The sequence below is a fragment of the Argopecten irradians genome, chromosome 13 (assembly GCF_041381155.1).
Source record: "Argopecten irradians isolate NY chromosome 13, Ai_NY, whole genome shotgun sequence".
In the NCBI taxonomy this organism is placed as follows: domain Eukaryota; kingdom Metazoa; phylum Mollusca; class Bivalvia; order Pectinida; family Pectinidae; genus Argopecten; species Argopecten irradians.
Window position 1 is genome coordinate 2,049,802 of NC_091146.1, and position 60,991 is coordinate 2,110,792.

The following is a 60,991-nucleotide window of genomic DNA, read 5'->3' on the forward strand; positions in this document are numbered from 1 at the left end:
ATGTTGATAATGTCAGACTTAATTATTTTGCATTTGTTTCAGACCTTTGATAATGACAGATTTGATTATTTTATATTTGTTTCAGAACGTTGATAATGTCAGACTTGATTATTTTGTATTTGTTTCAGACCGTTGATAATGTCAGACTTGATTGATTATTTTATATTTGTTTCAGAACGTAGATAATGTTAGACTTGATTATTTTGTATTTGTTTCAGAGCGTTGATAATGACAGACTTGATTATTTGCCGTGTATACTTACAGTAATATTGTCAAATATCTAATACAGTGCGACCTGGATACAGTAAATACTGTGGTACAGTTACAACCCTGTGTACCATAACAATACAGATATTGTCCTCAGTATCTATACAGTAATATTGTCCTGTGTATACAGTGTATACAACCTGTCTGTGGGAATATGTCCTATCAGTAATAATTACAGCAATGGACACCTGTGTAATACTGGACAGTTATATTGTCAAGTAACTATGCAGACTGTGTAATACTGTCATTTGTTGTACATACCTGTGTAATACTGTACAGTAATATTGTCTGTGTAATACTATACAGTAATATTGTCCTGTGTAGTACTATACAGTAATATTGTCCTGTGTAATACTATACAGTAATATTGTCCTGTGTAATACTATACAGTAATATTGTCCTGTGTAATACTATACAGTAATATTGTCCTGTGTAATACTATACAGTAATATTGTCCTGTGTAATACTGTACAGTAATATTGTCCTGTGTAATACTATACAGTAATATTGTCCTGTGTAATACTATACAGTAATATTGTCCTGTGTAATACTATACAGTAATATTGTCCTGTGTAGTACTATACAGTAATATTGTCCGGTGTATTGCTATACAGTAATATTGTCCGGTGTATTACTATACAGTAATATTGTCCGGTGTATTACTATACAGTAATATTGTCCTATGTAATACTATGCAGTAATATTGTCCTGTGTAATACTGTACAGTAACATTGTCCTGTGTTGTAGTACTATACAGTAATAATTTGTCGTGTGTAATTACTTTACAGTAATAGTTGTCCTGTGTAAATACTATACTCAGTATATATTGTCATGTGTATTTACTGTACTAGTAATATTGTCCTGTTGTAATACTATTACTAGTAATATTGTCCTGTGTAACTACTATCAGTAAATATTGTCCTGTGTAAATTACTATGTACAGTAACATTTGTTCCTGTGTAAGTACTATTACAGTAAAAATTGTCCCGGTGTATTACTATACAGTATTATTGTCCTGGTGTGATACTGTACAGTAACCTTGTCCTGTGTAGTACTGTTACAGTAATATTGTCCCGGTGTATTACTATACAGTAATATTGTCCTGTGTTATACTATACAGTAACATTGTCCTGTGTAGTAATGTTACAGTAATATTGTGCGGTGGGTTATACTGCTACAGTAATATTGTCCTGTGTAATACTGCTACAGTAATATTTGTCCTGTGTAGTAAATATTGCAGTAATATTCGTCTCGTGTAATACTATTACAGTAATGATTGTCCTGTTTAATTCCTTTGACAGTAATATTTGTCATGTGTTATGACTGTACAGTCATATTGTCCTGTGTAATACTACTAATTTATAGTAATATCTGTACCGTGTAATAACTGGTACAGTAATATGTGTCCTGGTTGTAGTACTATACAAGTAATATGTGTCTGGTGTAATCTACTTGTACAGTAATATTGTCCTGTGGTATTAATAGTACAGTGAATATTGTCCTGTGTAATACTATAACAGTTATATTGCCCTGTGTTACTACTGTACAGTAATATTGTCCTGTGTAATTACTTAGTTACAGTAATGTTTGTCCTGGTGGAATTACTGTACAGTAATATTTTCCTGTGTAATACTATACAGTCAAATATTATCCTGTGTAGTACTATACTCTGTAATATTTTCCGGCGTAATACTGACAGTAATAATATCCTGTGGTACTACTGTACAGTAATATGTCCTCAATTGTACTTTACAGTAAATTGTTGGTGTGATACTGTACGTATACTTGTCCCTGTGGTTTACTTCTACAGTAATATTGTCTGTGTAATACTGTACAGTTAATATAGTCCTTGTGTAGTACTATATTACGTTTATATTGTCCGTTGTATTGACTGTCCAGTAATATTGTCCGGTGTCGAATTACTATACAGTAATATTGTCCTGTGTATATACTTGTACAAGTAATATTGTCCTATGTTAATACTATTCACGTAACATTGTTCTGTTTAAAACTGTACAGTAACAATTGTACTGTGTAGTACCTTACAGTAATATTGTCCGGTGTTATACTTACAAGTAATATTGTCCGGTGTAATACTGTACCAGTAATATTGTCCTGTGTATTACTATACAGTTAATATTGTCGGTGTTATTACTATACAGTATATTGTCTGTGTACACTACTGTTACTGTATTATGGTCCTATTGTAGTACTATGCAGGAATATTGTCGGGTGTAAATACTGTACAGTAACATTGTCTGTTGTATGTACCTCATAACAGTACTATTGGCCGCGTGTAGTTACTAGACTGTATTATTGTCATGTGTGAATTACTTATACTATGATAATATTTTGTCATGTGTATTTACTGTGTAGTAATATTGTACTGTGTTATATTGTCCTGAATAATATATAAACTGTCCTGTGTAGTACTATACAGATTATATTGTTTTGGTGTGCTACTGTACAGTAATTTTGTCCTGTTGTAGTACTATACAGTAATATTGTCCGGTGTATTACTATACAGTAATATTGTCCGGTGCTAGTACTATACTGTAACATTGTCGGTGTATAGTACTTATACGAATAATCTTGTCCGGTTATTACTATACATGTAAATTGTCCTGGTGTATTACTATACAGTAATATTGTCATGTGTATTACTTATACAGTATATTGTCTGTGTATTAATTATTCAAGTAAATATTGATTCCCTAGGTAATACTACTGCGATAATTATTGTCCTGTGTAAGACTATACAGTAATGATTGTTCTGTGTAATACGTACAGTATTATTGTCCGTGTAATATATACAGTAATATTGTCCTAGGTATTACTGTACAGTAATATTGTCCTGTGTAGTAGACTATACGAGTAATATTGTCATGTGTATGATCTATACAGTAAAATTTGTCCTGTGTAATACTGATACAGTATATTGTCCTGTTGTAATAATATACAGTAATATTGTCCTGTGTAAATTACTGGTACAGTAACATTGTCCTGTGTAATCTATCAGTAATATTGGCATGTGTTTTACTATACAGTAATATCTGTCCGCGTGTTATTTACTATATCAGTAATATTGTACGGTGTGATACTGTACAGTAAACATTTTTCTGTGTAAGTACTATACAGTAATTATTGTCCTGTGGTAATACTGATACTGTAGATTGTCCTGGTAATACTGTTCAGTATCATGTATACCGTGTAGTACTATTACAGTAACATTGTCCGCATGCGTATTAATATTACAGTAATATTGTCTCTGTGATAGATGATATACAGTAATATTGTCCTGTGTAATACTATACAGTAATATTGTCCTGTGTAATACTATACAGTAATATTGTCCTGTGTAATACTATACAGTAATATTGTCCTGTGTAATACTATACAGTAATATTGTCCTGTGTAGTACTATACAGTAATATTGTCCTGTGTAATACTATACAGTAATATTGTCCTGTGTAATACTGTACAGTAATATTGTCCTGTGTAATACTATACAGTAATATTGTCCTGTGTAGTACTATACAGTAATATTGTCCTGTGTAATACTATACAGTAATATTGTCCTGTGTAATACTATACAGTAATATTGTCCTGTGTAATACTGTACAGTAATATTGTCCTGTGTAATACTATACAGTAATATTGTCCTGTGTAGTACTATACAGTAATATTGTCTGTGTAGATAACTGTACAGTAATAGTAAGATTTCCTGTGTAATACTATACATTAATATTGTCCTGTGTAATACTGTACAGTAATATTGTAACCTGTGTAATATGAGATACAGTAATATTGTCCTGTGTAATTACTATACAGTTATATTGTCCTTGTGTAATACTCAGTACAGTAATATTGTCCTGTGTATATACTAGTACAGTAATATTGTCCGGTGTCCTATAGTGTATACAGTATATTCTGTATGTGTATTATCTAGTAAAGTAATATGAGTGTCCTGTGTAATAATATACAGTAATATTGTTCCTGTGTAATTACTATACAGTAATATTGTCCTGTGTAATACTATACATGTAATATTGTCCTGTGTGATGTGACTGTACAGTTAATATGTCCTGTGTATAATACTATACAGTAATATTGTCCTGTGTAATACTTATACAGTAAATATTGTACCTGTGTAATTACTATACGAGTAATAATGTGTCCTGTGTTTTACTATACAGTAATATTGGTCCGCCTGTGTTAATACTATACACAAATATCGACATGTTTTCAGGTGGATACCGGTACTTTTATCAACTCAGAGAAGTGATATTACCGACGGCCGGTGGGCCGAGGTTTATATCACTTTCGAGGGTTGATAAATCAACCGGATCCACCTGTTATATAGGTCGATATTCTGTTTTAGTATATGGCCAGTTTACATAATGTAAACCATTTGACTACATGTATAGTTGTACATGTATTTTCCTCTTCATGATAGTTGGAGTAGCCCTCTCCCGTACAAAATAATCCAGTTGAATACTTCGACTAGTGGAATTTAAAGGCTGATAATATCAATAAAATAGGAGAAAACACCACGTAATACATTTTACTGATATTTGAAAACTCTGACAAATAAGACTGCACAACAAATATCTGCAAGAGTCGCATCGATTCCGGTAAACTGATGCTCTCCGTATTGCATCTCGCTGAATGAGACGTACAAGAGATTTTTGACGTCATGGATATTCTTTGCCGCTATTATTGTCCTGTGTATACGACCTACAGTAATATTGTCCTGTGAATCTTATATCAACCTGTGAAGTGTATTGTGACGTGTATTTTAGAGTATACGAGTCACAGTTCAAAGATTTCTGTATATACTGGGTACGACCTGAGGGTATCTGGAATCTTATATCCATACCTAGGAGATGACGTCACAATGGCATAGTTCGGAATTTTCTGGTGATATCGTGATTGTATCGCGGCGGGAAAGTGATAGTTTTCGAGCCAGTCAGGAGCGAGCAAAACACACAGCATATAATAAACAGTAATATTGGCCTGTGTTAATTACTCATACTGTAATATTGTCCTGGTGTAATACAATACAGTAAATATTGTCCTGTGTTATACCTATACAGTAATATTGTTCATGTGTATATACAGTAACTATACTGTGTAATACAGTACATATTGTCCTCGTGTAATTACTATACAGTACTATTGTCCTGTGTAATATTTTACAGTAATATTGTCCTTTGTAATACTATTACAGTATCTATTGTCCTGAGTAGTACTCATCAAGTAATATTTGTCTGATCGTATTACCATTGCAGTATATTGTACTGTGCTAATACTGTACAGTAAAATTGTCTGTGTAAAACTATTACAGTATAATATTGTCCTTGTGTAATATCTATACAGTAATATTGTCGCTGGGTAATACTATACCAGTAATATTGTCATGCTGTGTAATTACTATACAGTAAAATATTGTCCTGTGATATTACCTATACAGTAATATTGTCAGGTGTGTACTTACTGTACAGTAATATTGTCCTAGTGTAATACTATACTAGTATTTGATTGTCCTGTGTATCTTAATACTATACAGTAATATTGTCCGGTGTAATACTATACAGTAATGATTGTTCATGTGTACTTAATACTATACAGTAATATTGTCCTGTGTAATACTGTACAGTAATATTGTCCTGTGTAGTACTATACTAGTTGATATCGTCTATTATCCTGGCTTACAGTCCGGTTGAGTGTAATCATATACAGAATATTGTCCGTGTTAATATACTTTACAGTAATATTGTTCTGTGTAGTTACTTATACAGTAATATTGTCCGGTGGCTTAGTACTTATACAGTAGATATTGTCCTGTGTAATACTATACAGTCATATTGTCCTGTGTGATACTTATACCAGTTAATATTGTCCTGTGTAATACTATACAGTAATATTGTCGGTGTGTAATACTATTACAGTAATACATTGTCCTGTGTAATACTATCAGTAATATTGTCCTGTGTAATACTATACAGTAATATTGTCCGGTTGTAATACTATACAGTATAATATTGTCCTGTGTAATACTATTACAGTAATATTGTCCTGTGTAATACTGTACTGTAACATTGTCCTGGAGTAGCTAATATTGTCCTGTGTGTATTACTATACAGTTATCATTGTCCGGTGGAATACTGTACTGTTACAGTAGTATTGTAATATTGTGTTATTACTATTACAGTAATATTGTCCTGTGCTAATACTATACTCAGTAATATTGTCCTGTGTAATACTATGCAGTAATATTGTCCTGTGTAATATTGTCCAGTAATATTGTAAAATGTATTACTATACAGTATATTGTCCTGTGTAATACTATACAGTAAGTATTGTCATGTGTAGATATGTACAGTTAATATTGTCTGTGTAATTACTATACAGTAATATTGTACTGTGTTAATTCTAGTACAGTAAATATTGTCTGTGTAATACTATACAGTACAATTGTCTGGTGTTAAGTACTATTACAGTAATATTGTCCGGTGTATCTGTATCTTACTATACAGTAATATTGTCTGTGTGTATAATGTATACGTTAACTATTTGTCTGTGTAAGTTACTATGACAGTAATATTTGTTTCGGTGTAATTACTAATACAGTATATTGTTCCTGTGTATATACGGTACTGTCAATTTTGTCATGTGTATTACTGTACAGTTACATTGTACTCGTGGTGCAGTTACTATACAGTGTAAGATTGTTTCGGCGTTGTATTACTGTACAGTAATACATTGTCACGGTTGTAAGTACTATATCAGTAATATTGTCTGTGTATTTACTGTACAGTAATATTGTTCTGTGTATTACTGTACGCAGTACATATTGTCCTGTTGTAAGTTCTTTACTGTAATATAGGTGCGGTTGTATTCCGTATACAGTAATTTGTCCTGTGTAGTAATTATACAGTATACATTTGTCCTGTGTTTTTAATAATATGTACAGTTAATTTTGTCCTTGTGTATATTACTGTACAGTAATTATTGTCTGTGTAATACTATACAGTAACATTGTTCTGTGTAGTAATATGCAGTACTATTCGTCCTGGTTAATACTATAACAGTAATATTGTCCTTGTGTTAGTACTATACAGTAATATTGTCTGTGTAATAAGGTACAGTGAATAATTGTCCTGTGTAATTATATATAGTATATTGTCCTGTGAATACTATTCAGTAATATTGTCCTGTGTAATACTATACAGTTAATATTGTCCATGTGTAATACTGTGCAGTAATATTGTCCTGTGTAGTACTAAACGAGTAATATTGTCCTGTGTACATACTTTACCAGTAATATTGTCGGTGTATTGCTATACAGTAATATGTTCGGTGTATTATATACGAGTAATATTGTCCGGTGTGATACTGTAACGTAACATTGTCCTGTGTTGTACTATACAGTTATATTGTCTGGTGTGATTGGATACTTACTATACAGTAATATTGTCCTGTGTAATTACTATACAGTACATTGTCCTGTGTAATACTATACAGTGTATTGTCCTGTGTGTACTATACAAACAGTGTAATATTGTCCATTGTCCTAATACTATACAGTAATATTGTCCTGTGTAATACTATACAGTAATATTGTCCTGTGTAATACTATACAGTAATATTGTCCTGTGTAATACTGTACAGTAATATTGTCCTGTGTAATACTATACAGTAATATTGTCCTGTGTAATACTATACAGTAATATTGTGTCTGTGTAATGACAGATATACAGTAATATGTCCTGTGTAATACTATACAGTATATCCTGTGTAATACTATGTCCTGTGTAATACAGGGTACTACAGTAATATTGTTGTGTAGACCGAAGTAATGTATCTGTGAATTTACAGTATTGTGTGTAAAGTACTATACAGTAAAATTGTCCTGTGTAATACTATACAGTAATATTGTCCTGTGTAATACTAGTGTAATATTGTGTGTACAGATACACGACATAATTAGTGTAATTATACAGTAATTGTCCTGTGTACAACTATACATGATATATGTGAATACGTGTATTTACAGACAAACAACAGTCCTCCTGTGTGTATATACGTGTAATATTATTGTGTAATACTATACAGTAAATTGATGTGTGTGTATGTACACATATACATACAGTAATAAAATCAGTGTGTGAAAAGGGACGAGCTATACAGTAATATCAGTGTTATACTTGTAATTTACAGTGTGTGATGTACAACTAACAGCTGTATATAGTGTATTTACAGTAATATTGTCCTGTAAAGGGTACAGTAATATAGTGTGTGAATGACAGTCTATTTAATGACATGACATTTACAGTATATATACCTGTGTAAAGTGACAGTGTGTGTATTACAGTATACTGAACAAAGTGTCCTTGTGTAATACATATATACTAAGTACGTATATTATGTAGTGTATGAATGTATATACAGTAATTGTACAGTGTGTGTGTGTATGACATATAATTACTGTACATATAATAGTGTCTCTGTGTAATACATATACAGTAATATAGGTGTGTGTACAACTATAATGAGTATATGTATTGTCCTGTGTAATACGTATACTATACAGTGTGTAATACTATACAGTATATTGTCCTGTGTGAATGAAGACATAACAGTGTGAATATACCCAGTAATACTACAGTAATATTGACAAGGGAAGTATAATACTGTACAGTAATATTGTCAGTGTGTGTACTAGGACAGTAAATTGTCCTGTGATACTATACAGTATTTACAGTGTGTATGTATGACAGTATATATTGTCCTGTGTATACTGTACAGTAACATTGTCCTGTGTAATACTGTACAGTAACGTGTATAGTGTAGTACAATATAGAGTCATACTCTTGTATGTGTGTATACTACAACAGACAATATTCCTGTGTAATATATCAGTAATATTGTGTGATGGTAATAAGGACGTAGTGAATTAGTACCCAGTATTGTGTGTAATGACAGTGTGTAATACGTTACACGAGTGATTATACAGTGTAATCCCAGTGTCTGTGTGATGACAACAATATTGTCCGTGTAGTATAATGTATTTACAGTGTGTAAGTGTAATGACAGTACAGTGTGTAGTAACGTGTAATTTTGTCGAGTGTGTGTGTGTACAGTATATAGTAATAGTATTACAGTGTGTGTAATGACAGCTATAATTAGTTAAATGTATTACAGTGTATTTACAGTGTGTAATGGGACGACTATAAATGTAGTTATACTCCCAGTATCACTATTGTGTGTAAATACAACAATAATTAGTATATATGTAGTCTGTGTGTGTGATGACTATACAGTGTATTGTCAGTGTGTAGTACTATAGTAATATTGTAATACAAGTGTGTGTGTGAAGATACTATACAGTAATATTGTCCTGTGTGATACAGTGTACAGTACAGCTGTAATTAATGACAGTACTGTACAGTGAATTGTCAGTGTGTGATGGTAAACACAGTAATTAGTTAATCAAATGTAATATTGTGTATACAGTGTGGGTACAATACAGTGTAGACAAAACATTGGGTAAGTACAGTGTGTGTAATACAGTTAATACTATACAGTAATATGTGTGTGTATACACACATAATACAAGGGACGAGTGATTATACAGTAATATTGTATATACAGTGTGTGTGATGTGACAACAATGTACAGTGATTATACGTGTATTTAGTGTGAATGTGTGATAAGGGACGAGTGAGTTAAAATCAGTGTATATACAGTGTATTTGAGTGTGTGATACAACAAACAGAATATTATACGTGTATAATTACAATATTGTCTGTGTGATTACAGTAATAACAGGACAGTAAGTGAATACTTAAATCCAGTCCTGTGTGATACTGACAGTAATAACAGTGTGTACTTGTAAAGTAACATTGTGTGTAATACATAACAGTAATATTGTCCAGTGTATTACAGTGTGTGTGTACAATTTAGTTAACTGTGTATATATACGTGTTATTTACAGTGTGTCCTGTGACACAATACAGTAAACAGTCTGTGATTATACGTACTGTGTATATTACAGTGTGTGATGTACAACAGCTGATAATTAGTGTAATATGTAGTTACAGTAATTGTAAACAGTGTGTATTACTACAATACAATACAGTATTATACCTGTGTATTTACAGTGTGTGTGTGTGTATGACAACAAATGTAGTGATATACATGTGTATTTACAGTGTGTGATGACACATACAAACAGTAATATTGTCCTGAAACAGTGTATCTATTACTTGTAATTTAATAGTGTGTGTAGGTACAATACAGTAATATAACAGTGTAAATTTAGTGTGTGATGACAGTATATTTTACAGTGTGTAGTGTATTACGACAGTATAATTATTGTCATGTGTATGTGATACAGTGTATATACAGGGACGAGTGATTGTGTGAATATACAATATAGTGTAAAGGGACAGTGTGTTAGTAACAGTGTGTACATATACAGTGTAGTAAATACGAGTGTGTAATACTGTACAGTAATATAGTGTGTGGTACAACAATTGTCGATATATACAGTGTATGACAGTCCCTGTGTATGACTTACAGTAAAAGTGTCAGCTATAATGTAATTTACAGTAGTATCTTCCTGTGTAATTTACAGTGTGTGTAAAACATTGGACAGATATATAGTACGTATTATGTGTGATGTGTGTATAAAGGGACAGTGATATATGGTGTGTAATGACAGTAATATTGTCCTGTTATAATACTACAGTGTGTAGTGTAAAGTGACAGTATAAATATTAAGTGTGTGATACAGTAAAAAGTATATACAGTGTGTTAACAATGTGTTGTGATGTACATGTATATTGTCCAATACTAATTATACAGTATCTGTGATGTGAGTATAATGTGTACAACAAACAGTATATTGTCCTGTGTTGACAGTGATAGGGACAACAAACAGTGTGATGATATATACAGTAAATTGTACAGTGTGTGATGACAACAAACAGTGATTATACAGTGTGTGTATTAAAGTACAGTGTGTGATGACAATAAACAGTCTTATACGTGTATTTACAGTAATATTGTGTAGGTGTGTAATGAGACTATAATAGTTAAATCAGTCTGATGTGTGAATACAGTGTGTAGTAAAGAGGGACAGTAAACTTGTTGAATGACAGTAATATACAGTGTGATTACAGTGTGTGAATGACAACAACATAGTTAAATCCCAGTGTCTGTGTGATTGTGTGTATACAACTTGTGTGATAATTAGTTAACAGTCTGAATCAACAGGTGATTACAGTATATATTGTACAGTGTGTGTGACAGATAAACACAGTGATATACGTGTATTGTGTGTGTGTGTGATGACAAGCTATACAGCTGATTAAATACCTGTGTATTTACAGTGTGTATGTAAAGTGGAACAGCTATTGTAGTGTAATGACCCAATCTTACAGTGTGTGTGTAAAAGACGAGCTATATACGTGTAATACAGTGTGTGAATACACAGTGTAGTAATATTGTCCAGCTGATAATACTAGTTAAATCAGTGTCTGTGTATGACAACAGTAAGTATGTATATGTGACGACTATAATGTGTGTGATGACAGTCTACAGGGACAGTGAGTTGTGTGATTTACAGTGTGTAATATTGAGTATAGTGTGTGTACCAGTGTGTAATTTACAGTGTGTACGATAAAGGTGACGAACTACAAATTAGTTATATACTGTCTTCTTGGTGTGTACAGTGTGTGATGTAACAACAGCTATAATTAGTTAAATAGTCCTGTTGTATTGGGACGAGTGTGTAGTGTGTATACAGATATATACAGTATTTAAGTGAGTGTGTGTTGACAGTTAAAACAGTGATTATTGACGTGGTATTGTAGTATTGTCCAGTGTGTAATTGACAGTATAACAGTGGGAATTTACAGTGTGTGATGTGTAAAGGGACGACATACAGTAAATATCTCTCTTGTCCTGTGTAATACAGTACAGCTATACATTAGTTAAATAATCCCAGTAATCCAGTGTGTGTGTAATATAATTAGTAAATCCCAGTCCTGTGTAATTTTACAGTGTGTAGTGTAATGGTACTACAAGTAAATAAATAGTAAAATATACAAGTAATATTGTGTGATAAAAACAGACTTAAGTACGTAAATCCCAGTGTATTTACAGTGTGTGTGATGACAATACAGTGTGATAGTGTAATTACAGTATGTAATATAAAGTGTGTAAATACAGTACAGATTACATGTAAAAGTGAGTGTGAATGACAATACAGTCTATATTGTGATTTACAGTGAGTGTGTACAACAGACAGCTATTATAGTTAAATTACAGTGTGTGAATGACAGACTGTACAAAGTGGACAGTGATATACATTTGTACAGTGTGTCATATGTACAGATACAGGGTCCTGTGTATAATTACGTAATTAGTGTATACAGTGTGTGATACAATACAGTAATATACGAGTATTTATTAGTGTGTGATGACTATACAGTAATATTGTGTGTGTACAGTGTGTAGGTACAGTAAATTAGTTGTCCCAGTCTACTGTATACAGTGTACAGTAAAGGACGTGTGTGATGACAGTTACAATCCAGTGATATATGTGTGAATTACAGTGTGTAAAAGGGACAGTATAATTTAAAAGTACAGTCTTGTGATTTACAGTGATGTGGTAACAAACGAGTGATAATAAATCCCAGTACTGTGGTTAAAGTGTGACACAGTATAGTAGATTATTGTCAATTACAGTGTGTGATGACAAGGGACAGTATAATTATTTAACAGTGTAGTGAAGTATGTGTAATAGTGTAACGAGCTATAATTAGTTAAATCAAAGTTCTTATACTTGTAATTACAGTGTGTGATACAAGTGACGAGCATAAATAGTTTTAATTTACAGTGTGTGTCATTGTTGAGGTAAATACAGTGTGTAGGTAAAGGGACAGTATAATGATACAACAAACAGTGATTATTGTGTAAAGGGGCGAGCTATACAGTGTGTAAATCCCAGTCTTTCTTGTACAGTGATTATACAGTGTATAGGTAAAGGGACGAGTATAATTATGAAATACAGATGAAGTGATTTACAGTGTGTAAATACGATACAGTTAGTTAAATCCCAGTCCTTCTGTGTGTGATACAGTGTGTAGGTAAAGGGACGATGCTATAATTGTGTAGTTATAATCCAGTGAGAATGATGTGTTTACATGTGTAGAAACAAACAGCTATAATTATTAAATAGTCTCTGATTTGAATTTACAGTGTGTGATGACAACACACAGCTATATTATATCCCAGTATTTACAGTGTGTGTGTGTGAAACAAACAGCTGATAATTACGTTAAATCCCAGTCATGACAACAAACAGTGTGTTATATGTACACAGTGTGTAGGTAAAACAGCTATACAGTGAAATACAGTGTCTCTTTACAGTAAAGTGTGGATGACAACAAAATCAGTGATTTACTGTGTGTGATTTACAGTGTGTGATGAAACAAACAGGGACGAGCTATAATTAGTGTAAATTTACAGTGTGTTGTTAGATATTACAGTGTGTAGTAAAGGGACAGCTATACAGTAAGTTATACCCAGTATGTCAAATTACAGTGTGTAGGTAAAGGGACAAACAGTGATACAGTTATGTATTTAAACAGTGTGTGATGACAGCATACAGTATTATATCCCTCTGTATTTTTACAGTGTGTGAGGTAAAGGGACGATGTTATTTACAGTGTGTGTGTGAATGACAGTCAGTAACAGTCTGATTTTACAGTGTATTTACAGTGTGATGAGACAATATAATTAGAAATCCCAGTCTATCTGTAATTACAGTGTGTGGTAAAGGGACGACAAAACAGTTGAATCCAGTCTTTACAGTGTGTGTGAAAGGGACGACTATAATTAGTGAAATACCAGTACTTTACAGTGTGTGAAACAACAGTGTGTAGTATTTACATGTGAATGACAGACAACAAACAAGTGATTTAAATACGTGTATTTACAGTGTGTAAAAGGGACGACTATATATTAGTTTAAGTCCCAGTGTGTGATCTTGACAACAACAGTGTGTAGGTAAAGGGTGATTTACAGTTGTTATGACAACAACAGTTATACGTGTCACTGTTGATACAGTGTGTGAGTGACAAGGGACGATGATATAATTACAGTGTAATATGTCACAGTGTCTCTGTGAGATTTACAGTGTGTACATACAAGTGACGAGCTGAATTATACAGTTAAATAGTCTCTACAGTGTGTGTGATGAAACAAACAGCTGATAATTAGTTAAATACCAGTCCTGAGTGTGTGAATGACAAGCTATAATTAGTAAAATCCCAGTGTATCGAAGCTTGTGTGTACAATATACAGTGAGTGTATGACATGATTAAATATAGTCTCACTGATTATACAGTGTATTTGACAGTGTGACATATAATGTGATGTTACAAACAGTCTGTGTATGACAGACATATAGTTAATCCCAGTGATCTTGTGAATGTACAGTGTATTACAGTGTGTGTGTGATGACAACAAACAGATATAATTAGTATACAATACAGTGTGTGATGATGGTAACAACACGAGCTGTGTAATTAGTTAAATTATATCCTGTGTGATGAATTACAGTGTGTGATGAGGTTACGAGCTAAACATGTAGTTAAATCAAGTACTCTTGTGTAATTTACAGTGTGTGATGACAACAAACAGTGTATTATAGTGTATTTTTACAGTGTGTGATGACAAATGACAAACATATGATTATACGTGTATTTATTACAGTGTGTGATGACAACTATACAGTGATTATAGTGTCTTTAATTTACAGTGTGTGAGGTGACAACAAACAGCTGATTATTAGTTATATCCCAGTGACTGTGATGTAAAAACAGGTAGCTATATATTAGTTAAATACAGTGTGTGTGTGACATTACAGTGTGTGTAGGTAAAAGGACGAGCTGATTATATTAGTTAAATCCAGTCTCTCTTGTGTACAACAATACTGTAAAAAGGACAGTATGATTATACGTGTAAATCAGTTTACAGTGTGTATGACAACAAAAGCTGAGGATTAAGTGAGTGTGTGATTACAGTGTGTACAGTGTAAAGGGACGAGCTATAATTAGTTAAATCCAGTGATCTCTTGTGATTTACAGTGTGTGTAAAGGGACGAACATAATTAGTTAAATCCCATGTGTGTTGTGTGATGACAACAAACAGTGAATTATCACGTTAACAGTGTATCATTTACAGTGTAGGTAAAGTGTGAATTAGTTAAATCCCAGTCATTATGTAAAGGGACAAGTGTTGTTATAATCACAGTATTATGAGCTATTTAGTAAATCATGTAAGTCAGCTGATTATCTTGTTGATTTACAGTGTGTAGGTAAAGGGAAGAGCTATAATTAGTTAAATACCCAGTCTACAGTGTTTTGATAACAGGACGAAGCTATAATTAGTTGATTAGTACTCTTGTGTGATTTACAGTGTGTGTACAGCTATAATTAACAATCCCAGTCTCTCTTGTTTTTACAGTGTGTGAAAGGACAACAAACAGCTGATTAGTTATATAGTCTCTATTTACATTTACATGTGTGTGACAAAAACGTGCTATAACTAGTTAGTAATCCCAGTCTCTCTGTATGTGTGTGTGTGTGAAAATGACAGCTATAATTAGTTAAATGTGTGTAGGTAAACAAACGAGCTATAATTACGTGTAAATCCCAGTGTGTGATGTGATGATTTACAGTGTGATTATAAAGGGACGAGCTATAATTAGTTACAGTATACTTGTATTTACAGTGTGTGATGACAACAAACTGGATAATTAGTACAGTAATCCCAAGTTTCTCTGTGTGAATTTACAAGTGTATACAAAGTGTGGAACAGCTATAATTAGTTAAATCCCAGTCTCTGTGTATAAACAGTGTGTAGGGACGAATAATTAGTGTGAAATCCAGTATATACACTTGTATTTACAGTGTGTAGGTAAAGGTGATTTAGCTGTAACAGTACTATGAAATCCCAGTCCTGATGTATATACAGTGTGTAAGTAAGGGACGAGTATATTGTGTGATGACAACAAACAGCTGATTAACGTTAAATCCCAGTATTTTGTGTGTAGTAACACGAGCTATAATTATGACAAACAAGTCTGATCTGTGTGATTTACAGTGTAAAGGGACGAGCTATAATTAGTTAAATCCCAGTAATACAGTAATTTACAGTGTGATGTGTATCAACAGGGTGACGAGGACTATACGTGTGTATTATTAGTTAAATAAACAGTGTACAGTGTTTATGACAATAGAGGGACGAGCTATAATGTGTGTTAAATCCCAGTGTAATTACAGTAAGTGTGACACAGTGTGTAAACAGGACGAGCTATAATTAGTTGTGTGTGACAACAGTCTCAATTGATTTACAGGTGACGAAAGTGACGAGCTATTAACAAACAGCATCCCAGTCCCTCAGTATTACAGTGTGTGATGTCACAAAAGGGACGTGTTAATTAGTTGATAATCATCCCAGTCCATGTTGTGAGTGTGTGGGATGACAATAAACAGCAGTACGTCTTGTGATTACAGTGTGTGTAATGACAGTACAGCTGTATTAGTGTAAATCACAGTCTCTAGGTGATGATACAGTACAGATATTGTGGTTATACAGTACAGTGTGTGAATGACAGTGAATTGTGATGACAAAACCAGTGATTAGCTGTATTTACAGTGTGTGTGTAAACAATACAGTGATTTACGTGTAAGTAAGTGTGTGAGCAATAAACAGTTAAATCCCAGTCGTCTATTTACAGTGTGATGATTGACAAGCTATAATTAGTACAGTGAAATCCAGTCTCTGACAGTGTGTATAAAGGACAGCTGTTATAGTTAAATCCCAGTCCTACAGTGTGATGACAACATAAAGATGAGCTATATTACGTGATTCTCTACAGTTGTGTGATGACAACTGTGTCCTGTGAAAGGACGAGCTATAATTAGTTACAGTGTGATGTGTTTTTACTGGGGGACGATATGATTGTGTAAAACCCAGTCACTGTTTGTACGTGTATTACAGTGTGTGATAACAACAATACAGTAATTAAATCCCAGTGTCTCTTTAGTGTGTGAAATGACAACAATACAGCTTAGTTATAAATCCCAGTCTCAGTGGTGAATTACAGTGTGTAATAAAGGGACACAACTATAATTTAGTTAAATCCCAGTCTCTCTTATTGTTTACAGTTTACAGTGTGTATAAAGGGACGAGCTATAATTATTTAAATTAGTACGTTAGTGTAATTACAGTGTGTAATAAACACGAGCTATAATTAGTTAAATGTCTACTCTATTTATTACAGTGTGTGATGATACAAATTTAGTTAATTATTATACGTGTATTTACAGTGTGTGATGACAACAAACAGTGGGAAATCGAGTTATACTTGTATATTTACAGTGTGTGTAAAAGACAACAAATTAGTTAAATCCCAGTGATTATACATATTTTACAGTGTGTGTGGTAAAGGGACAGCTGATAATTAGTGTAAATCCCAGTGTCTGATTGTGGTAAAATGACAGTATATATTAGTTAAAAGTCAGTGTGTGATGACAACAAGGACAGCTAGATTATTAAATCGTGTATTTACAGTGTGTGATGACAACAAACAGCTATTATTAGTTATTTCCACAGTGTCTTGGTGACAACAGTGTGTAGGTAACAGCTGATACATTACGTGTAAATCCAGTGTGTTGTGACAATGGTAAACAGTGTAATTAGTACGTGTGTTTGTGTGTGACAACAACACAAAGCTATATTTAATATCCAGTCTCTCAGTGTGTGTGATACAATAGGGACGAGATATATTGTATTAAATGTATTGTACCAACAGTCCACTTTGTGTAATACGTACAGTGTGTGACACAAACAGTGTGAGCTATAATTATTTTACAGTGTGTGTCTCAACAAACATGTGTGTGATGACAATACAGTGTAATTAGTGTAAATTCCCACTCTCTTTGTGTGAAAGGGACGAGCAATGAATTAGTTATAATACAGTCTCTACAGTACAGTGTGATGAAGTAACAAACAGCTATATATACGTGTAGTTAAATCAGTGTGTGTGATTTACAGTGTAGGTAAAACGAGCTATAATTAGTTAAATTACCAGTATTTACAGTGTGAATGAAAGACAACAAACAGTCTGGTGATTATAAGTGTGTGTAGTGTACAGTGTGTGATGACAACAAACAGGTGATTATACGTGTATTTACAGTGTGTGATGACAACAAACAGCTGATTATACGTGTATTTACAGTGTGTGATGACAACAAACAGGTGATTATTACGTGTTATTTACAGTGTGTGATGACAACAAACAGCTGATTATACGTGTATTTACAGTGTGTGGTAAACAACAAACAGCTTATTATACGTGTCATATAGAGTGTGTGATGACAGCCACTAACAGCTGATTATACTTGTATTTACAGTGTGTGATGAGACAACAAACAGGTGAATTTATACGTGTATATACAGTGTGTGATGACAACAAACAGTCTTATTATACGTGTATTTACATAGTGTGATGACAAAAACAGGTGAATTATACGTGTATTTACAGGTGTGATGACAACAAACAGGTGATTAATACGTGTATTTACATTGTTTGATGACAACAAACAGCTGAATATACGTGTAATTACAGTGTGTGATGGACAACAAACAGCTTATTATACAGTGTATTTACAGTGTGTAATACAACACTGAACAGGGCTTATTATACGTTGAAATTTACAATGTGTTATGACAACTAACAGCTGATTATGACGTGTTATTTACAGTGTGTGATGACAACAAACAGCTGATTATACGTGTATTTACAGTGTTGTGATGACAACAAACAGGTGATTATACGTGTATTTACAGTGTGTGATGACAACAAACAGCTGATTTATACGTGTATTTACAGTGTGTGATGGACAACAAACAGCTGATTATACGTGTAATTTACATTGTGTGATGACAACAAACAGCTGATTATACGTGTATTTACAGTGTGTGATGACAACAAACAGCTGAATATACGTGTATTTACAGTGTATGATGACAACAAACAGCTGATTATACTTTGTATATACATTGTGTTATGACAACAAACAGCTGATTATACGTGTAAATTACAGTGTGTGGTAACAAACAACACAGCTGATTATACGTGTATTTACAGTGTGTGTGATGACAAACAAACAGCTGAATATACGTGTATTTACAGTGTGTGATGACAACAAACAGGTGATTATACGTGTATTTACAGTGTGTGATGACAACAAACAGATTGATTATACGTGTATTTACAGTGTGTGATGACAACAAACAGGTGATTATGTATTTACAGTGTGTGAGTGACAACAAACAGCTATTTACCGTGTATATGTGATTGACAACAAAACAGCCTGATTATACGTGTATTTACAGTGTGTGATGACAACAAACACTAGATATATACGTGTATTTACAGTGTGTTGATGACAACAAACAGCTGATTAATACGTGTATTTACAGTGTGTGATGACAAAAACAAACGTGCTGATTATACGTGTATTTACAGTGTGTGATGACAAACAAACAGCTGATTATACGTGTAATTAACACGTGTGTGATGACAACAAACAGCTGATTATAACTGTATTTACAGTGTGTGATGACAACAAACAGGTGATTATACGTGTATTTACAGTGTGTGATGACAACAAACAGCTGATTATACATGTATTTACAGTGTGTGATGACAACACACAGCTGATTATACGTGTATTTACAGTGTGTGATGACAACAAACAGCTGATTATACGTGTATTTTACAGTGTGTGATGACAAACAAACAGCTGATTATACGTGTATTTACAGTGTGATGATGACAACAAACAGCTGATTATACGTGTATTTACAGTGTGTGGATGACAACAAACAGGTCTGATTATACGTGTATAAACTTACAGTGTGTGATGTACAACAAACAGCTGATTATACGTGTATTTTACAGTGTGTGATGACAACAAACAGCTGATTAATACGTGTATTTACAGTGTGTGATGACAACAAACAGCTGATTATACGTGTATTTACAGTGTGTGATGAACAACAAACAGCTGATTATACGTGTATTTACAGTGTGTGATGACAACAAACAGCTGATTATACGTGTATTTACAGTGTGTGATGACAACAAACAGCTGATTATACGTGTATTTACAGTGTGTGATGACAACAAACAGCTGATTATACGTGTATTTACAGTGTGTGATGACAACAAACAGCTGATTATACGTGTATTTACAGTGTGTGATGACAACACACAGCTGATTATACGTGTATTTACAGTGTGTGATGACAACAAACAGCTGATTATACGTGTATTTACAGTGTGTGATGACAACAAACAGCTGATTTATACGTGTATTTACAGTGTGTGATGACAACAAACAGCTGATTATACGTGTATTTACAGTGTGTGATGACAACAAACAGCTGATTATACGTGTATTTACAGTGTGTGATGACAACAAACAGCTGATTATACGTGTATTTACAGTGTGTGATGACAACAAACAGCTGATTATACGTGTATTTACAGTGTGTGATGACAACAAACAGCTGATTATACGTGTATTTACAGTGTGTGATGACAACAAACAGCTGATTATACGTGTATTTACAGTGTGTGATGACAACAAACAGATTGATTATACGTGTATTTACAGTGTGTGGATGACAACAAAACAGCTGATTATACGTGTATTTACAGTGTGTGATGACAACAAACAGCTGATTATACGTGTATTTACAGTGTGTGATGACAACAAACACACAGCTGATTATACGTGTATTTACAGTGTGTGGATGACAACAAACAGCTGATTATACGTGTATTTACAGTGTGGTGTGTGATGACAACAAACAGCTGATTATACGTGTATTTACAGTGTGTGATGACAACAAACAGCTGATTATAACGTGTATTTACAGTGTGTGATGACAACAAACAGCTGATTATACGTGTATTTACAGTGTGTGATGACAACAAACAGCTGATTATACGTGTATTTACAGTGTGTGATGACAACAAACAGGTGATTATACGTGTATTTACAGTGTGTGATGACAACAAACAGGTGATTATACGTGTATTTACAGTGTGTGTGATGACAACAAACACTTGATTAACGTGTATTTACAGTGTGTGATGACAACAAACGTGATATACGTGTATTTACAGTGTGTGATGACAACAAACAGCTGATTATACGTGTATTTACAGTGGTGTGATGACAACAAACAGTGATTATATACGTGTATTTACAGTGTGTGATGACAACAAACAGCTGATTATTACGTGTATTTACAGTGTGTGATGACAACAAACAGCTGATTATACGTGTATTTACAGTGTGTGATGACAACAAACAGCTGATTATACGTGTATTTACAGTGTGTGATGACAACAAACAGCTGATTATACGTGTATTTACAGTGTGTGATGACAACAAACAGCTGATGATTATACGTGTATTTACAGTGTGTGATGACAACAAACAGGTGATTATACGTGTATTTACAGTGTGTGATGACAACAAAAACAGGTGATTATACGTGTATTTACAGTGTGTGATGACAACAAACAGGTGATTATACGTGTATTTACAGTGTGTGATGACAACAAACAGCTGATTATACGTGTATTTACAGTGTGTGATGACAACAAACAGCTGATTATACGTGTATTTACAGTGTGTGATGACAACAAACAGCTGATTATACGTGTATTTACAGTGTGTGATGACAACAAACAGCTGATTATACGTGTATTTACAGTGTGTGATGACAACAAACAGCTGATTATACGTGTATTTACAGTGTGTGATGACAACAAACAGCTGATTATACGTGTATTTACAGTGTGTGTGATGACAACACACACAGCTGATTATACGTGTATTTACAGTGTGTGATGACAACAAACAGCTGATTATACGTGTATTTACAGTGTGTGATGACAACAAACAGCTGATTATACGTGTATTTACAGTGTGTGATGACAACAAACAGCTGATTATACGTGTATTTACAGTGTGTGATGACAACAAACAGCTGATTATACGTGTATTTACAGTGTGTGATGACAACAAACAGCTGATTATACGTGTATTTACAGTGTGATGACAACAAACAGGTGATGACAACAAACAGAGTGATGACAAACAAAACGTGTATTTACTGTATTTGATGTGTGATGACAACAAACAGCTGATTATACGTGTATTTACAGTGTGTGATGACAACAAACAGCTGATTATACGTGTATTTACAGTGTGTGATGACAACAAACAGCTGATTATACGTGTATTTACAGTGTGTGATGACAACAAACAGCTGATTATACGTGTATTTACAGTGTGTGATGACAACAAACAGCTGATTATACGTGTATTTACAGTGTGTGATGACAACAAACAGCTGATTATACGTGTATTTACAGTGTGTGATGACAACAAACAGCTGATTATACGTGTATTTACAGTGTGTGATGACAACAAACAGCTGATTATACGTGTATTTACAGTGTGTGATGACAACAAACAGCTGATTATACGTGTATTTACAGTGTGTGATGACAACAAACAGCTGATTATACGTGTATTTACAGTGTGTGATGACAACAAACAGCTGATTATACGTGTATTTACAGTGTGTGATGACAACAAACAGCTGATTATACGTGTATTTACAGTGTGTGATGACAACAAACAGCTGATTATACGTGTATTTACAGTGTGTGATGACAACAAACAGCTGATTATACGTGTATTTACAGTGTGTGATGACAACAAACAGGTGATTATACGTGTATTTACAGTGTGTGATGACAACAAACAGTGATTATACGTGTATTTACAGTGTGTGTGATGACAACAAACAGGTGATTATACGTGTATTTACAGTGTGTGATGACAACAAACAGCTGATTATACGTGTATTTACAGTGTGTGATGACAACAAACAGCTGATTATACGTGTATTTACAGTGTGTGATGACAACAAACAGCTGATTATACGTGTGTATTTACAGTGTGTGATGACAACAAACAGCTGATTATACGTGTATTTACAGTGTGTGATGACAACAAACAGCTGATTATACGTGTATTTACAGTGTGTGATGACAACAAACAGCTGATTATACGTGTATTTACAGTGTGTGTGATGACAACAAACAGCTGATTATACGTGTATTTACAGTGTGTGATGACAACAAACAGCTGATTATACGTGTATTTACAGTGTGTGATGACAACAACAGCTGATATACGTGTATTTACAGTGGTGATGACAACAACAGCTGATTATACGTGTATTTACAGTGTGTGATGACAACAAACAGCTGATTATACGTGTATTTACAGTGTGTGATGACAACAAACAGCTGATTATACGTGTATTTACAGTGTGTGATGACAACAAACAGCTGATTATACGTGTATTTACAGTGTGTGATGACAACAAACAGCTGATTATACGTGTATTTACAGTGTGTGATGACAACAAACAGCTGATTATACGTGTATTTACAGTGTGTGATGACAACAAACAGCTGATTATACGTGTATTTACAGTGTGTGATGACAACAAACAGCTGATTATACGTGTATTTACAGTGTGTGATGACAACAAACAGCTGAATTATACGTGTATTTACAGTGTGTGATGACAACAAACAGCTGATTATACGTGTATTTACAGTGTGTGATGACAACAAACAGCTGATTATACGTGTATTTACAGTGTGTGATGACAACAAACAGGTGATTATACGTGTATTTACAGTGTGTGATGACAACAAACAGCTGATTATACGTGTATTTACAGTGTGTGATGACAACAAACAGCTGATTATACGTGTATTTACAGTGTGTGATGACAACAAACAGCTGATTATACGTGTATTTACAGTGTGTGATGACAACAAACAGGTGATTATACGTGTATTTACAGTGTGTGATGACAACAAACAGCTGATTATACGTGTATTTACAGTGTGTGATGACAACAAACAGGTGATTATACGTGTATTTACAGTGTGTGATGACAACAAACAGCTGATTATACGTGTATTTACAGTGTGTGATGACAACAAACAGCTGATTATACGTGTATTTACAGTGTGTGATGACAACAAACAGCTGATTATACGTGTATTTACAGTGTGTGATGACAACAAACAGCTGATTATACGTGTATTTACAGTGTGTGATGACAACAAACAGGTGATTATACGTGTATTTACAGTGTGTGATGACAACAAACAGCTGATTATACGTGTATTTACAGTGTGTGATGACAACAAACAGCTGATTATACGTGTATTTACAGTGTGTGATGACAACAAACAGCTGATTATACGTGTATTTACAGTGTGTGATGACAACAAACAGCTGATTATACGTGTATTTACAGTGTGTGATGACAACTAACAGCTGATTTTACGTGTATTGATAGTGTGTGATCACAACAAACAAACAGAATACAAAACTAGGATATCAATTTAACAACAAGCCTTGTGATAGTAACCCATGTAGTATCGAGGATGGGTTATTTATCACGTGACACTTAGGTAATCAATCTAACAACAAGCCTTGTGATAGTAACCCATGTAGTATCGAGGATGGGTTATTTATAACGTGACACTTAGGTTATCAATTTAACAACAAGCCTTGTGATAGTAACCCATGTAGTATCGAGGATGGGTTATTTATCACGTGACACTTAGGTAATCAATCTAACAACAAGCCTTGTGATAGTAACCCATGTAGTATCGAGGATGGGTTATTTATCACGTGACACTTAGGTTATCAATTTAACAACAAGCCTTGTGATAGTAACCCATGTAGTATCGAGGATGGGTTATTTATCACGTGACACTTAGGTTATCAATTTAACAACAGGCCGTGTGATAGTAACCCATGTAGTATCGAGGATGGGTTATTTATCACGTGACACTTAGGTTATCAATTTAACAACAAGCCTTGTGATAGTAACCCATGTAGTATCGAGGATGAGTTTATTTATCACGTGACACTTTAGGTTATCAATCTAACAACAAGCCTTGTGATAGTAACTCATGTGGTATCGAGGATGGGTTATTTATCACGAGACACTTAGGTTATCAATTTAACAACAGGCCGTGTGATAGTAACCCATGTAGTATCGAGAATGGGTTATTTATCACGTGACACTTAGGTTATCAATTTAACAACAAGCCTTGTGATAGTAACCCATGTAGTATCGAGGATGGGTTATTTATCACGTGACACTTAGGTTATCAATTTAACAACAAGCCTTGTGATAGTAACCCATGTAGTATCGATGATGAGTTATTTATCACGTGACACTTAGGTTATCAATTTAACAACAAGCCTTGTGATAGTAACCCATGTAGTATCGAGGATGGGTTATTTATCACGTGACACTTAGGTTATCAATTTAACAACAGGCCGTGTGATAGTAACCCATGTAGTATCGAGAATGGGTTATTTATCACGTGACACTTAGGTTATCAATTTAACAACAAGCCATGTGATAGTAACCCATGTAGTATCGAGGATGGGTTATTTATCACGTGACACTTAGGTTATCAATTTAACAACAAGCCTTGTGATAGTAACCCATGTAGTATCGATGATGGGTTATTTATCACGTGACACTTAGGTTATCAATTTAACAACAAGCCTTGTGATAGTAACCCATGTAGTATCGAGGATGGGTTATTTATCACGTGACACTTAGGTTATCAATTTAACAACAAGCCTTGTGATAGTAACCCATGTAGTATCGAGGATGGGTTATTTATCACGTGACACTTAGGTTATCAATTTAACAACAAGCCTTGTGATAGTAACCCATGTAGTATCGAGGATGGGTTATTTATCACGTGACACTTAGGTTATCAATTTAACAACAAGCCTTGTGATAGTAACCCATGTAGTATCGATGATGGGTTATTTATCACGTGACACTTAGGTTATCAATTTAACAACAAGCCTTGTGATAGTAACCCATGTAGTATCGAAGATGAGTTATTTATCACGTGACACTTAGGTTATCAATTTAACAAATAGCCTTGTGATAGTAACCCATGTAGTATCGAGGATGGGTTATTTATCACGTGACACTTAGGTTATCAATTTAACAACAGGCCGTGTGATAGTAACCCATGTAGTATCGAGAATGGGTTATTTATCACGTGACACTTAGGTTATCAATTTAACAACAAGCCTTGTGATAGTAACCCATGTAGTATCGAGGATGGGTTATTTATCACGTGACACTTAGGTTATCAATTTAACAACAAGCCTTGTGATAGTAACCCATGTAGTATCGAGAATGGGTTATTTATCACGTGACACTTAGGATATCAATTTAACAACAAGCCTTGTGATAGTAACCCATGTAGTATCGAGGATGGGTTACTTATCACGTGACACTTAGGTTATCAATTTAACAACAAGCCTTGTGATAGTAACCCATGTAGTATCGAGAATGGGTTATTTATCACGTGACACTTAGGTTATCAATTTAACAACAAGCCTTGTGATAGTAACCCATGTAGTATCGAACTGGCCATACGCTATTCCGTATACAGTACATGTACTATACTATTCCAAAGTAAGCAATTTTTTACCAATTAAAAATGATTTTATAACACATTTTATACATCATTACATCTACATCATTTCCCCGATGATCTCTGTCACACATTATATACATCGTTACATCTCCATCATTTCCCCGATGATCTCTGTCACACATTCTATACATCGTTACATCTCCATCATTTCCCTGATGATCTCCGTCACACATTCTATACATCATTACATCTCCATCATTTCCCCGATGATCTCTGTCAGACATTCTATACACCGTTACATCTCCATCATTTCCCCGATGATCTCCGTCACACATTCTATACATCATTACATCTCCATCATCTCCCCGATGATCTCCGTCACACATTCTATACATCATTACATCTCCATCATTTCCCCGATGATCTCCGTCATACATTCTATACATCATTACATCTCAATCATTTCCCCGATGATCTCCGTCATACATTCTATACATAGTTACATCTCCATCATTTCCACGATGATCTCCGTCACACATTCTATACATCATTACATCTCCATCATTTCCCCGATGATCTCTGTCATACATTCTATACATCATTACATCTCCATCATTTCCCCGATGATCTCTGTCATATATTCTATACATCATTACATCTCCATCATTTCCCCGATGATCTCTGTCAGACATTCTATACATCATTACATCTCAATCATTTCCCCGATGATCTCTGTCATATATTCTATACATATTACATCTCCATCATTTACCCGATGATCTCCGTCACACATTCTATACATCATTACATCTCAATCATTTCCCCGATGATCTCTGTCATACATTCTATACATAGTCACATCTCAATCATTTCCCCGATGATCTCTGTCATACATTCTATACATCATTACATCTCCATTATTTCCTCGATGATCTCCGTAACACATTCTATACATCATTACATCTCAATCATTTCCCCGATGATCTCTGTCATACATTCTATACATCATTACATCTCCATCATTTCCCCGATGATCTCTGTCATACATTCTATACATCATTACATCTCAATCATTTCCCCGATGATCTCTGTCATACATTCTATACATAGTTACATCTCAATCATTTCCCCGATGATCTCTGTCATACATTCTATACATCATTACATCTCCATTATTTCCCCGATGATCTCCGTCATACATTTTATACATCATTACATCTCCATCATTTTCCCGATGATCTCTGTCATACATTCTATACATCATTACATCTCCATTATTTCCCCGATGATCTCCGTCATACATTCTATTTCCTCCGGAGAGGCGTCATACTTCTCGACCGTGCCGTCCTCGTTGATGATCACCCCTGGTAGGTACGTGTTGATGTTTTCCTTGACCATGCGGCCCGGGTTGAGGTATTTATCCAGACATTTCATTATACATGGGAACACCACCAGCAGACAGGGACATCCGGTGCCAAAGGCTACGATACAGGACTTGGGGTCCCGTAGGAAGCAGAACGCTATGGCTGTGAACATGAGCACCGTGAGAAGCGTAGAGCCGGTAAAGATTAGGATGTTCTTCACCTGGGCATTCTTACCACTGGCACGATCAGCATCCGTTATCACCTGAACAAAAGAGGAAACTGCGACTACAGGAAAAATGGAAATTTGATTTGAAATAAAGGATCCAAAAATGTAATAATTTATTTTGAAATTAATCTCAAAATATAATTACAGGCGAGTTGTCCTATCTTCTGAATCATTTTTTTTTTTGTGTTTAAAGTTTATAGGTCATATTTCAAATACATTATATATATATAAGACGGTCTACCTGAAAGCCGTCGGTTTCTTTACTGGACGAAGTGTTGACTGCCGGCGTCGTGTGTTTGTTAGCCCAACCTTCATTGGCTATGCTGTTTATATCCAGACCAACCTGTCGTTTGTGTCGACGACGGCGATTGGTTATTAACGTGTTCCATAGATCAGTGTTGAGAGATGTGACGTTTGTTTGGTAGCCTTGACTTATCACCGAAAGCAACATTGACATACTTTTATTGGAGTTGGCCTCATGTGTGGAATTAGAAATGGAACTAGGCGTCAATGTTTCTTTTGTTATGTTATTGGCCTCAATTGTGGAATTAGAAATGGAACTAGGCGTCGATGTTTCTTTTGTAACGTTGTTGGCCTCAATTGTGGAATTAGAAATGGAACTAGGCGTCGATGTTTCTTTTGTAACGTTGTTGACGTCAATTGTGGAATTAGATATGGAACTAGGCGTCGATGTTTCTTTTGTAACGTTGTTGGCGTCAATTGTGGAATTAGAAATGGAACTAGGCGTCGATGTTTCTTTTGTAACGTTGTTGGCGTCAATTGTGGAATTAGAAATGGAACTAGGCGTCGATGTTTCTTTTGTAACGTTGTTGGCGTCAATTGTGGAATTAGAAATGGGACTAGGTGTCGATGTTTCATTTCCATTTCCATTTTCTGAAATATATTAAACATCAGGGTGTAAGTGATGTTGTTAAACAGTGATTTTAGGTACATTTGGGGCCGAATAAAGGCCCCTTTCCCTAGGGAAATTATGTTTTTTTTCTCAATTATATTTAAATATTTTTCTAAACATAGAAAACTCTCCGAATGAGAACCAGATAAATAGGCGGAGTTTATTACCATGGTAGCCCTGCAGGTAGGGCGTTAGATTTGTACCTGCTGCCCCTATTGCATGGTCGTAAAAGGCGACTAAATTTAGGATCTTATCTTTTCTCTTCTCTCTAACTGACTATATCTTTCCTAATGCCTCCATTGGCACCACCTCACTTTTAGCCTCGAGTTGAGCATTCGCCCATGTGGGGAAGGCTCTGGGTTCTGTCCCCTGGCCGAGACACACCAAAGTCTATAAAAGTGGTAGTTTCTGCTTAGCGCTCAGCATACAGGGAGTGGGACGACTGGTTCGCCCGTTGTCAGTATAATGTGACCGGGTGGGGTGTGTTGCTTGGTGTCTTTGGCGGTATGCTTCAGTGATATAGCACTATAAAAAGGGCAATAGTTCCACTATACAAGAAGACACAACATAAATATACCGTAGTCTCCCAAAACACTCACCTCGCACTACATACACGCAACACACCGCATACATGGGAGGCCGTCCTTACATGACCATAGCTGTTAATAGGACGTTGATTAATAAAACAAACAAACAAACAAAATTACCATGGTAGCAGTACTTTTAGACTCCGAATGAGAACCAGATTAATGGGCGGAGTTTATTACCATGGTAACAGTACTTTTAGACCCCGAATGAGAACCAGATTAATGGGCGGAGTTTATTACCATGCTAACAGTACTTTTAGACCCCGGCAATGAGAACCAGATTAATGGGCGGAGTTTATTACAATGGTAACAGTACCTTTAGACCCCGGCTATGAGAGCCAGATGCAATGTAAATATGCGGAGTTTATTACCATGGTTACCGTAAGTCTTGTCCTCGCGTCTTGACGTTAGATAACTGAACACTTCCGGTGGTATGTAGAAATCAGCAGCCGGATCTTTTCCTATCCGTATCACGTGACGTTTGGCTCCAGCGACCACTTCCACTGTGGGAATGACCTCTTGCTCTTTAAACTCTTTGAAACAAAGAGGGAATTCACTGATATCATGTACTAATACGTAAACAACAAGTCGAGTCGGGTAATGTCTTGAAATTCTCTAAATCTAGCATTTGGCTCCTTTTAACGATTTTCCACAGTCATAGCAACAATTATAATTCAAAATGATTGTAGAATCAATGTCAGTTGTGACGGATAGCAGTGTTACAACCCTTGCACCAAAACATTAGCCTGGATATTTCGGCCCTTTGGGTCTATTGAAATTCTCAAAGTCCAGCATTGTATTCCCTTTAATGATAGTTCATACCCATCACAACCTTTATAATTGAAAATTGATAAAGAAATCAATGTCAGTTGCTACAGATACCAGTTTTTCAAAACTTACACCGAAACCTTAACCTTGGATTCCCAACGCTGGAACGCCGATACCGATACCAGAGTGATTCCATAAGCCCCTATTTCCTCGAGAGACGAGCTAACAAAAGCCATAAAGCCAGACATTGCAAAAAGTATCCTTTGGATCAAGCGAATAAATAAGCCATGTCTAATTTTGCAGATTTGTGGGACGCGGTGGCTCGATGTCTCGACATATTATACCACAGGTCCATTATATTACCTCTGGGTCGCGAGTTCGAATCCCATGTGGAGCATTTGCGACTTACTGACCACTGGTTGGTTGTTTTTCTCCGGCTACTCCGGCTCCCCCCTCCTATAAACCTGGCACGTCCTTGAATGACCCTGACTGTTAATAGGGCGTTAAACAAACAAACCCAAACCCACTTGTCTGCAGGGTTTACGTTTAAACCGCTCCCATACATAAAGTTCTTCGGAATAGAAAATGAAAAAGACCTCACCTTTTCCCGAAAGTACATTCCAATTACATAAAAGGACTCCATGTTATCTAATTAGGACCCCATTTATGGAACATCCAGCGTTATCTAAGAAGGACCCCATTTATGGAACATCCAGCACAAATCATGGTCTATATGTCTTTACTGATGCACAGGAAAAGATCAAACCTGCGAAAACGGGCGCTCAAAAGAACCATCTAGCGTTTGGAAACAATGCTTTAAAAATAGGACTGCACACTGCTATTTCGCTCGTCCAACTACAGTTCATCGTAGAGTTTGCTTTCTTGGGTACTTTGCACAAATAGTTGTACAGAGACTAGTGTTAACGAACTATAGAGCTGCCAATAAATAGCAAACTAGTTAATACAAAGCGTTTTGGTGAAAAGGCTTGTATTTTGATAATAACCGGCCGTCGATATTATTGGTACACTCAGTATACCTGTAGTATCTATACACTATTCCGACCTGGTAGTCACAACTTTTTAACAGCACTTACACAATCTGTCTTTACTGAAAATTACCATATCTTCTCCGATAGGCCGAAATAACCAGCTTAAGGTTTTGGCGCAAGTTTTGTAATGAGTTTTAGTTTAAATATATTTTTTGTCAAAACAAAAGAAAACAGGATCAGGCAAAAGTTATTACACCTTATAGAAACCTTCTCCTAACATACAATGACGAGACAATAGACAATAAACCTAGACAACATTAATAACATTAAATACAAAATTTACATTTTTATAAAATTAAAATCTTCTGCATGACTTTATAAGTTGTGATGGGTTTGTACAATCACTGAAAGGGGTGGGGGTGGGGGTGGAACTGCTAAACATTTTGAGAATATTCCAGGAGGTGCAAGGGGCTGAAAAGTTAAGTTATGTAATGCCATTGCTAAATTTTATAATACTGGTATATATACAAGGAACTTGAATTAAATGAACAAAATTACAGAGGCGAGCTTTGCTGTTCTCAAACAGCTCTTGTTACTCTCCGAAAACCTGGGACAAACATTAACATTCGCGATCGGCAGCCCGAAAACAATAAAACTTTACCTTCGGCAGCCCGAAAACAATGTTCAAATACATACAAACGTGTACAAACATACCTTCGATCGGCAGTCACAAAAGTACGTGTACCTTCGGTAGCCCGAAAACAATATTCAAATATAAATGTGCATACCTTCGGCAACGAACGTCTCCTGGTGGGAAATTTCTATGGAGATCGATTTGCTGTCGGCAACTAAACGAAGAAAAAGACAGTATACTAAGGACTTAATTGAATGGTTTTCTTTTATGTTATGAAGATAACTATAAAAAGCCGTTCATGTCAGAAACGAGATAATTTTAATGTTAAAGCGTTTAACACACTTATTTTTTTAAAATGCAGTTTAATTAAATGTTGTTGTTATTTTTTTTTTTTTTTTACATGAACAGCCTTTCATACAATATAGAGTGGATTTTACATAAATCTTATTTATAACTCAATATATGTACTAATATAAATGTAGATAATTTCTCCAAATTTCAAATTATTGCCGGACCATCTTTTTCTATGAAATCGTCTCGCCGCTATATCAGTCAATCAGAAGTGACATTACATATTTACAAAGGCGCCTTGTTTGTTTGTTTGTTTGATTAATTAACGTCCTATTAACAGCTATGGTCATGTAAGGACGGCCTCCCATGTATGTGGTGTGTTGCGTGTATGCTGTGCGAGGTGCGTGTTTTGGGAGACTGCGGTATATTAATGTTGTGTCTTCTTGTATAGTGGAACTGTTGCCCTTTTTATAGTGCTATATCACTGAAGCATGCCGCCGAAGACACCAAGCAACACACCCCACCCGGTCACATTATACTGACAAGGCGCCTGTATTACATCTTAGGTGTTCTTGAACGTACATGTAACTTAATTGCTAGAAAGTGTCTATCACGGTATTCGTCTTAACCTTAAATATTGTCATTCGTAAATAGTTGTGTTGTTTGTCAATTTTCGCAAAATACGCAAAACAATGTACATTTCAATTTGGTAAGTCCACATGTAGGATTCAGTACATAACGTTAATCCTGTCACCAAATTACCATGTCATTTAATCATGTTTACTTGTTTACATGTACGTAAAAATTATTGGAAAAAAAATCAAAAAGATTTAAATGGGCAAAGAAATCAACACACGGGTCCCCCATTTTTCTGCCTGATTTAGAAAGAGCAACATTTCCCCTATTATTATATTTAAAAAAGATACTGTATATACGCATAATATTTTCAAAAGTTGAAAACCAGAACTTTTTCCAAAGGGGTTAAAATCTGACAAAAATGGTTGAAAAATAAAGTTGTTTTTCGTAGCTCAAAGATAACGGATAGGGGTTGCATATGTTGTTATTGTGAAAAAAATAGATCTAGATATTTTTCTACTGTATAACGTCAGAGTATTTAAATCTCTGATAACGTTAAGCTTAAGTCTCATTAGTGCTACTGTACTGTACTGAAGTAGGCCATTGCATTCAGCAAACAACCTCATTAAAAATTTATGGATTTCATTTTATCGTTTAAAAAACGGCAAAAATCCCATAAATTCAAATAATTTGTCATGAAAAATATAATTAACATGTATCTAAGTCATATCAAATCAACTGGACTCTCGTGCTTCAAGGTAGGCCTAAGGCCTGCGATTAAATGCGGACTTGTGCAAGTCGAAACTATGTTAGCAGACAGCTGAAACACGAGTTACATCCCTTAGGCTACCGAGTTTGAGATGTACACTAGGCCTAGTACAAGTAATAGCAACTCATATTACCTGTGATGGATAATAAAACCAGGTATATAACGGAATTCCATAGAGGTTCATAAAGATACATCTCATTTACCATCAATAACGTTTGATCATTCTTTTTACAACGGATAGGAGCTGTTCTGTCAAAGTTGACAGACGACGAGTTTACTCCATCTTGGGCCTGTAGGTGGCGCTAATCAAGATTATTTCGGAACTCTCTTCACCGACTTCCGAAAAGATAAAATGGCTCGACACATGTTGAGGAAGCTCTCAGCCGGTAATTGATGTTTTGCTTGCTATGTGGATGTCAGGTTGCTTTTGAAGTTTAAAATGATTATTGAAGTAATTCGTTTGGTGATAGATTTCTGCATCAAATATGATCACGGCAATAATACAGTTTATTTTGCATTCATATGTCGTCTGTATTGGTTGCATAAGGTTTGACCTGCACTGAGTCTGAAACACGTTTTGTTTACAAATGTCTCATCAACATTTCAATGTATTTCTTCGTTGTTCGGTGGGGCATATGTTGCGTAAAGATAACAAGAGATATTATTATTTTGAAGCTGACGTTAGATCGCTGTATTTTTATGTTTATTTTACTATTTAGTTTACAACGTACTATCTGCGTGTCGTCGACTCGTGTATTGACAGCACGACACTTGTGTAACATTTTACATATACGTGGTTACTCATGTGTAAAGCTTATAGTCTTAACCGGATATTGGCCTATACGTCACTAATAACAGTTCAATAGATTTAAAGATTCATATTGTATGTATCTATCTGCGGGCTACAATATACATGTAGCTATTTTTTTCATCTGTTGGTTCACAAGGGTGAAATTAAGTTCAAGTTGATTATTATTATTACTGACATTGGTTTTTTTTATAATATGACTGAAGACAAGGCCTTAAAGGGCACAGCCAGATGTTTCAGTAACCATTAATTATGCAATGTCAAAAAGTGCATATTATGGAAATAACAGAGCCGAATTTTCTGTTTATATTTTATTCATTTATTCACAAGTTCTATCCTTGTCCCCAAACCTCCACTTGAGAAGGAAACCCCCTTTAGAGAAGGAAGAAATTTTATTTCCATAACAGATATTCCATTTTTGTTCAGCTGATTATATTGGAAGATGGTCTAAATCACTTGAGATAGCACTGAGCTTCTACTGGATGAAGATTACATTTGTCAGATCAATTATATAATGAGCTTACTTCAAAGCATCATTTCTTTGGCGATTCCCCATGATTGAAATTCCCCTCTCCATATGTATAAAATATGGAAGCAGCAAACTGAAGCTGTCAGTATGTAGGATTGGATTTTGAAGATTGTTTTTTTTTCTTATTATTTGTATGCATGTGTTACTGTAGAAGTACGTTCTTCACACTTTGTGCCAAGGGGCACGAAGGGCCGCACCGGACCCTTATCAGAACTATATCTTCCTATGGAATCTAAAGTCTATATACACAGGTTAGACACATGTACTCTCGTGTATGGGCTGGGGAATAGTCCTGCATTTGAGTAATCATTTACATTAATGTATATATAGTTACCCAAAAGGAGGATTCTGTTAAATGAAAACATGTAAAGTTGTTTTAAACATTTTATCAGAAAGGGACTGTCATTCAAATGCAGAACATGATATTATATTATATGACCTTATATTAGGACTCCATATCATAACCGTAAAAGGAACTGTAATAGCAGATATTATTTTGAGTCCATTGTAGAAGTACATAATGTGTTCCTGTACCCTATACTGATTTCCCATATGCCAGAGCTTTGCAGTCGGTCTATTATACTACATTTGTACATGTATTCTATACTGATTCCCTGTATGCAGGAGTGTGCCCCATCTGATACATGCCATAGCTTTGCAGTCAGTCTATAATTCTACACATAGGGAATCCAAGATGGTGGTGGTGGTTGAAAACACATTTTGAACTTCTTAAGTTCTACCTGTGCAATTTAGCTGAAACTTGCACGAAATGATCCAAATATGGTTCTGACGAAGTGTTGTTATTTTTTGGGTCGATCCGAAATCCAAGATGGCCACCACAGTCACCATCTTGAAAACACATTTTGATTTTCTTCTCAAGTTCTGCTAGTGTGATACATAAGCTGAAACTTGCCTGAAATGATCCTGAAATAGTCCTGACAAAGGGTTGTTATTTCTCGGGTCGATCAGAAATCCAAGATGACTGCCACAGCCACCATCTTGAAAACACATTTTGAACTTCCTCTCAAGTTTTGTTTTCCAATCTATCTTTTCTATTTTTACCATAGATCTACTGAACATCCATTGTAGCCGTTTGGCTGTGTGTCTACCTAGCAGCTCCAGCCACAACACACAATGTCGTCAGGCCAGTACTTCACAGTAAGCTGGAGTTTCTACAGATTTTATGATTAAAGGCTTTAAGTACTACTGTTCGTATTGGACATAATAATTAAATTTTACAGGAGAATTGAAATTAATAAGGAGGGGGCACTTAATAGAACCAAAAGTGGACTAGCCTATAATATTATGGGGGTGGATAGCCTTTACATTTATTGGGGGATAGTCTATACAATTATTGGGAGATAGTCTATATAATTATTGGGGGATATAGTCTATATAATTATTGGGGGATAGTCTATACAATTATTGGGGGGATAGTCTATATATTAATTGGGGGGATAGTCAATATAATTATTGGGGATAGTCTATATAATTATTGGGGGATAGTCTATATATTAATTGGGGGGATAGTCGATATAATTATTGGGGGATAGTCTATACAATTATTTGGGGGATAGTCTATACATATTATTATTGGGGGATAGTCTATATAATTATTGGGGGATAGTCTATATAATTATTGGGGGATAGTCTATATAATTATTGGGGGATAGTCTATATAATTATTGGGGGATAGTCTATATATTTATTGGGGGATAGTCTATATAATTATTGGGGGATAGTCTATATAATTATTGGGGGATAGTCTATATAATTATTGGGGGGATAGTCTATATAATTATTGGGGGGATAGTCTATACAATTATTGGGGGGATAGTCTATATATTTATTGGGGGGATAGTCTATATAATTATTGGGGGATAGTCTATATAATTATTGGGGGATAGTCTATATAATTATTGGGGGATAGTCTATACAATTATTGGGGGATATAGTCTATATATTTATTGGGGGGATAGTCTATATATTAATTGGGGGGATAGTCTATACAATTATTGGGGGGATAGTCTATATATTAATTGGGGGGATAGTCTATACAATTATTGGGGGATAGTCTATATATTAATTGGGAGGATAGTCTATATAATTATTGGGGGATAGTCTATATAATTATTGGGGGATAGTCTATATAATTATTGGGGGGATAGTCTATACAATTATTGGGGGGATAGTCTATATAATTATTGGGGGATAGTCTATACAATTATTGGGGGATAGTCTATATATTTATTGGGAGGATAGTCTATACAATTATTGGGGGATAGTCTATATAATTATTGGGGGGATAGTCTATATAATTATTGGGGGATAGTCTATACAATTATTGGGGGATAGTCTATATAATTATTGGGGGATAGTCTATATAATTATTGGGGGATAGTCTATATAATTATTGGGGGATAGTCTATATAATTATTGGGGGATAGTCTATACAATTATTGGGGGGATAGTCTATAAATTATTGGGGGATAGTCTATACAATTATTGGGGGATAGTCTATATATCTTATTATTTGGGGGATAGTCCTATATAATTATTGGGGGATAGTCTATATAATTATTGGGGGATAGTCTATATAATTATTGGGGGATAGTCTATATAATTATTGGGGGATAGTCTATATAATTATTGGGGGATAGTCTATATAATTATTGGGGGATAGTCTATATAATTATTGGGGGATAGTCTATATAATTATTGGGGGATAGTCTATATAATTATTGGGGGATAGTCTATATAATTATTGGGGGATAGTCTATATAATTATTGGGGGATAGTCTATATAATTATTGGGGGATAGTCTATACAATTATTGGGGGATAGTCTATATAATTATTGGGGGATAGTCTATATAATTATTGGGGGATAGTCTATATAATTATTGGGGGATAGTCTATATAATTATTGGGGGATAGTCTATATAATTATTGGGGGATAGTCTATATAATTATTGGGGGATAGTCTATATAATTATTGGGGGATAGTCTATATAATTATTGGGGGATAGTCTATATAATTATTGGGGATAGTCTATATAATTATTGGGGGATAGTCTATATAATTATTGGGGGATAGTCTATATAATTATTGGGGGATAGTCTATATAATTATTGGGGGGATAGTCTATATAATTATTGGGGGATAGTCTATATAATTATTGGGGGGATAGTCTATATAATTATTGGGGATAGTCTATATAATTATTGGGGGATAGTCTATAATTATTGGGGGATAGTCTATATAATATTATTGGGGATAGTCTATATAATTATTGGGGATAGTCTATATAATTATTGGGGGGATAGTCTATATAATTATTGGGGATAGTCTATATAATTATTGGGGATAGTCTATATAATTATTGGGGGGATAGTCTATACAATTATTGGGGGATAGTCTATATAATTATTGGGGGGATAGTCTATATAATTATTGGGGGATAGTCTATATAATTATTGGGGGATAGTCTATATAATTATTGGGGGATAGTCATATAATTATTGGGGGATAGTCTATATAATTATTGGGGGGATAGTCTATATAATTATTGGGGGATATAGTCTATATAATTATTGGGGGATAGTCTATATAATTATTGGGGGATATAGTCTATATAATTATTGGGGGATATAGTCTATATAATTATTGGGGGATATAGTCTATATAATTATTGGGGGATAGTCTATATAATTATTGGGGGATATAGTCTATATAATTATTGGGGGATATAGTCTATATAATTATTGGGGGATATAGTCTATATAATTATTGGGGGAATAGTCAATATAATTATTGGGGGATATAGTCAATATAATTATTGGGGGATATAGTCTATATAATTATTGGGGGATATAGTCTATATAATTATTGGGGGATATAGTAGTCTATATAATTATTGGGGGATAGTCTATATAATTATTGAGGGATAGTCTATATAATTATTGAGGGATAGTCTATATAATTATTGAGGGATAGTCTATATAATTATTGGAGGATAGTCTATATAGTTATTGGGGGATAGTCTATATAATTATTGGGGGGATAGTCTATACAATTATTGGGGGATAGTCTATATAATTATTGGGGGATAGTCTATATAATTATTGGGGGATAGTCTATATAATTATTGGGGGGATATTCTATATAATTATTGGGGGGATAGTCTATATAATTATTGGGGGATATAGTCTATATAATTATTGCGGGGATATAGTCTATATAATTATTGGGGGGATAGTCAATATAATTATTGGGGGATAGTCTATATAATTATTGGGGGATAGTCTATATAATTATTGGGGGATAGTCTATATAATTATTGGGGGATAGTCTATATAATTATTGGGGGATAGTCTATACAATTATTGGGGGATATAGTCTATATAATTATTGGGGGATAGTCTATATAATTATTGAGGGATAGTCTATATAATTATTGAGGGATAGTCTATATAATTATTGAGGGATAGTCTATATAATTATTGAGAGGATAGTCTATATAATTATTGGAGGATAGTCTATATAATTATTGGGGGATAGTCTATATATTAATTGGGGGGATAGTCTATATAATTATTGGGGGATAGTCTATATAATTATTGGGGGATAGTCTATATAATTATTGGGGGATAGTCTATATAATTATTGGGGGATAGTCTATATAATTATTGGGGGATAGTCTATATAATTATTGGGGGATAGTCTATATAATTATTGGGGGATAGTCTATATAATTATTGGGGGATAGTCTATATAATTATTGGGGGATATAGTCTATATAATTATTGGGGGGATAGTCTATATAATTATTGGGGGATAGTCTATATAATTATTGGGGGATAGTCTATATAATTATTGGGGGATAGTCTATATAATTATTGGGGGATAGTCTATATAATTATTGGGGGATAGTCTATATAATTATTGGGGGATAGTCTATACAATTATTGGGGGATAGTCTATATAATTATTGGGGGATAGTCTATATAATTATTTGGGGATAGTCTATATAATTATTGGGGGATAGTCTATATAATTATTGGGGGATAGTCTATATAATTATTGGGGGATAGTCTATACAATTATTGGGGGATAGTCTATATAATTATTGGGGGATAGTCTATATTAATTATTGGGGGATAGTCTATATAATTATTGGGGGATAGTCTATATAATTATTGGGGGATAGTCTATATAATTATTGGGGGATAGTCTATATAATTATTGGGGGATAGTCTCTATATAATTATTGGGGGGATAGTCTATATAATTATTGGGGGATAGTCTATATAATTATTGGGGGATAGTCTATATAATTATTGGGGGATAGTCTATATAATTATTGGGGGATAGTCTATATATAATTATTGGGGGATAGTCTATAAATTATTGGGGGATAGTCTATACAATTATTGGGGGATAGTCTATATAATTATTGGGGGATAGTCTATATAATTATTGGGGGGATAGTCTATATAATTATTGGGGGATAGTCTATATAATTATTGGGGGATAGTCTATATAATTATTGGGGGATAGTCTAATATATTTATTGGGGGATAGTCTATATAATTATTGGGGGATAGTCTATATAATTATTGGGGGATAGTCTATACAATTATTGGGGGATAGTCTATATAATTATTGGGGGATAGTCTATATAATTATTGGGGGATAGTCTATATAATTATTGAGGGATAGTCTATATAATTATTGAGGGATAGTCTATATAATTATTGGGGGGATAGTCTACATAATTATTGGCTTTGTTTTGTATTAGTGAATGTTATTGACTTGTATATTATATCATATTTATTACACCCCAATTGTCTTGTGTGTTTTTCCACAGGAAGCCAAAGACAGGCATATTGATGTTAAACATGGGTGGACCGGAGAAGCTGGCCGATGTGGAGGGCTTTCTAACAAACCTTTTTCTAGATCGCGATCTGATGATGCTACCGGCTCAGAAGTAAGTAGTTGCCGATGTGGAGGGCTTTCTAACAAACCTTTTTCTTGATGGCGATCTGATGATGCTACCGGCTCAGAAGTTAGTTGGTAATACTCCTCTATATTGGTGTAACCTCCCGGTAACAGCCAGAATCTTTTAAGGATGTGTCAGGTTGTTGATGGAGGAAAGCCAAAGTACTTGGAGAAAATCCACTGACCACTTCTCACTCAATCTTGTAACAACCGACATGACATCCCAGGAAGACTACTTTGTTTAAAGCAGAAAAAATTAAAAGCCATATGAAAAAAAATATCTTGCACGGGTACATCGTCGTGAATATGTTTTATGGTCCATTTTTCCATGACTGTTGAGAAAAAATCCTAATGAATGGCTGAATACAAAATACAACAGACATGAAGTATCCCAGATCTTAATATTCCTGTGGAGCGATAGCATTTTGCTGTGAATGAAATTTTACAAACAATTTATATTTTACATGCAAATTATTAAGTTATATATTTCAGCCCAGTACATTAATTATGAACCATATGAGTTATCTCCCCTTCAATTATTAATATCAAATTTTAAACTTGTAGTCTTTAATATGAGTTTGAACACCAATTAAAAGGGGGTCAAACTTATACTATATATATGAACTAGTATATCTATCACATAATTTGTGTGGTATCCAGTGAATGTAATATAATTCATACTGTAATATATAATATACATGGAATATTTTAATAAATTAAATGTAATCATTTATAACATAAATTATATTTCAGTGTACTAGCCCCCCGCATTGCTAAACGACGAACACCAAAAATTCAGGAACAATACAAGGAGATAGGAGGAGGCTCTCCAATCAAACGCTGGACAGAGACCCAAGGGAAGGGAATGGTGGAATTATTGGACCATATCTCACCTGAGACAGGTGAGTACTGAGACATCATGGGAAGGGTGGAGATACTGGACCATATCTCACCTGAGACAGGTGAGTACTGAGACATCAGGGGAAGGGTGGAGATACTGGACCATATCTCACCTGAGACAGGTGAGTACTGAGACATCAGGGGAAGGGTGGAGATACTGGACCATATCTCACCTGAGACAGGTGAGTACTGAGACATCAGGGGAAGGGTGGAGATACTGGACTACATCTCACCTGAGACAGGTGAGTACTGAGACATCAGGGGAAGGGTGGAGATACTGGACCATATCTCACCTGAGACAGGTGAGTACTGAGACATCAGGGGAAGGATGGCGATACTGGACTACATCTCACCTGAGACAGGTGAGTACTGAGACATCAGGGGAAGGGTGGAGATACTGGACCATATCTCACCTGAGACAGGTGAGTACTGAGACATCAGGGGAAGGGTGGAGATACTGGACCATATCTCACCTGAGACAGGTGAGTACTGAGACATCAGGGGAAGGATGGAGATACAGGACCACATCACACCTGAGACAGGTGAGTACTGAGACATCAGGGGAAGGGTGGAGATACTGGACATATCTCACCTGAGACAGGTGAGTACTGAGACATCAGGGGAAGGGTGGAGATACTGGACTATATCTCACCTGAGACAGGTGAGTACTGAGACATCAGGGGAAGGGTGGAGATACTGGACCATATCTCACCTGAGACAGGTGAGTACTGAGACATCAGGGGAAGGTTGGAGATACTGGACCACATCTCACCTGAGACAGGTGAGTACTGAGACATCAGGGAAGGTGGAGATACTGGACCATATCTCACCTGAGACAGGTGAGTACTGAGACATCAGGGGAAGGGTGGAGATAGTGGACCATATCTCACCTGAGACAGGTGAGTACTGAGACATCAGGGAATGGTGGAAATATTGGACCATATCTCACCTGAGACAGGTGAGTACTGAGACATCAGGGAATGGTGGAAATATTGGACCATATCTCACCTGAGACAGGTGAGTACTGAGACATCAGGGGAAGGGTGGAGATACTGGACCACATCTCACCTGAGACAGGTGAGTACTGAGACATCAGGGGAATGGATGGGATACTGGACAATCTCACCTGAGCAGGTGAGATGAGACATGGGAAGGTGGACCATATCTCACCTGAGACAGGTGAGTACTGAGACATCAGGGGAAGGTTGGAGATACTGGACCATATCTCACCTGAGACAGGTGAGTACTGAGACATCAGGGGAAGGATGGAGATAGTGGACCATATCTCACCTGAGACAGGTGAGTACTGAGACATCAGGGGAAGGATGGCGATACTGGACCACAATTGTGACAAGTACAGAGAAAATGACATGAAACAAGAATTAATTAATCACATCAAGTACAGAGAAAATGACATTTGAATTAATTACCCAACATTTGTCAGGTTATGTAATAATTCGTCATTTATGGGACCCACTCACACATCGTATGTTTCTCCCTCTCATTATTTGGCCATGGTGAACCAAAGACCAGTTTTCATAATATTTACATATAAGATACCGATCACAACTATTTGGTGTTCCCCCTTGTGGGAGTGACACACGAATTTTGTATTCATTCATCCTATCTTTGGCATCCATTCCAGACCTAAAATCATAGCCTTTGAACTTTATGTCCGTTTTGACTTTTTCGATATTTATGCCGTGCTGGGAATTAGGTTCAGGTAACTAGTAATGGCAGAGTAAAAATTACGAAACTTTGGATCACTGTGATAAACAAAACATGGGGCCTATGGATCTGATTGAACTACTGAAAATGTTTTGGGGGAAACTACATCATTTTCGAAATAAGGGAAACTAAAAAGACCATTTGGCGAAATATAGGGGTAACTTGAGACCTCTTCTTATTTTTATCCAAAATTATATTCATTTTCACGAACAAGTACTGTAAACACAACTAATTTTATTATTAGATTTAGTAAAGCAAGATTTTAGCCTCAATGATGAAAAATTTGAGTTTATCATAAAATATACAGTAGCTGTATGATAAATGTGAACAAAATTGCGGTCATTTTTTAGCTTCAAATAGGGGAATTATCTTCAGGGGAATTTTAGGCCAGAGGGGAATTAATTCCTTGAGGGGAAACTATACCCATGAATGGTAGTAAATCAGAGCTAGATTGATTCCTGAATGGGTATTCCTGATTTGTCTACATCCTGGTTCTTTTGTTATATTCCAGCTCCCCACAAGTTTTATGTTGGATTCCGCTATGTGAACCCGCTTACAGAGGACGCCATCGACCAGATGGAAAGGTATCATTTTGTTTGTTATATATATTTATGCAAGGGGCAGACTTCCACCAATAATGCGATGTTCACTCGACCGTGACAATCCCCCCCACCCCCCACCCCCCACACACATTTTGTAAAACCATTAAGACAAACTAGTAACACATTCCAATTTATTTTGTTTTTCTATCAAATTTTAGCTTTAAAAGAACAATCAAGGTGTTAATAAAATTGATAACTTTTAGTTAGAACTACAGTACAACAGAAGATTCCCTTTTATCAATAACAAATTGATATATATATTTAGAGGTTACATTGAATATGGAATTAATTACACACGAGTGAATTACTTTTTAAAAGTGACTTAAATCACAAAAACTTATTGAGTCTCTTTTGTAAATTTAAAATAATCAATTATAAGTGTGAAATAAATTCCATATCCATCAACCACGAGTCATGTGACCTTTTTCTATACCACAATTATATCAGCTTTTAGCCAATAGAAATACAACTAGGATAAGATAAGGTGTGTTTGTTGAAATATGCAAAAATAATATAAATAGTAATATTTTTATCAAGAAAAAGTTACTAATTAATATTAAAAAGTCATATTTTGGTAAAGGATCCATTGATATTAAATTCTTCTAAGTGAAAACATCCTGAGGATAAAATATTTCTCATTTGAAGTCTTCTTTTGTTTAATTTTTCAAAATTGCTCCAACAAAATAGCAATCATTGCAGCGCTATGTAAAACCATGTGCACAGCAGTTCTGTGCCGTCTACCTTTTGCCAAGCAATTGTCAAAATGTTGTAATGAAGTTCAAGTCCATTTCAGACTTGTTAAATCCACCAGACTCACTAGTAAAATCCTTTGCCATCATGACGAGTTACACAGATTATTATACACCAAGCATAAAATGTCACATTTTTCACACAACCACCATGTCACATACTGTACACTTTCAAACTGCAGTTTTGATGTCAAGCGGTGATCACAGTATTCACAATGTCCTCAGAAGATTTCTGGTCATCAATAACAAAATATTATGTTCCAGTGATGGTGTAGAAAGAGGGATCGCATTCACACAGTACCCACAATACAGCTGTTCTACAACAGGAAGTAGTATTAATGCTTTCTATCGACACTACGCCTCCCGAGGAGTTCCTAGTAACATCAGATGGAGTACAATAGACAGATGGCCAACACACCCAGGGCTAGTACAGGTCAGAGGGGTTCCGAGTGTATTCAGTATTCATTCAGAGATAGCAAAACTATTGTCCCAAAATTAAACTGTTCATGTGGATTATTGAATGCAGTTATTATAGAAGTAAAATATTGAAAGCTAATGACAACAAAAGCATGGCCCATTAACATTTAAAGTCAGCTGTAACTGTTACAAAATCAGATCTTGTGATAACTTAATTCATTTTGATATAATTATACCATAACGAAGTTAAGGGGGTATGCTGGAATTGGGTTGTCCGTCTGTCTGGCCGTCGATTTGTCTGTCTATTGACACAACTTTGTCTCCTCCTAAACTACTTGACAGAGTTTGATAAAATTTGGTACACAGAACCCTGACATAAAGGGGAGTTCAGTAAGTAGGAGTTATGACTGACTTTGTGGGAGTATTAGTTGTCCACTCTGGTGACAGTTCTAGTCGTCCACTCTGGTGACAGTTCTAGTCGTCCACTCTGGTGACAGTTCTAGTCGTCCACTCTGGTGACAGTTCTAGTCGTCCACTCTGGTGACAGCTCTAGTCGTCCACTCTGGTGACAGTTCTAGTCGTCCACTCTGGTGACAGTTCTAGTCGTCCACTCTGGTGACAGTTCTAGTCGTCCACTCTGGTGACAGTTCTAGTCGTCCACTCTGGTGACAGTTCTAGTCGTCCACTCTGGTGACAGTTCTAGTCGTCCACTCTGGTGACAGCTCTAGTCGTCCACTCTGGTGACAGTTCTAGTCGTCTCACTGTGGTGACAGTTCTAGTCGTCCACTCTGGTGACAGCTCTAGTCGTCCACTCTGGTGACAGCTCTAGTCGTCCACTCTGGTGACAGTTCTAGTCGTCCACTCTGGTGACAGTTCTAGTCGTCCACTCTGGTGACAGTTCTAGTCGTCCACTCTGGTGACAGTTCTAGTCGTCCACTCTGGTGACAGTTCTAGTCGTCCACTCTGGTGACAGTTCTAGTCGTCCACTCTGGTGACAGTTCTAGTCGTCCACTCTGGTGACAGTTCTAGTCGTCCACTCTGGTGACAGTTCTAGTCGTCCACTCTGGTGACAGTTCTAGTCGTCCACTCTGGTGACAGTTCTAGTCGTCCACTCTGGTGACAGTTCTAGTCGTCCACTCTGGTGACAGTTCTAGTCGTCCACTCTGGTGACAGTTCTAGTCGTCCACTCTGGTGACAGTTCTAGTCGTCCACTCTGGTGACAGTTCTAGTCGTCCACTCTGGTGACAGCTCTAGTCGTCCACTCTGGTGACAGTTCTAGTCGTCCACTCTGGTGACAGTTCTAGTTAAACATCAGTGTTGATCTTAAATTATTGTGTTTAGTGTCCCATACTATTTCCAAGCCTAGCATTGTGGCATAATGGTGGAAATGGTTTTCTTATTTTTAGGCATTTGCAGAGAGTATACAAAAACAACTTGACAGATTTCCTGAGGAAGATAAAGACAAAGTTGTCATCTTATTCTCAGCTCACTCTCTACCTTTAAAGGTAAGTTTTAAAACTGGACATCTTATTCTCAGCTCACTCTCTACCTTTGAAGGTAAGGTTTAAAACTGGACATCTTATTCTCAGCTCACTATCTACCTTTAAAAGTGAGTTTTAAAACTGGACATCTTATTCTCAGCTCACTCCCTACCTTTGAAGGTAAGGTTTAAAACTGGACATCTTATTCTCAGCTCACTTTCTATCTTAAAGGTTAGTTTTAAAACTGGACATCTTATTCTCAGCTCACTCTCTACCTTTAAAGGTGAGTTTTAAAACTGGACGTCTTATTCTTAGCTCACTCTCTACATTTAAAAGTAAGTTTTAAAACTGGACATCTTATTCTCAGTTCACTCTCTACCTTTAAAGGTAAATTTTAAAGCTGGACTTTGTTGTTAAAAAATACAAAATTAAAGGATATTAAATGATAATAGTGTTTCTAAATTAGCAAGGTAACTACTAATTTTAGATTGATAAAACTGTCAGTCGTGTTATAAATTGTTCAGTTTGTGTCTAGGTGAACAGAGGAGATCCTTACCCAGTTGAGGTAGCGGCCACTGTCAGTCATGTTATAAATTGTTCTGTGTGTGTTTAGGTGGTGAACAGAGGAGATCCTTACCCAGCTGAGTTAGCGGTCACTGTCAGTCGTGTTATAAATTGTTCTGTTTGTGTTTAGGTGGTGAACAGAGGAGATCCTTACCCAGCTGAGGTAGCGGCCACTGTCAGTCGTGTTATAAATTGTTCTGTTTGTGTTTAGGTGGTGAACAGAGGAGATCCTTACCCAGCTGAGGTAGTGACCACCGTCAGTCGTGCTATAAATTATGTGTTATAGGTGGTGAACAGAGGAGATCCTTACCCAGCTGAGGTAGTGACCACCGTCAGTCGTGTTATAAATTATTCTGTGTGCTTAGGTGGTGAACAGAGGAGACCCTTACCCAGCTGAGGTAGCGGTCACTGTCAGTCGTGTTATAAATTGTTCTGTTTGTGCTTAGGTGGTGAACAGAGGAGATCCTTACCCAGCTGAGGTAGTGACCACCGTCAGTCGTGTTATAAATTATTCTGTGTGTGCTTAGGTGGTGAACAGAGGAGACCCTTACCCAGCTGAGGTAGCGGTCACTGTCAGTCGTGTTATAAATTGTTCTGTTTGTGCTTAGGTGGTGAACAGAGGAGACCCTTACCCAGCTGAGGTAGCTGCCACTGTCAGTCGTGTTATGGAATTTCTCGGCTATTGTAACCCGTACAGACTTGTATGGCAATCTAAGGTAGGTTATCTCCACTTAGACAGACACGGATCCTGTTTCATATGCCTTACAATGTGAACACCTCTGATTGATCAGGTTAATGAAGAATTTTGCTAGAGTAAAAAATCGTTTACATTATGAATTAATTGCAGATTTGATATCTAAAAGTGAGTATGTCCCCTACATCTACTCATGTGGTAACTAATAATTAAAAATGAGTTACCTCCCCTATATCACCCTCTACTAGACAATGTGGTCCACCAGATGTTTTGCTATTATATAATGGTAATAACTACATTATATATTAAATGATTGACCTTTGACCTCTGTCCACAGGTGGGCCCGTTGCCATGGTTAAGTCCCCAGACTGATGAGGCAATAGAGGGACTAGCGAATCGGGGTCAGAAAAACATCCTCCTGGTGCCAATAGCCTTTACCAGTGATCACATCGAGACGCTGTTTGAACTAGATCTGGAATATGGAACAGAACTCAGTGCTAAGGTATATGCTTATTTCTGTATTTGCACATTTGAGTTATCTGCCTTTGTATTCCTTCTGAAGTAAGGATATAAGGAGATTCACAAGTTTCAATGATGGTAGAGCACAAGTAATATAGACACAGCGTAATTCAAATGTAGCCTGGTCACTATAAACAGATCTTAGTTAATGTGTATGTGTGAATTATCGGAGGTGAATCTAGAACTGTAGAACAGAGTCCAACACAGTAGTTCCTTTCAGTAAACAGTTATGTGATGTTGACATGTTTCGGTTTGAATGGAGCCGTCCTCAGAATGGTTCAAACTGACCAACAAACTCTAATTGGCCAAAATTGATAATTAATTTCTGTAAATTAGGATTTCCATCCATAAATTGATTGTCTAGTTGTATACCATTTGAATGTGATTATCAATTAAAAACAATTAGATATTTATACATAAAATAAACTTTCATATTATTTGCATAAATGTCACCTGAATGTCACATGATCTTGATAGTGCTATTTGTAAAACATATATAACAAGTAGATACAAGATACAAACATATGTACAATTCACCTTTTTTATACATAAAATAGGTTTATGACTAATTAAAGTTCATGAAATCTCTGACTTGCTTTACATACTTCACTTATGTTGTCAAAACACGAAACAGACCAAAAGAAATGCTGATGACATTTCTTAATAAAAATGTGTTAAATTTCTCATTTTAACTTACTTCATCAATAAAGCACAAATTGGTCATGCTATTATTAATCATGGAATAAGTATTTATTAATTGATTCATAAATGAACCTCTTAGAATTGTAATTTGTAATTACCTCCCTTTAATCACCTAGTTTCGCCAACACAATACTATGGTGTTACTTTTCTGGCGGCGGGGATATCACATTTCTCTTTAAAGTTTTGTGATAAGCTCTGTTTCTAAAAACATTCAAGTCCAATCCTTACCAAACTTTAAACATAGCTAAAGGACATCATTATCACCTCAACCTCATTTCAGGCCGTGGGATGCAGAGGCTGTGAAAATAAGGGATGCTAAACTATGTATAAAACTTACAATAAATTGTTTCAAAGTGATTGATATAAGATGATGGTGTTATATTTAACCTTTCCTACCTGGTGTTATATTTGACCTTTCCTACCCAGTGTTATATTTGACCTTTCCTACCCAGTGTTATATTTGACCTTTCCTACCTGGTGTTTTATTTGACCTTTCCTACCCAGTGTTATATTTGACCTTTCCTACCCAGTGTTATATTTGACCTTTCCTACCCAGTGTTATATTTGACCTTTCCTACCAAGTGTTATATTTGACCTTTCCTACCCAGTGTTATATTTGACCCTTACTACCCAGTGTTATATTTGACCTTTCCTACCAAGTGTTATATTTGAACTTTCCTACCCAGTGTTATATTTGACGTTTCCTACTCAGTGTTATATTTGACCTTTCCTAGCTGGTGTTATATTTGACCTTTCCTAGCTGGTGTTATATTAGACCTTTTCTACCTGGTGTTATATTTGACCTTTTCTACTTGGTGTTATATTTGACCTTTCCTACCTGGTGTTATATTTGATATTTCCTACTCAGTGTTATATTTGACCTTTCCTACCAAGTGTTATATTTGACCTTTTCTACCTGGTGTTATATTTGACCTTTTCTACGCAGTGTTTGATTTTCATGTGTAACTGTTTTATCGTTTTATCTGTTCAACAGCATGGTATAACCATTAAAAGAGCCGACGCTATGAATGACAGTCCTACTTTTATAAAGGTATGTAGTTCTCATTGATAGACCTGATGGTATGGTGGGTAGTCCTACTTTTATACAGGTATGTAGTTCTCATTGATAGACCTGATGGTATGGAGGGTAGTCCTACTTTTATAAAGGTATGTAGTTCTCATTGATAGACCTGATGGTATGGAGGGTAGTCCTACTTTTATACAGGTATGTAGTTCTCATTGATAGATCTGATGGTATGAATGGTAGCAATATAAGATATCTTGTTAGAAAACAAAAAGAGACATCATGTTGGAAAACAGTAAGACATCATGTTAGAAAACAATAAGCATCTTGTTAGAAAACAATAAGACATCTTGTAAGACAATGAGAAACTTTTTTTTTATTTGACCATAGTGAGATCTTTTAATAAGCTTCCTGTAAGGTTCCAATTTAAAAGACTTTTATTAATGATGTTGTTCCAGGCCCTTGCAGATGTAGTGAAAAGTCACCTTGCTTCTAACCAGTCGTGTAGTCGGCAGTTACCACTGCGTTGTCCCATGTGTACAAATGCTACGTGTGGAAAGGCCAAGGAATTCTTCGTCAAACAGCAACAACTCCTCGATATGGATGACAGGAGGACAGACAGAGTGACAGTCTAACATCATTATATACTGCAATAAAGGTGTATACTTGTATGAGAATTAAGGTGTTTCTGACTATTCTCAATAAAGGTTTATACTTGTATGAGAATTAAGGTGTTTCTGACTATTCTCAATAAAGGTGTATACTTGTATGAGAATTAAGGTGTTTCTGACTATTCTCAATAAAGGTTTATACTTGTATGAGAATTAAGGTGTTTCTGACTATTCTCAATAAAGGTGTATACTTGTATGAGAATTAAGGTGTTTCTGACTATCCTCAATAAAGGTGTATACTTGTATGAGAATTATGGTGTTTCTGACTATCCTCAATGTAGGTTTATACTTGTATGAGAATTATGGTGTTTCTGACTATCCTCAATGGAGGTTTATACTTGTATGAGAATTATGGTGTTTCTGACTATTCTCAATGGAGGTTTATACTTGTATGAGAATTAAGGTGTTTCTGACTATCCTCAATGGAGGTTTATACTTGTATGAGAATTATGGTGTTTCTGACTATCCTCAATGGAGGTGTATACTTGTATGAGAATTAAGGTGTTTCTGACTATTCTCAATGGAGGTTTATACTTGTATGAGAATTAAGGTGTTTCTGACTATCCTCAATGGAGGTTTATACTTGTATGAGAATTAAGGTGTTTCTGACTATTCTCAATGGAGGTTTATACTTGTATGAGAATTATGGTGTTTCAGACTATCCTCAATGGAGGTTTATACTTGTATGAGAATTAAGGTGTTTCTGACTATCCTCAATGTAGGTTTATACTTGTATGAGAATTATGGTGTTTCAGGCTATCCTCAATGGAGGTTTATACTTGTATGAGAATTATGGTGTTTCAGACTATCCTCAATGGAGGTTTATACTTGTATGAGAATTAAGGTGTTTCTGACTATCCTCAATGGAGGTTTATACTTGTATGAGAATTATGGTGTTTCTGACTATCCTCAATGGAGGTGTATACTTGTATGAGAATTAAGGTGTTTCTGACTATTCTCAATGGAGGTTTATACTTGTATGAGAATTAAGGTGTTTCTGACTATCCTCAATGGAGGTTTATACTTGTATGAGAATTAAGGTGTTTCTGACTATCCTCAATGGAGGTTTATACTTGTATGAGAATTATGGTGTTTCAGACTATCCTCAATGGAGGTTTATACTTGTATGAGAATTAAGGTGTTTCTGACTATCCTCAATGTAGGTTTATACTTGTATGAGAATTAAGGTGTTTCAGACTATCCTCAATGGAGGTTTATACTTGTATGAGAATTATGGTGTTTCAGACTATTCTCAATGGAGGTTTATACTTGTATGAGAATTAAGGTGTTTCTGACTATCCTCAATGTAGGTTTATACTTGTATGAGAATTATGGTGTTTCAGACTATCCTCAATGGAGGTTTATACTTGTATGAGAATTATGGTGTTTCAGACTATTCTCAATGGAGGTTTATACTTGTATGAGAATTATGGTGTTTCAGACTATCCTCAATGTAGGTTTATACTTGTATGAGAATTATGGTGTTTCAGACTATCCTCAATGGAGGTTTATACTTGTATGAGAATTATGGTGTTTCAGACTATCCTCAATGGAGGTTTATACTTGTATGAGAATTAAGGTGTTTCTGACTATTCTCAATGGAGGTTTATACTTGTATGAGAATTAAGGTGTTTCTGACTATTCTCAATGTAGGTTTATACTTGTATGAGAATTAAGGTGTTTCAGACTATCCTCAATGGAGGTTTATACTTGTATGAGAATTATGGTGTTTCAGACTATTCTCAATGGAGGTTTATACTTGTATGAGAATTAAGGTGTTTCTGACTATCCTCAATGTAGGTTTATACTTGTATGAGAATTATGGTGTTTCAGACTATCCTCAATGGAGGTTTATACTTGTATGAGAATTATGGTGTTTCAGACTATTCTCAATGGAGGTTTATACTTGTATGAGAATTAAGGTGTTTCTGACTATCCTCAATGGAGGTTTATACTTGTATGAGAATTATGGTGTTTCAGACTATCCTCAATGGAGGTTTATACTTGTATGAGAATTAAGGTGTTTCTGACTATTCTCAATGGAGGTTTATACTTGTATGAGAATTAAGGTGTTTCTGACTATTCTCAATGGAGGTTTATACTTGTATGAGAATTAAGGTGTTTCTGACTATTCTCAATGGAGGTTTATACTGATAGAATTATGGGTGTTTCCTGACTATCCTCAATGGAGGTTTATACTTGTATGAGAATTAAGGTGTTTCAGACTATCCTCAATGGAGGTTTATACTTGTATGAGAATTAAGGTGTTTCTGACTATTCTCAATGGAGGTTTATACTTGTATGAGAATTATGGTGTTTCTGACTATTCTCAATGGAGGTTTATACTTGTATGAGAATTATGGTGTTTCAGACTATTCTCAATGGAGGTTTATACTTGTATGAGAATTAAGGTGTTTCTGACTATTCTCAATGGAGGTTTATACTTGTATGAGAATTAAGGTGTTTCTGACTATTCTCAATGGAGGTTTATACTTGTATGAGAATTATGGTGTTTCAGGCTATCCTCAATGGAGGTTTATACTTGTATGAGAATTAAGGTGTTTCTGACTATTCTCAATGGAGGTGTATACTTGTATGAGAATTATGGTGTTTCAGGCTATCCTCAATGGAGGTTTATACTTGTATGAGAATTATGGTGTTTCAGACTATCCTCAATTGAGGTTTATACTTGTATGAGAATTATGGTGTTTCTGACTATTCTCAATGGAGGTTTATACTTGTATGAGAATTACTTGTATGAGAATTAAGGTGTTTCTGACTATTCTCAATGGAGGTGTATACTTGTATGAGAATTATGGTGTTTCAGGCTATCCTCAATGGAGGTTTATACTTGCATGAGAATTATGGTGTTTCAGGACTATCCTCAATGGAAGTTTATACTTGTATGAGAATTAAGGTGTTTCTGACTATTCTCAATGGAGGTTTATACTTGTATGAGAATTAAGGTGTTTCTGACTATTCTCAATGGAGGTTTATACTTGTATGAGAATTAAGGTGTTTCTGACTATTCTCAATGGAGGTTTATACTTGTATGAGAATTAAGGTGTTTCTGACTATTCTCAATGGAGGTTTATACTTGCATGAGAATTATGGTGTTTCAGACTATCCTCAATGGAAGTTTTATACTTGTATGAGAATTATGGTGTTTCAGACTATTCTCAATGGAGGTTTATACTTGTATGAGAATTAAGGTGTTTCTGACTATTCTCAATGGAGGTTTGTACTTGCATGAGAATTATGGTGTTTCTGACTATTCTCAATGGAGGTTTATACTTGTATGAGAATTATGGTGTTTCAGACTATTCTCAATGGAGGTTTTATACTTGTATGAGAATTAAGGTGTTTCTGACTATTCTCAATGGAGGTTTATACTTGTATGAGAATTAAGGTGTTTCTGACTATTCTCAATGGAGGTTTATACTTGTATGAGAATTAAGGTGTTTCTGACTATTCTCAATGGAGGTTTATACTTGTATGAGAATTAAGGTGTTTCTGACTATTCTCAATGGAGGTTTATACTTGTATGAGAATTAAGGTGTTTCTGACTATTCTCAATGGAGGTTTATACTTGTATGAGAGAATTAAGGTGTTTCTGACTATTCTCAATGGAGGTTTATACTTGTATGAGAATTATGGTGTTTCAGGCTATCCTCAATGGAGGTTTATACTTGTATGAGAATTATGGTGTTTCAGGCTATCCTCAATGGAGGTTTATACTTGTATGAGAATTATGGTGTTTCATGCTATCCTCAATGGGGTTTATACTTGTATGGAATTATGTGTTTCAGACTATTCTCAATGGAGGTTTATACTTGTATGAGAATTAAGGTGTTTCTGACTATTCTCAATGGAGGTTTATACTTGTATGAGAATTAAGGTGTTTCTGACTATTCTCAATGGAGGTTTATACTTGTATGAGAATTATGGTGTTTCAGACTATCCTCAATGGAAGTTTATACTTGTATGAGAATTAAGGTGTTTCTGACTATTCTCAATGGAGGTTTATACTTGTATGAGAATTAAGGTGTTTCTGACTATCCTCAATGGAGGTTTATACTTGTATGAGAATTATGGTGTTTCAGGCTATCCTCAATGGAGGTTTATACTTGTATGAGAATTATGGTGTTTCAGACTATCCTCAATGGAGGTTTATACTTGTATGAGAATTATGGTGTTTCAGACTATCCTCAATGTAGGTTTATACTTGTATGAGAATTATGGTGTTTCTGACTATTCTCAATGGAGGTTTATACTTGTATGAGAATTATGGTGTTTCAGACTATCCTCAATGGAAGTTTATACTTGTATGAGAATTAAGGTGTTTCTGACTATTCTCAATGGAGGTTTATACTATGAGCACTAGAATCATGGTGTTTCTGACTATCCTCAATGGAGGTTTACACTAGCACTAGAATCATGGTGTTTCTGACTATTCTCAATGGAGTTTACACTAGCACTAGAATCATGGTGTTTCTGACTATCCTCAATGGAGGTTTACACTAGCACTAGAATCATGGTGTTTCTGACTATCCTCAATGGAGGTTTATACTTGTATGAGAATCATGGTGTTTCTGACTATCCTCAATGGAGGTTTATACTAGCACTTGAATCATGGTGTTTCTGACTATCCTCAATGGAGGTTTATACTAGCACTTGAATCATGGTGTTTCTGACTATCCTCAATGGAGGTTTATACTAGCACTAGAATCATGGTGTTTCTGACTATCCTCAATGGAGGTTTATACTAGCACTAGAATCATGGTGTTTCTGACTATCCTCAATGGAGGTTTATACTAGCACTTGAATCATGGTGTTTCTGACTATCCTCAATGGAGGTTTATACTAGCACTTGAATCATGGTGTTTCTGACTATCCTCAATGGAGGTTTACACTAGCACTTGAATCATGGTGTTTCTGACTATCCTCAATGGAGGTTTATACTAGCACTTGAATCATGGTGTTTCTGACTATCCTCAATGGAGGTTTATACTAGCACTTGAATCATGGTGTTTCTGACTATCCTCAATGGAGGTTTATACTAGCACTTGAATCATGGTGTTTCTGACTATCCTCAATGGAGGTTTACACTAGCACTTGAATCATGGTGTTTCTGACTATCCTCAATGTAAAGGGTTTATACTAGCACATGAATCATGGTGTTTCTGCATTTCTGACTATCCTCAATGGAGGTTTTATACTAGCACTTGAATCATGGTGTTTCTGACTATCCTCAATGGACGGTTTACACTAAGCACTTGAATAGCATAAGGTTTTCTGACTATCCTCAATAGTGCAATCTGATGTTGGGAAATAAAAGACTATAGAATTTACACAGTTAAATGATAGTGTATTGTCATGTATGCGTTGGAAGCCCGTCAGATTTTGTTCTGCCATTAACTACGTTAGAACATGAATGGCGTATAATGCCTTAACTCACGGAATATTTGTCTACAATGGAGTCTTTGGGTCACTATTGTTTCATTTACTGCTACTAAACACTATAGTGGACGGAGGTCTGTTCTGACGGATTTCAGTTTTTTGGTTACATCTTTTATGAAAAAACCATACATACAATCAGTATAATTGCACAACATCCTCAGTGTATAGTGTTACAGTGGAAGGCAAAAATTCATTCTTGAGTTTAGGTTCAATTTATTTTTATGGCACTCTATTCAGCTAGTCTCCTATCTTAATGACGAATATTTTTAGGTCATCTATTCTCAATGGTCAGTTTATACTTCTATGAAACCATGGTTTCGTTCTTTTCCACTGTGCATAAACTGTATGATTCAAACAACTGACTTCTTGAAAACCAAAGGTCCAGGGTATTGTTATCTGACTATATGAGGTTTTTCAAACTAATGCAGGCATGGTGTTGTCTGACTATTCTCAATGACCTTTACTACTTGCAATATAGATCATGGTGTTTCTGAAAATCCTCAATGAGGTTTATTCAATAGTCAATTCAAATGGTGTTTCTGACTAAATCCTCAATGGAGTTTATAAACTAGAATCTTGTTTTTCAAATTTCTGGGTTTAAGGCCCAAATCATGGTGTTTCTAACATTCTGACTATCCTCAATGGAGAAATACTTACTTGAATCATGGTTTTCTGAATCCTCAATGGAGGTTTATACTGTCAATTGAAAATGGTTACCTTGACTCTCCATTCAATGGAGGTTTTATACTAGCACATTGAATCAAAAACGTTTCTTGAAAATTAATGACTTCTTGTCAATTACTAAGAATAGGGACCTGATATCCTCAATGGATGCACATCATGGTGAAGGGTTGACTATCCTTTTGGAAATTACACTGACATTTGAAATGGTGTTTCTGACTATCCTCAATGGAGGTTTAAAACTAAACTTGAATCATGTTACTAGCAACTTCTGACTATCCTCCAGGTCACCCATTTGTATTAGTTTCTATTCTACAAGTGTACATTGACTGTTACAGCCAATTGGACCTTTTTGTTGTCAGGTTCTTCAGTGGTCCCTCACTACAAGTTAAACTACTGGCTGACCTCCTATCCTGAGTCATCATTGTGTAGTGGTGTTTGGAGTAGTAAATTATTACACGGATTATTTATGTACTAGCGCCATTGTGCCACATCATTTGATTTTGTTTTTGAATAAATATCAAATCAGTTCCATATTTTTTTCAACTTTTTCATTTAAAAAACTTTTTCTCCAGAAGTTGGAGACCACCAGTCCTTGTATTTGGCTTGTATTATGCTGGGATGAAGGGCGACAAAATTGTCCAAATGAACGTCCTTAACCTTCATTCAACGTCAAAGGAGTCAAATAGAAAAAAAATAAAATAACTTCCTGTTAATAGCCATTACATATGTACGCAAGAGGTCCAGAGACGTGATATTGGGCCTGTAATATACTGGGACGAAGGGCTACCAAAGTTTGTTCAAATTAATGAACTTGACCTTCATTCAAGGTCACATGAGTTAAATAAGCTAAACTTTTTAAATGACTTCTTGTTAATAACCAGGGGACCTAGAGACATACTGAGATGAAAGGCTACCAAATTTGGTCAAATGAATGAACTTGATCTTCATTGAAGGTCATAGGGGTTACAGTAATAGGCTAAAATATTTAAACAACCTCTCATCAAGTAACAAGAGGCTAAGCAACCTGATATTAACTTGGTCAATTCATACATAGAAATTTCTATTGACTCTCTGATATCATAAGTATGCACCATGATTACCAGATATCAGGTAAGCGATTCAGACCCATCGAGCCCTTGTCTTAATACTTGCATCAAATACTTAAAATCTAGATACGACAAATCATCACAAAAACACACTGATGGCGACCAATGTATTTACTATGTAAATGGTGAATTTAGAACATGATGTTGACTGACATCCCGTATCATTACAACTGTTATAGGATTATTACAACAGCTATCATTAATGTTTTCCTCTTATCAAACTGATGTGTCAATATAATGATATGGGCATACAACATGTTGGAACTGTGCTGTTAGAGTAAAATGAAGGCAAGTAATTCTGATAGATAGGAACAAATAATTAAAAAACATTACAGAACGATTAAGTGAAATTACTCACCATAGAACAAAGTATAAATTTTACTTCCACCATATAACAAATTCTAAAACTCACCACCATCATATAACCAATTCTAAAACTCACCACCATCATATAACAAATTCTAAAACTCACCACCATCATATAACAAATTCTAAAACTCACCACCATCATATAACAAATTCTAAAACTCACCACCATCATATAACAAAATTCTAAAACTCACTACCACCATATAACAAATTCTAAAACTCACTACCACCATATAACAAATTCTAAAACTCACTACCACCATATAACAAATTCTAAAACTCACCACCATCATAGAACAAAGAATAAAATTACAACCTATAGAACAAAGGTTTAAAAAATCTCACTATAACACAAAGTCGAAATGTATGAATGACCTTGACTTCCATTCAAGGTCACAGGGGTTAAATACGCTGAATTGTTTAACGACTTCTTTTCAATACCAAAGAGACCTGATATTGGTCCTGTAACATGCTATGTTGAAGGGCTTTTATATGTTTGTTTAAATGAAAGACATTGACCTCCTTTTTAATGTCTCATGAGCCAAATAGGCTAAAATCTTTACATAACTTCTTGTCATTAATCGTGAGGCCTAGACACTTGATATTACCTGGACAAAAATTCCTATCGACCCTCTTATCTCTTCAGTATTCACCATTATTACCAGATCACAGGTTGCAAGTCGGACCAATGGGCCCTTGTTTTTCTGACTTCATGGTCACGTCTATTATTCAAAGGGCCGCCACATCTTCCATTCTTTTCAAGCGTCTTTCCTACATTTATGATGATTTCCAAGACAATAACAACCAACAAGTAGTGACATCTTTAGGACGTGATCCATGCTCGCTGTGGCATTACTCTTCCCAAAGTAACACCAATCTGAAATATTTTCTTCGTTTGCCCGAAAGATTCAGCTAAATTATATATTTTCTCTCACTTTTTCGTGACTTTATAAAACTCCTAATGACAGGCTGTCATCATAAAAGACATATGTAAACTTCCTACCACTTGCGTTTTTAGCCCAACATCATCAGATGGTGGGCTATTCAAATCGTTTTTTTGTCCGTGGTCCGTGGTCCGTCCGTCCGTTAACAATTCTTGTTATCGCTATTTGTCAAAAAGTACTCAAGGGATCTGTCTCACATTTCATATGTAGGTTCCCCTAGGGCCCTAGTTGTGTGGATATTTCGATTTGGGACCGATCGATCAACAAGATGGCCGCCAGGCAGCCATCTTGGATTTTGATAGGTAAAGTTTGTTATCGCTATTTCTCTGAAAGTACTGAAGGGATCTGTCTCACATTTCATATGTAGGTTCCCCTAGGGCCCTAGTTGTGCATATTGGAATTTTGGGAACCAGATCGGGTCAACAAGATTGGCTGCCTAGGCAGCCATAGGCCCTAGTTGGATTTTGATCAACTTAAAGTTTGTTTATCGCTATATCTCACAAAGTACTGAAGGGATCTTTCTCATATTTTCATATGTAGGTTCCCCTAGGCCCTAGTTGTGCATATTTGTATTTTGGGACCAATCAGTCAACAAGATGGCCGCCAAGGAGCCATCTTGGATTTTGATAGTTGAAGTTTGTTACTGCTATTTCTCAGAAAGTACTGAAGCGATCTGTCTCAAATTTTATATGTAGTATGTTTGCAAAAGTTTGAAAAGCAGAGAAAAGATCCCTCTTTCCATTGTCAGACATAGATCATTCTTTGGTGGGTGCCAAGATCCCTCTGTGATCTCTTGTTTTCCCTAGCTGCCACAGGGACCTGGTACGAATTTTAACAAACAGTATACATATATATATATCATATACTATGTACATGTATACTGTTTGTTAATCAAGTAGCCTACATAAATTTTTGATTTTATAAACAGTTGTAGCGTTTCAGTAGTGTGTCCACTACTTAACTTTAG

General features: G+C 35.4%; 3 protein-coding genes across 6 annotated transcripts in view; 2 read left to right on the forward strand and 1 right to left on the reverse strand.

Moving 5' to 3' along the window:
* Nucleotides 1-238, forward strand: part of LOC138306215 (uncharacterized) — a 15,006-nt gene extending 14,768 nt beyond the window's left edge. For both annotated transcript variants that reach the window (XM_069246615.1, XM_069246616.1), the window contains exon 3: nucleotides 219-238. The gene's annotated coding sequence lies outside the window, so the exon portion shown is untranslated. The remainder of the gene's footprint in view (nucleotides 1-218) is intronic.
* Nucleotides 239-26,784: 26,546 nt separating this feature from the next.
* On the reverse strand, nucleotides 26,785-34,368 carry LOC138305893 (putative uncharacterized protein DDB_G0277255). 2 transcript variants are annotated; one of them, XM_069246168.1, is made up of 5 exons: nucleotides 34,207-34,368; nucleotides 32,592-32,651; nucleotides 30,427-30,579; nucleotides 28,788-29,440; nucleotides 26,785-28,582 (listed from the first exon to the last, which is right to left on the reverse strand). In XM_069246168.1, exons 1-5 carry the CDS (start codon nucleotides 34,277-34,279, stop codon nucleotides 28,220-28,222), a joined length of 1,302 nt encoding a protein of 433 aa, XP_069102269.1. In that variant the 5' UTR covers nucleotides 34,280-34,368; the 3' UTR covers nucleotides 26,785-28,219. The 2 variants fall into 2 exon arrangements, with proteins under 2 accessions (XP_069102269.1, XP_069102268.1); XM_069246167.1 differs by having other exon boundaries at nucleotides 26,786-28,582; nucleotides 30,418-30,579.
* Nucleotides 34,308-58,136, forward strand: LOC138305894 (ferrochelatase, mitochondrial-like). Of its 2 annotated transcripts, XM_069246169.1 has the most exons (12): nucleotides 34,308-34,459; nucleotides 36,478-36,568; nucleotides 41,280-41,399; nucleotides 42,164-42,312; nucleotides 44,550-44,622; nucleotides 45,654-45,822; nucleotides 47,213-47,311; nucleotides 48,460-48,567; nucleotides 48,883-49,047; nucleotides 50,761-50,817; nucleotides 51,249-51,448; nucleotides 57,965-58,136. In XM_069246169.1, the coding sequence occupies exons 1-11, from the start codon at nucleotides 34,426-34,428 to the stop codon at nucleotides 51,423-51,425; spliced, it is 1,242 nt and encodes a 413-aa protein (XP_069102270.1). In that variant the 5' UTR covers nucleotides 34,308-34,425; the 3' UTR covers nucleotides 51,426-51,448; nucleotides 57,965-58,136. The 2 variants fall into 2 exon arrangements, with proteins under 2 accessions (XP_069102270.1, XP_069102271.1); XM_069246170.1 differs by lacking the exons at nucleotides 34,308-34,459; nucleotides 36,478-36,568; nucleotides 41,280-41,399 and adding an exon at nucleotides 41,415-41,477.
* Nucleotides 58,137-60,991: the final 2,855 nt, after the last annotated feature.

Bases quoted from the DNA above. Each gene is read 5' to 3' on its own strand.
- LOC138305893 (XM_069246167.1), bottom strand. From the start codon at position 34,279: ATGGTAAATGAGATGTATCTTTATGAACCTCTATGGAATTCCGTTATA. The intron at 32,652-34,206 runs GTAATATGAGTT...TTCTTCGTTTAG, and splicing joins GGTTTTATTATCCATCACAG to TTGCCGACAGCAAATCGATC. The intron at 29,441-30,417 runs GTAATAAACTCC...AATATATTTCAG, and splicing joins CAAGACTTACGGTAACCATG to AAAATGGAAATGGAAATGAA.
- LOC138305894 (XM_069246169.1), top strand. From the start codon at position 34,426: ATGGCTCGACACATGTTGAGGAAGCTCTCAGCCG. The intron at 45,823-47,212 runs GTCAGAGGGGTT...TCTTATTTTTAG, and splicing joins CACACCCAGGGCTAGTACAG to GCATTTGCAGAGAGTATACA. The intron at 49,048-50,760 runs GTATATGCTTAT...TCTGTTCAACAG, and splicing joins GAACAGAACTCAGTGCTAAG to CATGGTATAACCATTAAAAG.